We start from the raw sequence: 69,473 nt of genomic DNA, 5'->3' as shown, positions 1-69,473 counted from the left end.
TGGAGCCGAAAATCATGTCTTTTGATGTGTTTCGACCGTTAAAAATGACAACATCTTAGTATTAAGTGCTCTCCTAATGCCTATGCGTTATACACATAAAACGAGGCGACAGTAGAGTGTGGTGAGGCGACAGTAGAGTGCGGTTCGGTCATATTGGTGAATTTACCGATGAAATTGAATTTTTAACATTCATTATTTTTAGTAGAGTGACAAACAAGGCACCTGGAGCCGAAAATCATGTCTTTTGATGTGTTTCCACCGTTAAAAATGACAACATCTTAGTATTAAGTGCTCTCCTAATGCCTATGCGTTATACACACAAAACGAGGCGACAGTAGAGTGTGGTGAGGCGACAGTAGAGTGCGGTCTGGTCATATTGGTCAATTTACCGATGAAATTCAATTTTTAACATTAATTATTTCTAGTATAGTGACAAACAAAGTCCCTGGAGCCGAAACTCATGTCTTTTGATGTGATTCGACCGTTAAAAATGACAACATCTTAGTATTAAGTGCTCTTCCAATGCCTATGCGTTATACACATAAAACGAGGCGACAGTAGAGTGTGGTGAGGCGACAGTAGAGTGCGGTTCGGTCATATTGGTGAATTTACCGATGAAATTGAATTTTTAACATTCATTATTTTTAGTAGAGTGACAAACAAGGCACCTGGAGCCGAAAATCATGTCTTTTGATGTGTTTCCACCGTTAAAAATGACAACATCTTAGTATTAAGTGCTCTCCTAATGCCTATGCGTTATACACACAAAACGAGGCGACAGTAGAGTGTGGTGAGGCGACAGTAGAGTGCGGTTTGGTCATATTGGTGAATTTACCAATGAAATTCAATTTTTAACATTAATTATTTCTAGTATAGTGACAAACAAAGCCCCTGGAGCCGAAACTCATGTCTTTTGATGTGATTCGATCGTTAAAAATGACAACATCTTCGTATTAAGTGCTCTTCTAATGCCTATGCGTTATACACATAAAACGAGGCGACAGTAGAGTGTGGTGAGGCGACAGTAGAGTGCGGTTCGGTCATATTGGTGAATTTACCGATGAAATTGAATTTTTAACATTCATTATTTTTAGTAGAGTGACAAACAAGGCACCTGGAGCCGAAAATCATGTCTTTTGATGTGTTTCCACCGTTAAAAATGACAACATCTTAGTATTAAGTGCTCTCCTAATGCCTATGCGTTATACACACAAAACGAGGCGACAGTAGAGTGTGGTGAGGCGACAGTAGAGTGCGGTTTGGTCATATTGGTGAATTTACCAATGAAATTCAATTTTTAACATTAATTATTTCTAGTATAGTGACAAACAAAGCCCCTGGAGCCGAAACTCATGTCTTTTGATGTGATTCGATCGTTAAAAATGACAACATCTTCGTATTAAGTGCTCTTCTAATGCCTATGCGTTATACACATAAAACGAGGCGACAGTAGAGTGTGGTGAGGCGACAGTAGAGTGCGGTTTGGTCATATTGGTGAATTTACCGATGAAATTGAATTTTTAACATTCATTATTTTTAGTAGAGTGACAAACAAGGCACCTGGAGCCGAAAATCATGTCTTTTGATGTGTTTCCACCGTTAAAAATGACAACATCTTAGTATTAAGTGCTCTCCTAATGCCTATGCGTTATACACACAAAACGAGGCGACAGTAGAGTGTGGTGAGGCGACAGTAGAGTGCGGTTTGGTCATATTGGTGAATTTACCAATGAAATTCAATTTTTAACATTAATTATTTCTAGTATAGTGACAAACAAAGCCCCAGGCCGAAACTCATGTCTTTTGATGTGATTCGACCGTTAAAAATGACAACATCTTAGTATTAAGTGCTCTTCCAATGCCTATGCGTTATACACATAAAACGAGGCGACAGTAGAGTGTGGTGAGGCGACAGTAGAGTGCGGTTCGGTCATATTGGTGAATTTACCGATGAACTTGAATTTTTAGCATTAATCATATTTAGTAGAGTGACAAACAAGGCACCTGGAGCCGAAAATCATGTCTTTTGATGTGTTTCGACCGTTAAAAATGACATCTTAGTATTAAGTGCTCTCCTAATACCTATGCGTTATACACATAAAACGAGGCGACAGTAGAGTGTGTTGAGGCGACAGTAGAGTGCGGTTCGGTCATATTGGTCAATTTACCGATGAACTTGAATTTTTAGCATTAATCATATTTAGTAGAGTGAAAAACAAGGCACCTGGAGCCGAAAATCATGTCTAGTTTTGATGTGTTTCGACCGTTAAAAATGACAACATCTTAGTATTAAGTGCTCTCCTAATGCCTATGCGTTATACACATAAAACGAGGCGACAGTAGAGTGTGGTGAGGCGACAGTAGAGTGCGGTTCGGTCATATTGGTGAATTTACCGATGAAATTGAATTTTTAACATTCATTATTTTTAGTAGAGTGACAAACTGAGGCACCTGGAGCCGAAAATCATGTCTTTTGATGTGTTTCGACCGTTAAAAATGACAACATCTTAGTATTAAGTGCTCTCCTAATGCCTATGCGTTATACACACAAAACGAGGCGACAGTAGAGTGTGGTGAGGCGACAGTAGAGTGCGGTCTGGTCATATTGGTCAATTTACCGATGAAATTCAATTTTTAACATTAATTATTTCTAGTATAGTGACAAACAAAGCCCCTGGAGCCGAAACTCATGTCTTTTGATGTGATTCGACCGTTAAAAATGACAACATCTTAGTATTAAGTGCTCTTCCAATGCCTATGCGTTATACACATAAAACGAGGCGACAGTAGAGTGTGGTGAGGCGACAGTAGAGTGCGGTTCGGTCATATTGGTGAATTTACCGATGAAATTGAATTTTTAACATTCATTATTTTTAGTAGAGTGACAAACAAGGCACCTGGAGCCGAAAATCATGTCTTTTGATGTGTTTCCACCGTTAAAAATGACAACATCTTAGTATTAAGTGCTCTCCTAATGCCTATGCGTTATACACACAAAACGAGGCGACAGTAGAGTGTGGTGAGGCGACAGTAGAGTGCGGTTTGGTCATATTGGTGAATTTACCAATGAAATTCAATTTTTAACATTAATTATTTCTAGTATAGTGACAAACAAAGCCCCTGGAGCCGAAACTCATGTCTTTTGATGTGATTCGATCGTTAAAAATGACAACATCTTCGTATTAAGTGCTCTTCTAATGCCTATGCGTTATACACATAAAACGAGGCGACAGTAGAGTGTGGTGAGGCGACAGTAGAGTGCGGTTTGGTCATATTGGTGAATTTACCGATGAAATTGAATTTTTAACATTCATTATTTTTAGTAGAGTGACAAACAAGGCACCTGGAGCCGAAAATCATGTCTTTTGATGTGTTTCGACCGTTAAAAATGACAACATCTTAGTATTAAGTGCTCTCCTAATGCCTATGCGTTATGCACATAAAACGAGGCGACAGTAGAGTGTGGTGAGGCGACAGTAGAGTGCGGTTTGGTCATATTGGTGAATTTACCGATGAACTTGAATTTTTAGCATTAATCATATTTAGTAGAGTGACAAACAAGGCACCTGGAGCCGAAAATCATGTCTTTTGATGTGTTTCGACCGTTAAAAATGACAACATCTTAGTATTACGTGCTCTTCTAATGCCTATGAGTTATACACATAAAACGAGGCGACAGTAGAGTGTGGTGAGGCGACAGTAGAGTGCGGTTCGGTCATATTGGTGAATTTACCGATGAACTTGAATTTTTAGCATTAATTATTTTTAGTAGAGTGACAAACAAAAACCCTGGAGCCGAAACTCATGTCTTTTGATGTGATTCGACCGCTAAAAATGACAACATCTTAGTATTACGTGCTCTTCTAATGCCTATGCGTTATACACATAAAACGAGGCGACAGTAGAGTGTGGTGAGGCGACAGTAGAGTGCGGTTTGGTCATATTGGTGAATTTACCAATGAAATTCAATTTTTAGCATTAATTATTTTTAGTAGAATGACAAACAAAGCCCCTGGAGCCGAAACTCATGTCTTTTGATGTGATTCGACCGTTAAAAATGACAACATCTTATAGTATTACGTGCTCTTCTATACAATGCCAATGCGTTATACACATAAAACGAGGCGACAGTATAGAGTGCGGTGAGGCGACAGTAGAGTGTGGTTTGGTCATCAGGGGCGGATCCAGGGAGGACCACAAACGGCGCACGCCCCCCCCCCCTTTATTTTTTGTTGAAACAAAAGAAATAAAAAGAAAATATGGGGGAGGGGTGCGTGCGCCCCCCTTCATTTTTGTAAACACGCCCCCTCTTTACGAAATTCCTGGATCCGCCTCTGGTCATATTGGTCAATTTACCAATGAACTTGAATTTTTAGCCTTAACTATTTTTTTGGTAGAGTGACAAACAAGGCACCTGGAGCTGTACCGCCATAGGCCCTCCCGTAAAATTCATTGTTTCTCCGTGTCGTTTGTTACACCAGATTTGGTAATAAAATATTAATATCTGAATGGTGCAAGTGATAAATGCTTCTTTGATGTTACTTTCGTGACATGGTATTTTGTAACCAAAAATTAAAAAGATAATATTTCGTATTAGTAATGACAAGTTTATATCTAATTTAGATGTTAACAGAGATACTCAGATTGTTTTAGTTGTAGGTATATAGACATACAGGTAAAATGTTCGTCATAAATATCATCCTTTGTTGTTGTTGTTGCTGCTGTTTTTAACACCTAGTCTATAGTAAACTAGTAGTCCTCGACTAGGGGCTATTGATAATGGAAGCAGCTCAGCTCCACTTCCATCAAGCTTCCCGATTCCGATTTAGTGCTGTGCCGCCATGACCATTACGGTCGGCTCGGACCACAAAACATTTTTTGTTGGCCGGACGTGCGTTTTTGGTATATAGCCCCGTGCCACCGTTACTGTCAAGCCCTGGTTTATTAACCCATAGAAATGGGAAAAAAAAATACAAAGAAAGAAAAGAACGAAGAAAAGCAAGAATACAAAATATGTACAGCATGAGTGATTGCGTCAGAAGAGTATGCATGGAACTACCAGATAATATGCGACGACATTGATTGTGTTTGCGTGATGCAGAAAAGCACCTTATGATACGAAGATGAAAGGAGTTTTTGCTGAATAGCTCATATTATGTCTGTTCAATCATTACTCATGCCGGTTACACTTTACAAACTCAACTGAGGAACGTCCTTAAAACACATGCAGTGTAATGAGAAGTCACAAACATAATCATTTCTTAAAGTCTGTTTTCTCTTTTATCTACCCATTAGTTTTTCACCAAGGGATTAGCATCTGACATTCACTTCGTCTATCATCGTATAGCAATAAGGGTATTGCTTGTCTGAGAAGGAAAGACAGAAATAAAATAGCTATTGTTCGATTGTTCTCGTCCATTTTTTCGTGTGCATGTGATATCAATATGACCAGACTGTACATTTTGTTTATTATCACAGTCACACGAATGGTCTGTCGAGATATGTTAACAAAATTAGGAGTTTGTATCATAATGTGAAAACAGACATGTCAATTTTTATCGAGATATCTCAGACAAAAGCTCATAAAAATTACAATATAGATCTATATACAACATATAAATTATATATAATTATATTTATACAAATGTGGCAACATTGACAATATCTTTGAAAATATTTCGTGTTATGAAACGAGTGCATACTGTTGAATATCATTGAAAAGATCTTATTTTCTTTATTTCATAAAAATGGCCATACTTTACAAACTTTAGACTGATCAGATGCCGTACTATCTTCTTTCAGCTGCATTCAAACTCTTGACGATATGGATCAGATATGACTGACAGGACAAGAAGGGATGAAAGGCTGAGAAAATAACAGCGTTGAATGCTTCCCGCTCTTTTTTTCTTTTATAAAGAGTTTACAAATAAAAGTCATTTTCAAAGTTTTCTTCTTTAAGTAAGGTGGCTACATATAACATATAACATGTGTAGATCTTCGCAAACAGCCATCTGCCGACGAAGACTACATCTGTCCAGTATGCCATGCACAGTGCCATTGAGGGGAACAGTGCAAAGAGTGTTGATCTATTTCAGGTCATTGCCTAGTAATGTCATATGGCCATTTCGGACTTGCAAAACATGTTTTTTTTTTTTTTTTAGGGCGGGGGGAGGCAATTACAATCTTGACTTTTTGGCTTTCACTGCAATTTGCGGCAGTGTGACCAAGAAAACGAAATAGGCTTGTCCAATGTGCCACAAGGAATGGGAAGGAATTTTATTCTACATTATCAATTCTTGCCATTGAGGTACTTTTAACTCACATGATCCAAAGGCTCAAGACAGTAAGCTATTGCCATTTGTTGTCCGTTGTCTTTCATGCTCCCCGTAAACTTTTTATGCCTCCGCTACAAAGTTGTGCCGGAGGCATTATGTTTTCAGGTTGTCCGTCCGTCCGTCTGTCCTTCCGTCCGACCGTTTTGAATTTTGTGGACAGCGTAACTAAGAAACCTTTTGAGGTACCCTTATGAAACTTGGCATGTATGTGTATTAGGGGGTGAAGTTGTGCCTACCAATTTTTGGGTGCAAATGCTCAAGGTCAACAATGCATGATGATATTATCTTGAAAGTTAGTGTATACATGTATTACCCTATTAAGAGTCTCTGGTGAAAGTTTGGGGTCATGAGGTCAAAGGTCAAAAGGTCAAGTAAAGATATTAAAACTCCACTTATTTCTCCGTGCCCTGGAAATTGTTTGAGGTATCTTCATGGAACATACATGTACTCACTGGTCAGGGGTCAAAGATCAAGGGCAACACTTCAAAATTTTACTATTTCTATCATGGTTATGCCATGCCAGCGGGATTATTTTTTTTTTTTTTACACTTGGTGTATGCATGTATAACCTAATAGAGACTCTCTGGAAAGTTTTTTTTTTCCCTTTTTTTTTTTGCCTCAAAGGTCAAAAGGTCAAAGATCAAGTCAAAGTGCTGAACTAACTATTTCCTCCATATCTCGGAAGTGGCTCGAGTTATCTTAAAACTTAGAATTTTACGGTCAAAGGCCAGATGAAAATGGTAACAATTTACTATTCAATACAGAAATTTCACATTTTCTCCATACCTTGAAAATTACTCAATGCATGAACGTATGAATGGGCTAAAGTCAAGTTAAAGTCCTTAAATTCCAAATACATGCTCTCCTATTCATCCAATTAAACCTAGGTCAAGGAAGGTGAACATTCAACACATTTGTGACAAACTTGTCAGTTTAATATTTTGCCAATTTTGTGAAAATGTAATCACACATTGTCCACATGTACTATCTCGACCTATTAGGAGAATCATGCATTATGGCGGAGGCATACCAGTCGCCATAGCGACATTTCTAGTTTTATCTATTTCTTATTTTTTGCTTGTCAGCTTCCGCTGGTGGCTGGTAAGCACCCCCTTTTTTTGCGTTTCTCGGTGCTGGCTGCAGGGAAAGGTCAGTTTTCCTTATGAATGAACCCCCTCCCCTTGAAAATTCCGGGTGACGCCAATGGGTTTGCTGTAAGTGAACTCGTGTCAACAAAGTTCAAATGGACCTTTATACTATATACTGGTGCTTTGCTAATGTGTTAGACAAATTGCCCATTCTTACTTCAAAGAAATGGTGCAGATTTGGAACTTGGAATGGATTCTTTATCCAAATCTCAGCATCCTGACTTCTTAAAGGAATGAACTAACTTATTGTATCTGAACTCTTACACACCATTCTAGTCAAATGTTAGTAATGCACCTCAAGGTATAACAGCAAGAAAAACAGAAATATCAATTAAGTTTTGTTGTTGATCAAAATGTTAATAGTTTCAAGATGTTGGCTGATCATTGTACACTTGTTTTATTGAACAACCACAAAGGTACATCATATCTGGGAAATCTGGAAATCACAGAACATTTGATTCAATTTCAGAGAATGCTAACAAAATTGAAACTTTGGAGAATTTCTAAAGTACAAGTGTATCATTTATGCAGGTTATGTAAATGAATGAGTTAACATTTTCAACACCTGTATAATTGTACAAATTGCAAAGAATTCTCAGTTTTAATACTGACAAGATTGAACCCCCGTTTTTTTCCTTATAATCTCGTTTGTTTAACCATTGGTTCAAATATGTTAATCTATTTAGGTGAAATGCAATGTTGTTCTAATACAGTAATTATTTTTTTTTTCAAAATCATTATTAGTGTGAGTAGTGTAACACACACTCTTGACTGCTGATTAATCCGTTTTGCAACGAATAATCTGATGGTGTGAGCATAAGATTTCCCACACATTACATTTAACAGGTGATATTCATTCATGCATAGTTTCTTTACTTATCTTCATGTTTGCAGGCGGCCTTTAAAGAAAATGATGATGTTCATGGCAGTTGGTAATTAGTGCCACTTATTAAACCTATTTGATTAAATCCAACCAATCATAAAAGTGAGATTCAAAACTGAAATAAAGTAAATGAAACTGATATCTATTTGTTTTTCTTTAATATATGGGTTTGATGGAACAATGCCCAGATGTCATTACATATCTTATTGATCTTGGCTTACGTAATTTTTTTTTTCCATCATCAGGAAGTACCGCTAAATCCTAATTTTGGCATGTACATGCATACATATATTTAATTTCCTTTTTAGATTTGAGGGGGTCAGTATCAGTTCATAAAGCAATATGGATGACTTCGATATTTGTTTCTTTCATTATGCTCAAGTCCATTATGACCAAGACCTAATTCATAATGCACTGGCTAGCCTACTGTTAGATTTTTTTTTTTTTTTTTTTTTTTTTTTTGATAGACAGAATGAATCATCCTACTTGAAATCCACCTCTGATTGGTAGAATTGGGTGTATGCATTTTGGGCATGCATTCTTTATTTTAATGTGTGTGTTTGATCACTTTGCATATACCTGCCAAAGTTACGGAAAATAAACATAGGTATACATATGTAAATGAAACAGATGTGCATCATACAGATTGTAACTTGCAAAAAGATATACATGCTTTCACTTCCATGCTGGCAAACTGTGTAATTGTTTTAATATTCCATATCTATGGATCTTGGGACATACATGTATTACAAATGCAAGTCACTATTCAGAGATGGAATGAAAAAAGATATTACAAATTATTTCATTAGATCTGTGGCAATTTATCAGGCCAGCTATCTTATTGATCTTTTGCTGCATTTTTTTTTTTACATATGAAAGAACTCATCTGAACCTACGACAAAAATTGTATTTTCCCTCTTCTGTGTTGATATTTTGTAAAGGTTGATATTAATGTGTTAATCAGAACAGATTTGGAATGGAACGAAGGAGCCTTCTTTTAAGTTGCACATGCAGATGTATCTTGCATTAGAAAGTATGTAAATCAATGAATGTTCATATTGTTGAAAATGTTTTCAATATACATGTACATGTATACAACTTTTTTCAGATTGTCTAGATTTTGATGTTGGTAGGTATGTGTGTGTGCGAAAGCTACTCAACCCAATTTGCACTCGGTATCATTTTCCTCAGAAGATGTTAACTCATCGACTGACACAATTCATTGCAAAAACAGTCCTTGACAACTACACCGGTTTTAGACCGCTTTTCTGGGTCACTATGTATGTATATGAAATTAGAGTACAATCTAATACCATGTTTTCCTCAAAGGTTACAAATTGAAATGAGCCATTTTATGTATTAGTATATGTGTGTGTGTGTGTGTGTGTGTGTGTGTGTGTGTGTGTGTGTGTGTGTGTGTGATATGTACAGCGTGTCCAAGAAAAAACGAAACCGAGTTTCATTGCAATTCTCTGCTGATTTTAATCATATATTATTTGCTCTATGAGATGTACATGGGTTGAAAGCTACACTTCTCTTCTTTCATTTGATACACAACACGTTCATAATTCATGCATGACTAAGAACAGTAGACATTGATACTATAAAATTTTCATTTGCATGAGCAAATGGCGACTTTGAATGATTTCTTCAGACTTTTTAAGCAATCTTTTGCAAAAAAAGTAAAATAATAGCTTTAATATCCATTCTTTTTCCTTTCATATGATATCCCATGCGTAAAAAAATTATCAACACCTGCTCGATAAAACTCAATTTGAAAATATCTGTACATTTTACCCAGATAGATAGATAATAGATAAAGGAGCAGTTAACATTCCCGATGCCTGCCCGACTAAACGTCTAAACCCTGTCAAGAATGAAGGACTAACCACACGTGAGGGAAATATAGAAAGGAATGAAAACAGTGACATAGATTTGGGATACAAAATCATCAAAATGTGTATCATTGTTGTAAAGTTGATTTCCGATAGCCAATGGACTGCGTGCAGCCCGAGTATACTCACGATATTAGTCTTCAATGATTTTGGTTATGTCTCATAGCTTATTCTAAATAAATGACAACAAAGGCCTGTCCGTCTCATACAGCATTCTCTGTAAATACCCCCCCCCCCCCACCAACATTCACTGTAGTGCTCACTACAGTTGTTTTGTGTGAATTCAATGGTACAGATGAGCCCATTGTCTAATGCTAAGTCGGGAGAGCTGAATGCTTTTCTTCGACTATCTGTAGAATTGGTAGAAATGAAGCATGCTTGCATACAAATTTTTCTCAAGCATGCATCATTCATATTTGATGTGTAAGGTCTCATATGAAAGAAGAAAATATGAATATTTGGGTTATGAACCTTGTTTTTTGCAAACGTAACGTTAAAAGTCTGAAAAATTAACTTTAAGTCACCATTTGCATGTGCAAATGATAATTTGGTAGCACCACTTCTCATCGTTCTAACTCAGTCATGCATAAACAATGAACATTAAGTTGTACATCAAATGAAAGAAGAAAAAGTTTATCTTTCCATTGATATATATCTCATAAAGAAAATGTATGATTTCAGTAGTAAAAAGTTGCATCGAAACCTGGTTTTGTTTCTTCTGGGACACTGTATAATCTTTAATCATTTATATATATATATATATATATATATATATATATATATACTTTCCATGCAACTTTTTTATATGTAAATATAATGTGTGTGTGTATATGTGTGTGGGCATACATTTCCCCTTCAGAGGGAATGTAAACTTGACATCCTACATTCACATTACAGATGCGCACCACAACCGGGGACACTCCCCAATTCTTGGACATGCACAAATGGTTTCAAATTGCAATATCTTTGCATACAAAGCACATTCAGATATCACAAAATTTAGCATACACCCCTCCTTGTAACGTCCACGGTTGATTATCAAACTCGTTCACACACACACACAAATTTCATTTCAGTGTGTAAGTCCCAGGTTAGCACGAAATACACGCAAATATGTGTATGTGTGTGTGTGTATATGTTTGTATGAATGTATGTGTTGATATATATTTCGATTAATATAAAAAAGAGGTACAAACCTCGAAGTTGGAGCAAGCTAACAAAGAGACATTTCTGTGGAGCGCAAATACTAAAAGTGCAAGACTGGATGGAGTTGATGCAGAGATGTGACTGCAGAGCTCTAATGCTGGTATGGGTTTAGGAAAGGGAAAAAAAGGTTGCAAGGCTAGATGCAGAGGTGCTAGGCTGGACAAGGAGGTACTAGGCTCGCCTAGTACCTCCTTGGGCTGGATGGAGTTGGTGAAAGCGTGAGGGTATGGTGCATGCTGTAACATTTGTCAAGTATGGGCTTATTGAGTGCATGCATTATACAATCGACAAGATTGGGCTGTGTATGTAGACTGGTGGGAACATCAAACTTAAGAGTATTTACACATGGGAAGTTACTGTTTGACTTAATATTATATGTGTTGCCTCATTTACAAGGCATCCTCGGTTTCCTGCTTCTCTCTCACTGTCTCTCCTTTTCTTTCCTTCTCTCTACCCCCACCCTTGTTCCCCCTCTTTTGTCTGCTTTTGTCTCTCGTCTTAACTTCTCTACCACTTCAGTAAGTTGTGTGGTCAAGAGGGCAAGAATGCCCCTCTGCAATTTGCCTTTACAACTTCATTGAGAGCAGTAATGCTGAGATGTTGTGTCTGAGCAATTTTAGCAACTATCCAAATCACTAACTTGAAGGGATTTCGGAGCAGGATGATAGTTAATAGAGAGTAGAGAATAATATATCCTTCTACTCACCATTCGTTGATTCTATAGTATAACACACAATATCTCCCGTGTTGCCGACCTGCGTCTGGAGTCGATATTGCAGGAAATCACTGTGTCCCCCACTCCAGAAAGAGGGAAAGGGGGAACAGATCCTCAGATAAGGCACTCCTCTGCTTGTACTATCCGGCTTCAGCAGCAGCAGCAGTTTAAAGTAGTAGTCTTAATGTATTCAGACTTTAATAGCCCTTGATTTGCTGCTCTTCCTCTCTCTCTCTCTCTCTCTCTCTCTCTCTCCCTCTCTCTCTCTCTGTCTTCCTCTTCCTATCTCCCATCTCTCTCCCTCTGTTTCCTTGCATCGGTATAGGATAGTGAGTGACCAAGGAATTGAGCTACTATGATACACAATAAGCAACAAGGTTCTGGATAGTAGTCTAATCGTTTATCTATAGTACGTGGGAGCTGACTTGTTATAGTAGGATGCTAATGTACATTCTATCCCCCCCCCCCTTCTTCTTCTTCTTCTTCTTCTTCTTCTTCTTCTTCTTCTTCTCTTTCTAACTTTTCCTCTGCGTGTCTCTGCACACTGTACTTTTAGAATGTAATATAAAGATGAAGAAAAGAAACCTGTATATAGTAATACTATGAAAGTAAGAAACAAGCCATGCTGCTACTACTACTAATAATAATGATAGCTGCTTATATAGCGCATACTATTCCTGGAATCTATATGTGCTTTACATGATTAAATTAGTACATACTGTGTAATGCAAAATGGTATACTAGGTTAAGTAGAAAATATCTTTCTTATAATGGTGGTGTATTTAAAACCATTATACAACAATGTATAATTTTCATTTGTCTTTGACACTATAACAGGTCTTGATCTGCCCTCTTCTGTTGGGAATAAAAATAAACCTTGCCTATATACCCAGCAGAGCTGTGAACCAACAAATTTACACTGTCGGTGAAATTTCTTGTGAGCGCATCTTGTCCTTTCCCTCTCAGAAGTTTACATACAGAAATTACTGCAGAGGTCTTAAAATATTGTTTAGTTTAAAAAAAGTTGCATGATTGGATGGAGATGTACAAGTTAACATAGATGTTATTGCAGAGCTCTATACTAACATAAGCTTAATCATGTCAAAAGACATAAGTTTCGGCTCAAGGGGCTTTGTTTGTCACTCTACTCAAATAATTAATGCTAAACATTCAAGTTCATCGGTAGTGATTAATATGACCAAACCGCACTCTACTGTCGCCTCGTTTTATGTGTGTAACGCATAGGCATTAGAAGAGCACGTAATACTAAGATGTTGTCATTTTTAACGATCGAATCACATCAAAAGACATGAGTTTCGGCTCCAGGGGCTTTGCTTGTCACTCTACTAGAAATAATTAATGTTAAAAATTGAATTTCATTGGTAAATTGACCAATATGACCAAACCGCATTCTACTGTCGCCTCACCACACTCTACTGTCGCCTCGTTTTATGTGTATAACGCATAGGCATTAGAAGAGCACGTAATACTAAGATGTTGTCATTTTTAACGATCGAATCACATCAAAAGACATGAGTTTCGGCTCCAGGTGCTTTGCTTGTCACTCTACTAAAAATAATTAATGTTAAAAATTCAAGTTCATCGGTAAATTCACCAATATGATCAAACCGCACTCTACTGTCGCCTCACCACACTCTACTGTCGCCTCGTTTTATGTGTATAACGCATAGGCATTAGAAGAGCACTCAATACTAAGATGTTGTCATTTTTAGCGGTCGAATCACATCAAAAGGCATGAGTTTCGGCTCCAGGGGCTTTGCTTGTCACTCTACTAGAAATAATTAATGTTAAAAATTGAATTTCATTGGTAAATTCACCAATATGACCAAACCGCACTCTACTGTCGCCTCACCACACTCTACTGTCGCCTCGTTTTATGTGTATAACGCATAGGCATTAGAAGAGCACGTAATACTAAGATGTTGTCATTTTTAACGATCGAATCACATCAAAAGACATGAGTTTCGGCTCCAGGTGCTTTGCTTGTCACTCTACTAAAAATAATTAATGTTAAAAATTCAAGTTCATCGGTAAATTCACCAATATGATCAAACCGCACTCTACTGTCGCCTCACCACACTCTACTGTCGCCTCGTTTTATGGGTATAACGCATAGGCATTAGATGAGCACTTAATACTAAGATGTTGTCATTTTTAACGATCGAATCACATCAAAAGGCATGAGTTTCGGCTCCAGGGGCTTTGCTTGTCACTCTACTAGAAATAATTAATGTTAAAAATTGAATTTCATTGGTAAATTCACCAATATGACCAAACCGCACTCTACTGTCGCCTCACCACACTCTACTGTCGCCTCGTTTTGTGTGTAACGCATAGGCATTAGAAGAGCACTCAATACTAAGATGTTGTCATTTTTAACAATCGAATCACATCAAAAGACATGAATTTTGGCTCCAGGGGCTTTGTTTGTCACTCTACTAAAAATAATTAATGTTAAAAATTGAATTTCATCGGTGAATTCACCAATATGACCAAACCGCACTCTACTGTCGCCTCACCACACCTACTGTCGCCTCGTTTTACGTAATATTCGCATAGGCATTAGAAGTGCACTTTTTGTCATTTTTAACGGTTGATTGACATGAACTTCGAATCAATTAGAACTTCCAAGAATGACTGATTACATTGAGTGTACTTTTCTGTGTTTTCTGATCTAGCCCATTTTACCCACCCCCCCCCCCAAAAAAAAGGAATAACAACTAACGTTAGGCCCTAACGTTACTAAAAGTATTTATTTGAAGAAATCTTGACACCCCTTACCACAATGACGATCAAACTCATCGTCAAACCATGTTTGTACAGAGTCTGTGGGATGTCAACAAGGGTGAGTCGTCGATGGACATTTCTCGAGTGAGTGACAGACAGACGGACACACACACACACACACACACACACACACACACACACACACACACACACACACACACACACACACACACACACACACACACTGCTGCAACTGTGAAAGCGATATGTGTTTACATGACGTTCACTCGGTGGTGTACGTTTACAACGCAGGGGAAAGGGAATCTCCCACCTCATACATATTCAATAAGGCTTCGGCAGTCTCCGCGCCAGCTCATGAATAATTAATGTATGTGACCTTTGGTGAAACTACTTCCCGCAGAGCATTCTCGCCTCTTAAGTGCCTACCATATTGCTTGCGCGTATCCTAGTTCCCAGGTTTTTGTTGCAAAGAGTTCACGTGGATGTAATGCATGGCTTGGGAAAACCCCAGAACAACCTCGTTTCCATGATTCCTTATTATTGTAACTTGAAATACATACTGCCGAAAAGAAACGTTACAGTTTATACGTGATCAAGCGGGCATATTATTTTCATCAAGCGTTTTGTCAGATTTTGTTTTGTGTGTTTTTTTTTTCCCTGACAAATAACAGCCAATCCGATACAAGGATTTCAGTAGCTTAAAACAGTTCGCCAGAAAAACAAAATATATTTATCTGATTATCTGATGATCAAACCTTGATGAAAGCTCCCAGTGTGTGTGACTGATATATTATGCAATTATTTATCACTTTGCTATCTGTCGGTTCCTTTTTCTTTTTTTTTTTTTTTTTTTTTTACTCTTCTCCATACGATGTCTATGGTTCGGATAGGATTCTATCGTCAGCTTTTCCATGCATACACACTGTATGTTAAATATTCCCCATGCGATGACTGCTATGGGTCGCTAATTCACGAATTCACCGTATACATTTATGTCCGTGTACATAGCAGGGACTATTTCTTTAATACCACTCGCAGAGACAAATGCATTTTTCTTGGCGGATAAATATTCTACAAGCTTTGTCTTTTCATTGGGTCCCTCCATTTTTCGAACTTTGCGTATTGTTTGCTTTACTTTGATCACTTCAGTTTTCATGACAATGTATAATAATTATACATTGTCATGATTATTATTAAGGTTCCACAATATTGACTTTGCTAACCTTACATGTGTTACCAAAAAAAAAATGATGTGTAAATGATGTTTTTGTTGAAAATGAAATAAATTTGAACTGAATTAAACTGAACTGAAATTGAATAGTGTACCTGTAAAACAGTGAGATTTAACTCAAAATGTAGTCCATATGATGATACAATATGCCCTATATTGTTTAGATGGGCGATGGAATTGAATACACGACTGTAATTTATCAATTAAGGCTCGACATTAACTTTTTTTTTTTCCCTTTAGGAAGTATAGCCGTTTCGGGCTACCAAAAATCACCATTTTACATTTTTCTTTCTTTGAATATTTATTGATCAAAACAAAATGTTTCTTCAATTTTGTTTAAAAGTGGAACCAAGCGACGTCAGAAAAGGTTCCTCATGCAGATTGGCCCCTATTTATCTGCACCGTCATTAAAATATCGCATCTTTTTCTACTTTATTTGATTTAATTAGATAAGTTTACAATACTCATCGTAATAACGAGACCTCTATACATCATAGATCGAATCTCCATTTTATTTGCGAAAGTGAAATGCAAGTTTTCCTATCTTTTCAACCATGCGATATGTTATGAGTCATTAATTTCTTTACATGCCTTCCAGCATGCAGGTACACTTTAAATGCTTGAATGGGAGGGTTAAATCACTGGAGACATCACTCCTGTATTTAAGTATAAAAAAAAAATCAAATATTAATGTAAGGGTTTGGCTTTTTAGCATTTCGATTTGTTGCGTTCATCTCAAATTATTTTACATAATGACACTCAATGAAAGTTCAAATTGCATTTTTGAGTGGTTCTATTACACGATGAAATTTGGTGGCCCGAACAAATCATTTAACAAAATAAACTATGAAATTATCTGAAATTTGACAGGTATTGACAAAGATTATCAGATAATACGTACTTATATGACTGCATAAAACTTTAGAAAATGAAATAACTGCATAAAACATTAACATTATCATAAACCTTGACAATTAGGTCAATGTGGTTCTTTGGCAGGTACAATCCTCTAACCTGTGAGTTACTACTGATTAGCACTTTGATTCAACAAATTAATAAAACAAATTTTGACATTGAACTTGAAGCATTACTATCCATGGCGCCACATGGGGTATACCTTTATATTTCTATCATGGGAAAGATAAGATTTAAAGAAGATAGAAAAGCTATAGTTCAACTGCCAAGTTTGGCCGTAAAATAGACTGCATGCACTAAACGTTCCAGGCCGTGAATTTGCCGCCCTGTCAGCGGCAATTATAGCTGAACGGCATGCAGTTAAAATATGAAGAACTGGGGGTGTTTCATCAACGTTTGTCGGCGCTGACAACTTGAATCACCATAGTAACAGTCAGTGACCAGAGCATCTCAGCCAATCAAAACTAAGGATTTTGCTGAAATTGGTCAGTGCCGACAGTTGTCGGCGCTGACAATCGTTGATGAAACACCCCCCTGATCTATGAGTTATTCTCCCCGCTAAAGTGAATGAGGAAAACATGCACATTAAAAAAAAAAAAAAAAAATGTATAGGCCTAACATTATTTTTCGTGGCCCGCGATCGGGCCACCAAAACATATCCTTCTTAAAACGTGGTGACCCGAGTCACCAGACATTTCTGGTGGCCCCGGTGGCCCCGGGCCACCGCTAATGTCGAGCCATGATTATGTCCAATTTATGTACCATATATTCGCAACATTCTTCAGGAGGGCTCTCTTTGCTGAGCAGATCGAAGGATGGAGGCCTATTCAATTAAAGGGATGGTATAGTATAGCCGATTGGTGGAGATGAGACTAGGAATTGGGCTTTTAACTTATTTGTGAGATAAGAAACCACGGAAAATAGTATAGACCATACACCATTTTTAAGAGGAATTCAAAGTTTATTTGATAAAAATCGGTCTTGGAATGACTGAGACATCAAAAAAAAAAAACAAAAACAAAGTAAAACAAAGCGATCACAGTTAAAGGCGGGTACGTCCCACCTTTTATTAGAATCGCTCAGTTTTGGATATCTCAGTTATTTCAAAACCAATTTTCATCAACTAAACATTGATTTCCTCTTGGAATTAAAATGGTCTTTCATATTTCATAAAAGGTTTCTCATTATCTCACCCGTAAACAAATGTTAGGAACTTGAAGTTAGGTCTCTACCAAAACTATACGATCCCATTAAAAGTTCTTTACCTTAGTCAGAGAATCACCTTTCTCAGACTTTGCCGCAATAATTAATTTTGTATACTAGTAACTAGTCTATGCATGGTTGGTCTCTAAATCCCCCCTCCCCACCCACTCACTTTTCCCTATACATGTATTTGTTTTTCTCGAATAACAAATATGAAAATCTAATATAATAAACATCTGATTCAAAATTAAATCAATTTATGATATGTTTTTTTTTTGTGTGTATGAAACTCACAATTATCTCATACTCACGTGGAAAATCAACGATAAGGCCTGTCTAAAACCTATATCCCCTCCACCTCCCCCTCCCCCCCCCCCCCCCAGTTTCCATCCACTGCCTTCTTGTAATACAAGAAGTACAGCGTGCTGGTATTTACGGAAGCTTTAAAGTGCCATTCGACTTGGAGACTTGGCGAGATAATTTATCTTGTCAAATAATAGCTCTTTCATGTCGACTTATCAACTTTATAAGTTGACATGGAGACAAAAATTATCATGTCAAGTCGACATCTAAAAAGTTACATGTCGTCATGGTGAGATAAGGTATCTTGCCAAGTCGACATCTGAAAAAGTTACATGTCGTCATGCCTACATAACGTATCTTGCCAAGTTGACATCTCAAAAGTTATATGTCATCATGGTGACATAAGTTATCTATCCAAGCTGATATCTAAAAAGTTACATGTCGTCATGGTGACATAAGGTATCTTGCTAAGTCGACATCTAAAAAGTTACATGTCGTCATGGTGACATAAGTTATCTTGCCAAGTTGACTTACAAAAAGCATATGGATCAAGGGACTACAAATTTCCACTGCAATTTTCTGATTATGATATTGAAGAAGTAAAGCGGGTGTATTGCAGTGATCTTCCCAAGTACGCAAATGCTCCCCAACTTTTGTTCATGGGCTTTCAGAACTCGTTGGAAACAATTTGGATAATTTCGCAATGCCAAAGTCTCATGAAGAAGCCACAGAAATGCTACATTGTCTTATCAACATTTTTGATGGGGTTGATAATTTCTCAATCTTGCATGCAGTTAACAACAGCGGGCCTTTAATGTTTTGGGGTCTTCACTGGTATTGATAGGCATAGCCTACAAAGGTTAAACCTATGTGCAGTTATGTGCAGACTTCTCCAAAAAGTTAACAGGAAAGAGGATGTTTTGATCTGCATTTCGTTCATATTTGTAGAGCTAGTAACTGCACAAATGTTATGTTTTTACTCAATACAACGCTCTTTCAACCACTTCGAGCTTATGAGAGTTTTTATTTAAACATAGATCAGATATGACAAAATAAAAGCGCAGAATTTTGCGGAGGTTTACATTAGTAAGAGTTCTATAACCACAATGAAGTAGTCAGTGAAATTTGAAGTTGTATTTTCTCCTTTTGTTTATTCATGTCGGCCTATTTTCTTATTAATTTATTCATTTATTCATTCACTTGTGCGTTCGTTCACTCTTTAAAACTGAAATGTTCAATTAACATTTAAAACACTTTGAACATGCTAAAGTCAACATAAGCTAATCCAACATTTTGAAAGTGTGGTCACTCCTCGGCATTGGCGGCGGAACGAGCGGACGAACAATGGAGTTGGGGGGGGGGGGCAAAGCATTGTGTCCGGACAATGCTCTGCCCCCCCCCCAAAAAAAAAAAAAAACATTGTGTTGTCCTCTCGTTCCGCCGCCCATGCCGAGGAGTGACCACACTTTCAAAATGTTGGATTAGCTTATGTTGACTTTAGCATGTTCAAAGTGTTAATCTAACATTTTGAAAGCGTGGTCACTCCTCGACCCTTTTAAATGTTGATTTAACATTTTATTGCGTTAGAGTGGCCATTCATTCATTCATTTAGCTTTAGTCGAATTTGCATGGGGGCGACTAGGTAAAAAACGAGAAAAAATCTGAACCATTTTTTACTTGCTCTTGATAATTTCCTATCCCCCTCTCTCAGGGTGCGAACCGAGGAAATGACAATGTTCCTACATAAGTCAGAAATGACATTTTCTCAATTCCGTTGGTAAATGACCAAAATTCTGTTGGTAAATGTGTCCGTTCATTTTCCCGGTTCATTTGCACAGTCGAAACTCTACGGACTGACGAAATTTACATTTCATCGAATAAAATCCCTAAAATATTATTTAGCGAGGGCGGTAAGATTGTTCGATCCCTTGCTGAGTTCACTAACCATCCTCAAGCACTGGTTGCAAATCACTCCGGGGCCCTTGCGGCTTAAAATCAGACGTTTTGTCCATGTTCGAAGGGCATGCTCTGTACGAAAACAGACAACAGACAGAACTTTACAAACCATACGGGTTCCGGGGTGAGGGGCAGTGCCCTTATGATTTTTCGAATAGCAAAGAAAAAAAAAAAAGAGGAGAAGAGAGAGAGAGAGAGAAAAAAAAAAGAGGAAGAAAAGTGAGGAGGAAGAAAGAATATTATATACTGTACATTGTGCTGCGCTCGACCCATGCCTGAAAACAGAAGTTCGTGCTAAGCTGGGGCAAAAATGATTCAGCGCTGGAAAGACACTTTATAAATGCGATTATTGTTATTATTGTTATTATCTTTATTATTATTATTATTATTATTATTATTATTACTATTATTATTATTATTATTATTATTATCATTATCAGTATTATGATTATGATTATGACTATGATTATGATTATAATCATTGTTATTATTTATTATTAATGATTATGATGATGATTATTATTATTATTATCATCATCATCATCTATTACCCCTCTTATTCAATTGAAAAAAAATAAGGCCATCTATAGTTCGTTTTGCCCCCCCCCCCCCCATGAAAATACCCTGGCACCGCCCCTGTCTGGGTTGATGTGACGTAAGCTTTATAAATAGGCCAAGTCCAGCTGAAGCAAAAATTTCCTCGAGTAAAATCGAGCCTGTTCTCCTCATTTTTTATATACAGGCCTATATAATTTAATATTATAATTTAGTATGATATTATGCAAAAAGGGTTTGTTCATTGTGCTGATAAGCCTATAGGCCTATACTGTATGGTATCGATTGCCTTGTATTTTTCGTCATTTTACTTAAAAAAAAAAGACATTACAGTCCGTTAATATCTCTTTCTTTTCGATACTATATACTATTACCTCATGTGCCCATCTAGCAGGGACGGCAACAAGGTTTGTTTGTTAAGAGAGGCAAGACGATCTTAAAGTGACGTAATTTTTTAGATATCAGCTTAGATAGATAACTTATGTCACCATGATGACATAACTTTTCAGATGTCGACTTGGCAAGATACGTTATGTGGGCATGACGACATGTAATTTTTTCAGATGTCGACTTGGCAAGATACCTTATGCACCATGATGACATGTAACTTTTTAGATGTCGACTTGGCAAGATACATTATGTCACCATGACGACATGTAACTTTTTTCAATGTTGACTTGGCAAGATACCTTATCTCACCATGATGACATGTAACTTTTTAGATGTCGACTTGGCAAGATACATTATGTCACCATGATGACATGTAAATTTTTAGATGTCGACTTGGCAAGATACATTATCTCACCATGACGACATGTAACTTTTTAGATGTCGACTTGGCAAGATACATTATGTCACCATGATGACATGTAACTTTTTAAATGTCGACTTGGCAAGATACATTATCACACCATGACGACATGTAACTTTTTAGATGTCGACTTGGCAAGATATGTTATGTTGCCATGACGACATTAAAATTTTTAGAAATCGACTTGTCATGATAATTTTTATCTCCATGTCAACTTATAAAGTTGATAAGTCGACATGATAGAGCTACTATGTTGACTTGACAAGATGAATTATCTCGCCAAGTCTCCAAGTCGAATGGCACTTTAAAGCTTCCGTAGGTATTGCATCATCTGCCTTCTTGTAATACAAGAAGTACAGCGTGCTGGTATTGCATCATCAACTTCGACATTGGCCGTTCATTAATATCATGAGCAAAACGTCTCGCGCTCTTTGCCGAGTACGATGAATGACATCAAAACACACCCTTTGTACACGTGCTCCGTCACCAATAATACACAATGTACTAAGTACTTATAAATTTGGAAAATTGCCAATAACAAGTTTACACGCTGCATATTTCAATGACAATACTACCGGTAGTTCTACATTATTATTCAATGAACCCGCCTTTCCGTTTCGGACGACTCCATTTTTAATGGGGTTATTTACTATGCCTTCCAATAAGTTATCGGAGAAAGGCGTATTATCCAACGGATTCTTTCGGAAAATAAGTAAATTCTCAAAGAGAATACATCATTACGACACATAGATATTCGAGAAAATGTTAATCATTTCCCTTTCTTGGCTGAACTTTTGAAGAGTGAGAAAACTTCTCACCGTCTTGAACGAAGTGGTTCTCAAACTGTATCTGCCCATGCGCGAGAAGATGGATCCGCGGAAAAATGTGGACACGATGAATGGGCTGGAGCGCGCGCTTTGTTAATTTATGTTAATAAAACCATGCAGTGGTCTTGTTTACGTACGGTCGTACTACTACTACTACGTGTGTCGCGCCGGTATTCTGCACCGGCATGCTCCTGATCCTCCGGCTAGCTAGAATGAATTAGAGGCGTGTTATTGTGTTTCTGATACGTAACAACGGGCCGATGTCCGGGCTAAAAATCGCATAGATCTTTCCATAATCTCAATCCGTTATTACCATCTATCATCCGTCTTATGGATTGTTGGCAGAAGGTAAAAACAAAGTGAATTTTCCATTGTACACCGAGGTATTTCTAAACGGGTAACCGTAAGAGGAACACCATCCTGCCTAGCCCTTCCTTGCGAACTCTCACCATATCGCGACACGTGCGTGTTTACGTCGCAGAATGAATGGGTAGTGCATGCAGTGTGGCACGAGGATCAGGAAGAGCTTGAGGAACATCTTGAACAAGAGCAACACGAATCCAACTCCAAGTGGTCCAAGTTACAGCACTGCTAGTGCTAGAAGTATATCAGCGGTAAGTACTAATAGCTGATAGTAATACAAAAGACAAGTGGTTCTGTAACAAGTCCATCAAAACCACTGGCACTGCCTACACAACACTAGTTAGACCCATTGGTCTTAGAGTATGCCAGTAGCTCGTGGGATCCGTATCACAAGGGGGATATTCAACTCATAGAATCTGTTCAGTGCAAGGCAGCTAGATTCTGTATGAATGACTACAAACAACAGCAGTGTCTCTCAAATGTTAAAGGATTTGGAATGGGACACCCTGGAGAACAGGAGGAGAATCTCGAGACTTCAGCTAGACATACAGTTAAACTCGCATAAGTCGATCTTCTCGGGACTGAGCAAAACACATCGACTTAGGCGAGTTTCGACTTGTGCGTAAGTCGAAAAAAAAATCGACTTACAGTTACATCACGCGTACTTATGTATAATGTACATGTATGTTGTCTACTCTGGAGCCGAGAGCTGGAGCGGTGTGCCCGATATTTGCCCTTCAGCAAGACATTTTATCCACATTGAATATTACCGTTATTCATTTCCAACAAAATTAAGAGCAAACATCTGACATTTATTCTAGCATCTTATGGAGCCGATTGTTACCGCTGTTCATTTCCAAAACTGAAGGCAAACATCCGGCTCTTTTTTTTTTTTTTTTTTTTTGGTGGCCCGGCGTGCGTTTTTGGTGACCCCGGTCGCATATTAACCATTCGCGAAATCGTGATTCGATTCGCGAAAAGACTCCTCTAAGTACAAGGCATAGATCGCTACACTCGGCAGGGGCTACGTCGTCCTTTCACCAGGTCTGGGTAAACGGAAACCAAAATCTCGCGTGAGTTCTTGCGTTACCTATCGTTAATGTCAACGAAACATTGTTAATTTGCGCTTGGGATCGTTACTCATCGTTACTACAAACGTTGATTTTCCCGATCGTTAGTTTGCGTTAATAACGATTCAGGTGAAACCGCTTGCGGTAATGAAACGTTAATGTTTAATGCAAAGTTTCTTTTTGTATATACAATGTACTGTATGTAAACAAAAACTGGCGTCTCGTGATTTTGACAGTGATTTATTACACAATAAAATCTTATTCGACTTAGGCAAAGTGAATTCAATGGTTTTTCCGTGAAAGTGTTCTTGGAATTTCATCGACTTAGGCGAGTATTCGACTTAAAAAATTCGACTTGTGAGTGAATTAATACACGTAAGTCAATGGGGAAAAATCGGGACTTTTTAAAATCTTCGACTTGCGCGATTATTCGACATATGCGACGTCGACTTAGGCGAGTTTAACTGTACTCTACTGTTCAAAGTTATGAATGGGGAAGTGGGAATTGATCCCAACGTCTACATTAGAGTTAATGACAAAGGGGGGAGAATGACCAGAGGGAACAGCAGAAGAATCCAAAGAACACTGACCAAGAAAGATGTACACAAGTACTCTTTCTTCCACAGGACAGCAGTAGACTGGAACCTTCTCAACGAGGAAACAGTCACGTCTACATCCAGTAGGCCTAGTACACTAACAGTCTTCAAACAGAGGCTTCAAATGTGAAGCATTCTCCCTGCTCTGCACATACGACCATACTAGTTACAAAACGGTGGTTGAGTACAGTTAATTCTGAGTATACCGACGGAACCGGAACAGAAACAGAAACAGAAACAGAAGTGAAGACAATGTCTGCAGTAAATTTCATTTATGCAGAGAGTCTACAAGTCTGGGTATTAAACAAATGAATGCCAAGAACACGAAGAATGGCATGATGATGACTGATACTAATAGTGAGGGAAGATTTAATAATCTTACACTTTATACAACGCAATTGAAATCCAAAAATCCAAAATTAAATTTCAAGATCAAAGACAAGGAGAGTACAAGGACTTGAACTTTGAGGTGGTACTGCACCACGTACCAGTGTGCGGTGACCATTCCCCAGCAGCCCAGGGAATGGAGAGTGCAGTGAGCACCTTCGGGAGTACTGCCTGGTTCGAAATATTAAATGTATATTTACTTATGTAGATCTATCCAGTGTCAGTGACTGGGCTGGGGTAAATACTCGTGAAGGCACATTGAAATATGCATGCCAGTATTAACAACTAGCTTTATCATCTACTAGGCCCCTACTATATCCTGGTAGGGCCTACTTTATTTTTATCAAGAGAGTGCCAGAAAAGGTTCAGAAAAGGTATAAGAACCTAGATTCGATCTGATGCAGAAATGTTGTTGAGTTATTTTCTATGTGCATCAATGCTTAGTTGTTGACTGAAAGCTCGCCCTTTGGTCTGTATCTTGTTGTCAGGGATATGATCTGCAGAGACTGCGTCAGGCTTAATGGAATTCCCTCCTCTGGAGTACAGAGGAGAGCCATGTAGTCAAAAAAAGATTTAAAAAGTCCTCTGGACGGACAGATTTTTCCGTCTACATCAATGCTTAATATTTGATAAAACAGAGTGAAGTTTACTAGCAACAAGCAAGTCATATAATGTGCTGCCATGGACATATTATATGGTACTTCAACTTGTAAAGTTGTAGTTTGTACATAGGATAGCACTACTTATACTAATAGTACTTGGTATGGGAGTATAGGACCTACTTAATTGGGTGTAGAGTCTGGAAGCAAAGCTTATTTGTCTCTCGTTACAGTTCTGTCCCGTCTCAGGTAGGGTTCATTAAATACACTAAGTATTAAGACACTATTGCAGATATAAAAGTAGAGGAAAAAGTTTTAATGAATAACAGGGAATAATGGACATACATTTTCAACAAAATGGTAGGTATAAAAATCTATGTAAAGAATATGCTATGCAAATTGCATTTTGTATAGCAGTCATACCAAAATGCATAGCAAATTGCTATGCGATACCAGGAAAATTATTCCCTGAATAATCATCTAATTCGATATAATTTTGTTTGATACTGATGATAGCATATGCCAGTGCTGTGCAAGTGGCAATGGGAATAGAAACACAAAGGAGGCCCTACCATTAACTGTAAAATTGGTCTAGGCTAGCTATAACACAGTTCCTACCCATATACATACAGTGTAGGCCCAGGCCCATAGCTGGTATTGAATATATTGGGGATGTGTTGGGGATGTGTTCTGCGGAGACTACAACGTCTGGCTTCACAGAATCCCTCTTGTTGTACATTTCATGGTATTTGTTACTCTTTGTGTAGTAGTGTGAAGGTGTTTCTCAGATTTAATCTGTGCAGTTGAAATTACAGTGTACGATTCTTTTTAGGAACCAACAACAATACTGCACACTCAATGTCAAGTGCTGCAGTGGTTTTAGGCAAAAAAAAAAAAAAAAAAAAAGAAAGATGAAAAAGGAGAGAAAAAAATGTGTTAGTGTTACAAGAAGGACAATAAAAGAGAAACAAATGGGAGTTCATTAGGTTCCATAACTTGCAAAACTCTACACACCCATTTTTTTTTTTTTGTTAATCCATGTAGTGATATACTAGTAAGTTCATCCAACCAGCACAACAAGGCCTGATTAAAATCCAAAGAAATGAGAAATGCAACTTGCATGCACTCTTTGTGGCACAGTGGCTGTTGATTTTTATTTATTTTTTTTTTAAAACAGACATTTCCAGAACATAAACTTGTAATGTGTGAAACGGGAATATATACTGATGTACAGTAGTCTGGGATGTGAGATGAGGAGATCGCGTAAGAAAACTAAGTTGACAGAGTGTCCTTTAAATGGTTAACTTCTTTCCAGTTTCAGTTCGCTATTCAGTACAGTTTGTATGGGTCCTTTATAGGTGGTCTTCCATTCTCAAAGAGCTCTCAAATATCACTCTCATCACTTTCATTCCCTTCCTATTCAGATGTGTTCATCCATTGCACTGCACCCCACATCTGATTCTTTTGTTCAATATTCTGTGGTGTCTGTGGTGGGTACACTTGTATTTACCCCAGATATGTGTAGTTGCCATCTCCATCCTTCTTGCTTTCATTGGTGTTCTTAATGAATTGGTGTTTTTTTTCCATGTTTATTGTTAGTTGGCCTCCACAATTCCTTTCACCATTATTGGTTCCTTCAGTTCATTTTAAAGGGATGGTATAGAATTTAGCTTTTAACTTTTGTGAGATATCAGTGAAATGTTACAGAGCATACAATTCTAAGAGGAATTCAACGTTTATTTGAAGAAAGTCGGTGTGAAATGGCTGAAATAACCAAAAACAAAGTAAAACTAAATGGTTGTAGTGAAAGGTTGGTCCCACCTTTTATTAGGATCCATGTGTGTTGGATATCTCAGCCATTTCAAAACCAATTTTTATCACATAAAGTTTGAATCCCCCATAGAATAATATTTTCTTTCATATTCCATTAAGAGATTTCTCATCATCTCACAAAAAAGCCCCACCTCAACCAAAATTATACCATCCCTTTAGTATATAAAGTGCAAATATCTTTCGTGCAAGTTATGTTCATTGTCTTTAATTTTGCTGGGGCAAACAGCCTGTGAATTTATAAACCAGTGCACCTCAGGACTTCTGGAGAACCTGTAATGTTGTGTACCTGTGTCCAACAACATGTACCAGTATGTAGCACTCATATACAGTAGCACGATGCACTAAGTCAATCAGTGCTAGATCCTTGCCTCTAGGTGTCAAGATGTTACCTTTATTATGGTAGATATTACTGTGAACAACCTTGTGAACATAGCCTAATATGATACATCTAGCTCTCCAGGAACTTCTTTCGCCTTGAATTTATCAAATAAAGTTCAGGTTTTATTCCTACAAATGTAGCTTACATACAACGAATTTTATTTGGAAATGAAGATACTATGAAACACAGATGTACATTTAGTAGATGTATACAAAAAGGAAAGAGAAAAAAAAATCAATTTGTCCTGAAGAATTTATCAAATGTTTAATACTCAAATAATATAAAAATTTGCCCATGATCTTCTTTATAGTCATGTTACTAACACTAATCATATTACAATGTATGATATTGATACAGGAGCTTGCACTTAACCATGAAATCATTATTTTCTTTAAATGTGTTTAGGATTGTTGTAGAGAGTACCAGTAAGGTGATTAGAGGGAGCTACAGTGCATGTTTTTTGTTTTTTTTTAAACAATGTACTTACAATAATATGTAAATGTACATTGTACATATAGTAGTGTAGATACTGTGAGCCCATTTGATTTGTGAGTAACTTGCACTGAGGTGAAAACTGCAAGAGATGCACTGGTAGAAGGTTGTGCAAAGAGTACCCTCATTGGAAGGTGGCCATATGGTATCTAGAATGGATCCATGTGGATTCTTGGCACATGTGGCAAACTGAATGAGCAACATTCAAAACTTTAAAATGTATGTTGATATATACATTTGTAATGTGAATAAAAAAAAAATACGATACATTTTGTCTCACCTCCAAAAAGCGGCAAATCAATGTGGTGAAGCACATCTGTACGAAATACCTAGTTCTCTTTTTGAGTGTAATTGGTGATTATGTAATTGTAGGGAATTGATGTTTCTACGGATCCTCTGAGCAGGGTGGTGGAAAGGAGAGAATTTTTTGTACCCCTGGTCTGAGCTGCAGTGGTAGACACGGATGTGTCACATTGCACACCGTATGTGGTATCCTGGTGTGCATGTGTAAATTAGGATAGTAGTACCAAGGAGGTACTAGGCGAGCTCGCCTAGTAAGTAACCTCCTTGGTAGTACTGCCTTCCAGCTCCGCGGATGGAATGCAGTGCCCCAATACTGTTACAGACTGCCAAAGGGCGGATCGGAGGAGGGACACTGGAAGGTGTACAGTGATGAGTGAGTGAATGGCAATATAGAATGTGCGAGTACCTGAAGTGAAGTGCAGTGTGGCGCAGTGGCCCCACATGCTACGCAAAGAGACGATTAAACACAGTTTACAAATGTAGGATCACCCTACCAAAGCATGAATGACTTTTATCACCAGACAGAAATTCTCCACCTTGCACCTACACAGTAAGTGTCATTAGTCTACTGGGGCAGTGGGTTTCTGTTGAGTCAACTGTGGATGCTCATGCTGAATGAAGCATCTAATGTAATCTTTGAAAAAGCTCCTGATGGTCATGAAAGTACTTTAAGCTCCTAGTGGAATCAGTAATTGTATCTGCTGTATACGGCATTTCTATAAGTCTTTAGTTGGGACCAACTCACCCCGCCAACGCACAGACACCAATGAATGGAGCACATCTTTTGAGCACTGCAGGCTTCCTTTCCAGTGGGATTAGTGGTAACGTTGTTCAGTATCAACTTCAGACAGTTACCACACCCTATTGTATTCATTCGATATCTTGTGCGAAGATAACATTTTATTGTATGAACAAGGAAACATCAATACCTCCTTTGTATATTAAATGTCTTGAAAAAGGTATGAGTATGATAATGATATAATTATGTAAACTTGGTCTATTCTATGAATTAGGGAGGGATGAATATGAGTACATGTACTTGTATAGTATCTACATTCTCCTTCCTGTTTCCAAAATACTTGGACGTCTTTCTCTTCTGTTCAGGAAACGGAAGGAGACTACAAGACGAATGAGGTTCGATCAATGTTGTCACCTGACTTTGTTTGTCATGTGCAACTTCCACTGAGATGTGATTTCAGACTTAGAATGAGTTCATTTGTTTGAGAGAGGTACAGTATACACTGTAACTCTGCCCTTCAGATCTTGCCAATTACTGGGTATACATGCTCTGCTGCCTGTGTACCAGCACTAATTTGCTGATCTTTTCATGCACTGCTCAGTGCTCACTTAATTCCCTTAGCACCTCATGCTGCTGCTCAAGGCATTTATCTTTGTTTATTCATTTATTATTTTTTTTTTGGTGAAAAATCTTTTCATGACAGAGCTTAAAAAGAAAGTGAGAGAAAATCTGTAAAAAAAAACCATGAAAAACAGGTAAGCAGTTTTGTTTGTTTTTCTCCTGTACCATCAATACATTTGGAAAATATTGCTTGCCCTGATCATACATTGTACTTCTAATTTGTGTTTCCATTATGTCAGGTGAGTAAGACCAGGGAGATTGAGAGATGTCTGTGATCTGGCCCCCTTCTCATTTCCAGCACAGGAAAGAAAATGGTAAAAGGGGGGGGGGGGGAGGGAGCTTGTGGGCTTTTGATTTAGCAAACCATTGAGTATTTTACTAAATCCTGCTACAACTCATCTAATACATGTACATTCACCGTTGAGTCTCATTCCCCCATCCATACTTGCTATAGCCATTTGTCAAAGGAAGGAGCTCCATCCCCCAGTACCTCAGCAGAGGGGAAGCACTGGATGATATCTAATGACAGGTGGCTGCTTTACACGGCTCGGTATCCTGTGAGCCTCCACGGCAAGTGTTCACACAAACATCCTCGTTAGCTTTCTTGGCTTGTCACACATGCTGCGGACATCTGTATTCTTGCCCAAGGAAAAAAACAAAAACAAACACAAACAGAGTTCTGAAGGAATTGCCTCAAATGATATTAACTCATTCTACGCACAGTGGAAGAAAAGAGCACCTTTAAAAATGCTCTAATGAAGGAACTACATTATCACAGTGTTACCGTGTGTGCATTCCAGGCCGTACTCCCCCCCCTCCCCCCCCCTCCCCCCCCCTCCCCCCCCTCCCCCCCCCCCCCCCAGGGTACAATATTGTTGGGTCTGCGTGAACAAAATCAGTTTTTACATGTAAAGATATACAAAGTACAGTACCTACCCTCATGGCCGTATGCAGAGCTGGAGGGGGGGGGGGGGCAGTTCACCCCTCCCCCGGAAATGTAACCCCCTTTTTTAAGCCTGGATTTTCATATACATGTAATTGTCCCCGCCGAACGAGTTCGAGCAGGGGACTATGAAACGGGCTCCGTACGTGTGTGTGTCCGTCCGTGTGTCCGTCCGTGTGTGATCAAAATCTTCAATTTGCTACTTCTCTGTCATTTATGAGCCAATTTTGATTCTGTTTGCTTTATATGATATCATAACATGGGAGCTTTGAAACTTTTACACAGAATTTCAGTCGTGACCTTTGACCTTGACCTTTGACCTATATTGTACATTTTGCTACAAAATGCTACTCCTTCGCCATTTCTAACCCGATTTCGATTCCGTTTGCTTTATGAGATGGCACTAGGTGAGGGCTTCAACACTTCTACACAGAATTTTGACCTTTGACTTCTTTGACCTTTGACCTTGATTTTTGACCTGTATTGTACATTTTGCTACAAAATGCTACTCCTTCGCCATTTCTAACCCGATTTCGATTCCGTTTGCTTTATGTGATGGCACTAGGTGAGGGCTTCAACACTTCTACACAGAATTTTGACCTTTGACTTCTTTGACCTTTGACCTTGATTTTTTGACCTGTATTGTACATTTTGCTACAAAATGCTACTCCTTCGCCATTTCTAACCCGATTTCGATTCCGTTTGCTTTATGTGACGGCGCTAGGTGAGGGCTTCAACACTTCTACACAGAATTTTGACCTTTGACTTCTTTGACCTTTGACCTTGATTCTTTGACCTGTATTGTACACTGTGCTACAAAATGCTACTCCTTCACCATTTCTAACCCGATTTTGATTCCGTTTGCTTTATGTTACGGCGCTAGGTGAGGGCTTCAACACTTCTACACAGAATTTTGACCTTTGACTTCTTTGACCTTTGACCTTGATTTTTTGACCTGTATTGTACATTTTGCTACAAAATGCTACTCCTTCGCCATTTCTAACCCGATTTCGATTCCGTTTGCTTTATGTGACGGCGCTAGGCGAGGGCTTCAACACTTCTACACAGAATTTTGACCTTTGACTTCTTTGACCTTTGACCTTGATTTTTTGACCTGTATTGTACACTGTGCTACAAAATGCTACTTCCAGCGGGGACATATTTTACGCACCGCGCAATTTCTACTTTTCCTTGTTCAATTAGTGAATGAAATAATCGGGCAACAATATCAAATAATCTCTATTTGTTTGTTTGTCTTTTTTTTTCAACTTTAATAACCAATGTAGTGTATCGTCCTACTTCTTACTTTTTGGATTGAAACTTTCAATCATCAGATTGGTGAATCTCAACTTCATGCGGAAGCTCCCTCATGCAGGAGGGAGTATACCCCTTCCCATCGGTATACTCCTCCGCTCGGTCGCTAGGCACAGATGTTATGATTTGATATCATATTTAAAAATAATTTTAAAAGTCCACTTTTTCAAAATTTCACCCCCCCCCCGCACACACACCCAGAGAGAAATCCCATCTACGAGACTGCATACTGAGTACTATACATGGATACATGTGTACACATATCCGTGTTTACTTTGATATTTTCGCTCGACGTTTGAGATATTATTTTATGCACGTCAGTTGCAATGCCCTTTTCTCTCAAAGTACACGTGTGATGTGCTTATGTTTATGTTTATGAGTGTTGTGTGTGTGTGTGTGTGTGTGGGTGTGTGTGTGTGTGTGTGTGTGTGTGTGGATTGTTTTGGGTTTTGAATTGCATTTGTACTGATTTTGTTCATGTTACACCCAAAATGGGTTGATTTATGAGTGATTTGAATGAAATCAATAAATGTCAAGGGAAAAAAAGTGTGTGTGTGAGTGTGTGTGTGTGTGTGTGTGTGTGTGTGTGTGCATGCAATGTATACATGCACATGTACTATTAGTATGTTTCTCTATACTCGTACAATCTTATATGACTGAAAGGAGAAGCTGATGCAATCCTACACCCCCTGGCCGCGTTCCACCACACTGCTTCATCCATGTCACGCTCGAAACTGAGATGTAATTGCCGGCCGGCCGGTGAATGATGACGATGATGTTCTGGCAACGCGCCAAGAAAAGGTGCGCAAGTTCAAGGCAGAAAATGCAACATCGTATCACATCGAGAATCATGTACCGATTGATGTACTGTATCTGACATGCTTCCCTTAGTCAGTCATGTTATGTTTATGATCCGTGTTGGTATCAGAGGAGTGTTCACCGATACTGCCAAACGCAAATCATGGAATACCGGTAGGCCCTACATGATTTTGTGGCCCTGCAGGAATTCGGTGAGGGTTTTGAATGATTCTTGCTGTTAGTGTTATAGGGCCCGTAATGTTGTTAGATGCCTTATTCAGCAATATATATATATATATATATATATATATATATATATATATATATATAATATATATATATATATGTATATACTGTATATCGGTTTATAAAATGTTTTTGATTCAACATCCTAATTACGAATTTGACTTTTGAGCGATTTGACCGGATTTTGAGCACTGAGCATATTGATGTGCGTGACCTTCAAAATGAAATGACAATATTCATTCAATAGTCTTACTTTTAAAGGTCATTTTTTTTCTTCTAAAAACTTCCCAGTTTTATGTGAGATACCATTTTATCATTCCCCATGACTGCGAGTCAGTTTCTGAATTCACAGTGATAAAGGATAGTGCGGAATCATCAGCTATTCATGTCTTATTTCGTAGGGGGTGCGGTGACGAGGAAAAATATTTTCACGTTTGCAAAGTGAATGTACCGCCGCTTGCCAGAGTGATGGACAAACAACGTTACGCGACACTTCAATCTCGATTATTCTTCTTTATGAGAGGAATTTGCCCTTGTTTAAAGAATTGATTTTCGTGTTTTGTGCCCGCCGAATAAGCATTGCATGCTTGCAAGCAGCAACCATGGGACCTATAGTACAGCTTTGGCTCCCCTGTGAAGGACAAGACATTCAATGAAGATGAAGTGCCTGGCGAAATGGCGCGCAACCACTGCAGTCTGCATGGATCTTCGGCGAACCAGGGACATCGCGCTTGATGATCCGTGGTCTTATTCCCTGAGCTCCTCGCTCCATTTCACACACACACACACACAAAAGAAAAAAAGTTGATATGATAGCAACTCTTGCTTGAATGACAACTGTCATTGTAGTTATAGCGACAAGAATCCAGCTCCCAGATTGGCTGTTGCTGTGGGAAGGTGTCATTTCAACAAGAGTTGCTATCCCGACATCTTTTACGAAATGGGACCGAGCAGGTGATCAGCTCCTCAGTAATACCAGGGAGGTATTCGTCTCACCTCCCTGTATAGTAATATGTGGTACAATGTACAAAAGTACTGTATATTCCCGATAATCGTGTTTAGTTAGAAGAAGGGGAAGAGAAGCGGGAAAACGCGATGGAACTTTTTTTTTTATTAGTTTTAATTATAGATACAAACATGATGCAACTTCAAACGGGGCCCTTCCCTCGCTCTTCAATTTCATCACCCTGTGATGAAGCGCGATAAAATTATCGTCATACCGTTTCCTTTTTTGACTGCGTGAAATATCGTTATTATTCGTGGCTCTTGGTAGTATAATAAATGCTGTCGCCATGTCCCACTTTCATAATATACACCGTACCTACATGTCTGTTTTGTTCTTAATTGTGTATCAAATTCTCTGCACTTTCAGGCTATCTGCGCAGTTCATGTTTGACCGCTTATACTGTTTGCTATAATAATGTGAGATTGTTGCGGCTATACGTGTCGGATGATAAACTCAGTGATCTTATCGTGGTTCGCGATCAAAAATGATATGTTCGAGTCGCACGATAGTCATGACACATTGTGTCATAACATTCGGCAGGTATAGGCCTACAACTATAGACGTATTCTCGTCTAAGCAAAGATGTATACTAGCTCACTTTGTACCTCCTTAGTCCATAACCATCATATAAGTTGTAGCTCCGCGGTCTAACTGCATTTGACCATGCAGGGATGTGGAATCTCCCTTTCATTTCTCTTCGACCCTATCATGTATTGTAACAGTCGTCCACAAGTCGGTACTAATACATCTCTTCTTCCCTGTGTTCATTTCATTGTGACTGGGGGATTTGGCGCGCTTTGATCGACCCTCGTTTAGAGCACAAAAGCTGTTGGCACTTGGTTCGCTTTCATTCTGCGCAGTCTGACAGACGAGATTCAGCGGTCCGCTTCCTCCTTCGATTAACGTGATCAAAGGATCTACCTTTATAATACTGGCGGGATCGAGTAGGAAAGGGAGGGGGGGGGGGGAGGGGAGGGAAAAACAAATACTAGGATCGAACTTCTTGTGTAGGTCTGTACAATTGTAGGTAAGCCAAGGAGGTACTACAAGCGAGCTCGCCTATACCTCGTATCAGGCGGAGGTAATAGGCTACAGTGCTTCCAAGGTCTTAGTGCATGTGTGGAATCGCATACTTCAGCAGTACAGTATGTCCCAAAAAGAATTACAATCAGATTTTTGCATCGATAACACCCTATATGATTAAATTGTCTAAATGCTACTTCAGGGTCTTAAAGTATAACATTTTTTTAAGCTCTATTTTGCAGAAAACCCCATTCGATTTGGTTAAGCGGTCACAGAGAAATGTGGATTGTTGTAAAGCATGTCATGAGTCTGATTCTTCCAAGTTTAGCACTTTGAAAATAAAACCGTACTGTTTTGAAAAAATGAACAATTAACAAAAAAAAAAGAAGAAGAAAAGGAAACGATGTTCTCTAGTTCCTTTAAAATTTCAGCTCGTACATGCAGTATCTCAGTAACAAACGAATGTTTGCACATTAATTTTTACGATTCATTTGAACTGTCCTTGTGCGCTTACTCTGTAAACTTTATTCATTTATGGTAACTTGAAAGAGTTCATGTGAAGGGCTGAAGTTATACGCACCTTTGGTTGTCGTGGGAATAGGTTTCTCTGCTCATACGAACAGAGCCACATGCATTTTAAAGGGACAAATATATAAAAAGTATTTTATTGTATATATTCGATATCAGAGCGAAGTATATTACGCATGAACACCTTTGGTGTTCATGCGAATGTTACATTCAGAATTATTGTAAAAAACAAACAAACAAAAGAACGTTGAACAAAAAGCTCGAGATACAGTGATGCAGATAAACGGATTTACTAATGTATTCACATTTGTGGAAATTTCTTTCCTGAGGGTATAAGGTATGAATTCAACGAGTGTTTGGGTATATTTCTACTGCAACGTAAGAAGTTTAAGAAATCTAGTTTTCATAAGATTAGTTTTTGCTACGTCGAGCAAATTCATAATTTTTGTCATGTTTTTTCGTTGCTGACAAAGAGCAAACCCTGTTGCAAAGTTGTGTGCTTGAAGATTTGAACATAAAAAATTGTGAATTTCATTTTATTCATTTTTAAAGCTACCATACACTCGTCTGTGATCCATATGAAGAGTTTGTTTGCAAAAACCGATAAGTCCATTTTTGAAGATTTTGAAGTGCGGTCTCTGTCATAAAGTAAAAAATAATACCTTTTAAATGATATATTGGTCACTACATATAAAGGTACATTTTTGAAGTTATGGTCAAAAGAAGCGAACATTTTCTTATTATTCTCTTTATTTTTCTTGACCTTTAATCGCAAATATCTCCATTTGACAAATATGAACTTATCGGTTTTTGCAAACAAACTCTTCATATATTCCTCTCTCTGACCCTGCATGTACTACAGTATGTAGTCTGACCCTCTCCCACTATACACTGCTACACTGTTCATGACGTAACGATACATGCGTGTTGATGTCTTGCTACAACGCCCCTCCCACGCCCACCATAGCACGTTTGTGAAGGATCATGGACCATGCATGACTTGGTAAGCCACGGAGATTACTAGTAGTCTCGCCTCCCTGGATAAACAAGTTTCCAAACTCCTGTGCAGAAAACGTGTGCTCATGCAAAAAGCACTGAAAAAAAAAAAAAAAAAACAATCCTCACATCTCTTCGATTATTATTATGACAACTATGTACGCCGTGCACAACAAATAAATCCCGATGAACTTAAGAAATGATGATCAAGAAATTCGCTAAAAACGAAACAAAGAAAACAGGCGAAATGTATCGATTGTATCGGGAGATTTAATTCACCGAATTATTGTGAGAGTTACTGATCTGCTTTATGTTTCGTTTAGTACTTTCTTGTGAACAAAGAAACCTGTTTTTCTACACATTTGGTTTCATTTCAGATGTAACTCATTACAATTTTTTTTTTCTTTTGCGAAGCCCAGATTGAGAAGAATTCCCGTAAAACTAAAAGCGATATGCTTATGCATTATGCTAAATGGCTTATAGCGATAAGCCATGTGGCGGATGATACCCAGGTTATTAACGTTGCAAATTATGGGGGGGGGGGGGGTTGGGTTGCAGTTTGATTATGTTGTCAATGAAACGTGTAAATGAAACATCAGAAGAAAAGAACTGAACATTGTTTTGTTTACAGCTATATTTGTAATTGGAACACGGTTTTGGAACGGTGTCTAGGGTCTTGCGTTAGAGTCCCCGCGTGAAATTCAAGGAGCAACGTGAATGCGAGTCGTAGTTGTCGTCGTATAAATCGTACGTATACAATACGAGTTGTGATACTGCCAACTCCCGTGTGTTTGGTTTGGCTGCCAAGGCGGATTCATCAGGAGTGCAGTTTACAGTGTACGTAACTCCAACACTCTTCCAGACTGACCCACCCTGCCTGAAGTCATTTGGACCGTGATAGGTGCTTGTGCCAAAGAATACATCCCGAACAAGTCATGTAATCACGTCATTGTATATAGCATCCATTACTTCTTGCATACCGCGGTTGTGCGTACTAGTATTAAGTTTACCATGTGACAACGACCATCATGCTGATGACTCTTGTGACGTGTACTATCGTCTTGACGCACATCGTATTCTGAATAAAGTGCATCAGGAATGAGAGTATACCATCTAGATCAAGAATCGACCAATGTCCTTGTTGGACCATCAAAGTATAATATAATATAAGCTAATGCCACTTTAGGTGCCATGTTCACACTGCGCAAGACGACATAGGTGACAAAATCTGCGTTATTCTATGACGCATGTCGCGGTTAATGCCAGACACTATTGGCTTGTCTGGGATTGTATCTGATACTGTCATACGCGGTGAGTGTTGATATTTTGTCTAGTCGATACCTTAATTCCTTTCTGTGACATGTGCGCTGTAAAAAGCGAACAGCGAGACATAATTAAGCAAAATATAATGAATAAATTTTCGCACAACAATTTACTTTTTTTCTGAGCCTACCAGCACTTCAGTCCTCTGGAATTTCCGAGAACTGTGTATTTTTTTCAGACAGGAATAAATCCTTCCCATAATGCCGTTCCTCTACTTAATGTGACCACAGTTGATTGTAGCAATATACTGACTCGAAACTATAGTCCTGCCTTTAGAGTTTCGATTCTCTGGGAAGTTTATCCAAAATGTTAGATGTAGGACTCCATGTTGACAAACTCGTGAATGTCAAATCTTCTCTTCGGAACTACGAAGACAGGTAATCGGCAGCATACAGATTGGTTATGTGAATAGAATGTCACAGTTTCATATTGATCGTTTGGATTAGAGGAAAAAAGAAAATATCAGATTGAGATATTTAGGATTTGATATCATTTGTCATTCTGAATTGTCTACAATCAAGTTAACTTCCGCTAAGATAATATAGACGGACTCATACTGAAGCGAAATGTCTTCATATCGGACGAGCGATTATATACTCCTCGACATGCTTGCCTGTAATGAGTTTTTTTTTTTTTTCTTCACCGTCTCTGCAGAATCCCCTGCGGGGCTTCAATTTTTTCCGACAAGAATCGTCAATAAGCATCCACAAATATTATGTCTAATCGTAGTAATCTGATTGAAAGTGGTTTTGTCAGAATTCACCACCCATAAAGTATTTAGGTACGGCAGCCAGTCGAGTATAGTAGTTGCGACTGAAATCGGAGCTAAGTGCTCGCAGCGGTAGGATGCTACAGCGCCCCCATGGAGCCTGTGGTGGTGGTGGTGGTGGTGGTGGTATTGTTGCAGAAGGTGCTGATGGTAAACTTGCGCGCCCGACAGTCTATGGTCTGGCAGTGATTCGTATCTGTCTTTCATTCCTTCTTCAGCCACGAATCATTCAGGTATATATGGCAGATCTATCAAACTGGGACTCGGGTGACCACCGTACCGTCTACCGTGCTGCTAGGAAAGATGTAATTCTTCTTTCAGTCCTTGTCATTGTCAAAGCATAATATGCAGACGCATGTTATATTTCATCGGATTTTCGAATTCCATTTTCGATTATTACATTGTACTCTGTGGGTGAGTGGGCACGGGTACAAGTGATTCAACAACCATAAAAGAACTCGCATTTTCCAGCACGACAACCCCCTTTCTTCTGGTGTTATAAAGCAGCAATCTCTTTCTTGTCGATTTCTTTCAGGTAAAGGCTGAATGTAGTGCTCAAGGATACGTTCCGGCTGGAAACCTCAGTTAACCGACGGGTCTATTCAGAACAACATCTTTGAAGTGACGAGACGCAACTGCTGGCCATTCATATTATGAGGTATTGTGAAGTACTTAGTATCGACAGTTCCAGTGCAGAAAAGGAAAGTATCAAAGACTCGTGAAAAAGAAAAAAAAAAAGAAAAAGAAAAGGAAGGAAGAAAATACTTGAGAGAAACTCCAAATTCTTTAAAATGGCGCCAGACGGCACTACTGCGGAACAGCCCGATGGGACTCCAGTCCAGAGTCCCCGCGGCCCGGATCTCGACGAGACCATGAACGACCTGCGGCCGCAAGGCGGGCATGACAACAAGGTGGTCCTCAAGAGGAAAGTGGGCATCTTTGGCTGTATCGGAATGGTGATGGGCATCATCATCGGTTCTGGTATCTTCGTGTCGCCACAGGTACGCCATCCATCTTCCCTTTGTACCTTTGATTGTTAAACACGTGTAGATAAGATCATGAAGATGATGGATGTGAATGAGAAAATGGTCGTAATGGACAAGAAGGGAAACTATTACCAAATTCCTATCTCGTCCAGTAGACTAGTATGTAAACTGCCCTCACATTTGTACTGTTCTTTGGATTGCGTTGCGCCAAATTTACACCAAAACGGTGTTTGATAATCATGCTTAGTCAAGTGTTGTCATTGGCCAAAAGACGCCGCTCAAAAAAGCTGTCGTAGGTAGGACCTACTATTCAGTTGATGTGAAATTGACACGTACGAACGTATTGACAGTTCAATTTGATTTCCAACTTGTTGTTTTTTTTTTCCAAATGTGATGTGATATGAGTAGTAAGACGGCTAACGTCTCATACCAGCATTTGGTGATGATGATCAGGAGATTAAGATTTGACTATTATCCGATAGGGACACCGCAGCCACCGCTACCATTATTGAAAGCAGATTGTAATACCAGTGCACTCCCGTTATAACGAACACGGTTATAACGAAATTCTGGTTATAACCAAGTAAAAATTTGGGCTGCAATGTCATCCACTCTATGTATTTATATTGTTTATTTGTTCGGTTATAACGAAATTCCGATATAACGAAAGAAAACTGCCGGTCCTGAGGACTTCGTTATAACGGGAGTCTACTGTAATAAGATGTCCCGACGATTTAACAACTGTGCAACGTGCATGCCTGTCTAAGAATCAACTAATGGGAAACGGGTCAAGGTAGAATCTCCAAAGGTGGCTATAGCCTAGACCAGTGATCTCATGGGTCGTTTCCGTCTTCAGTCAGGCGTATATCGCCATCGTTAATGAGTCAAAACATGACCAAAGACATTCATAGGGATATTGAACAGAGATAAGACTTGTCGGGGACCAGTTCAAACTGCTCGACTTTTCCGTGATTTTGAAATTCCCCGGTTTGGAATTTGTTACACCATAAAGACAAGCCAGAATTTTAGCTCGCGCTCTTCCGTATCCATAGCAACAGTACAGTGTATATTTGCTTTGCACCTTGTCAGGAAATCAAATCATTACATAAGCAGACTTACATACATTTCCCAACACACTGTACTTAAATGAATCCCAGGGAATGAGGCCTCGGCTACTATAGTGGTAAGGGTGGGGTCCCATTTTGGTCCGATCTATACGTATTGCCATGGACCGACAACGAAACGTTGTAGGTCTATGATATTACATTGTACAAATGTCCCGATATGATACATTGTACTCGTTTCCAATATCATGTTATGACTAACATGTAGTAGCAGTGGCGTACCGTGGGTCAAGACATTGGGGGGGGGGGGGCACCTCATGGCAACAACATCAGAATTGCATAACGTAACAATTAAATGCGAGCGAGCGGAGCGAGCGAGCTTGAAAATTTTGACATTTACAGTCCCCAAACTGCCGTTTGTAGCAATATATGATAATATATGTATGTATATATATATATATATATATATATATATATATATATATATTGCTTTGGAAATTAAGGGGGTTGCACCGGGCGCAACTGCTGGCAGTTGCTGGCAGTAACATCACGAGAATGGCATAACGATTAAATGCGAGCGAGCGAAGCGAACGAGCTTGAAAAATTTTGACATTTTACAGTCCCCAAACTGCCGTTTGTAGCTATATTTTTCCGCTTTGGAAATTCAGGGGGGGGGGGGGAGGGGCGCACCGGGTGCAACTGCTGGCAATTACTGGCAGTAATATCAGGAGAATGGCATATAACGGTTAAATGCGAGCGAGCAAAGCGAGCGAGCTTGAAAATTTTGACATTTTATGTTCCCAAAACTGTCGTTTTTAGGTATATTTTTTTTCGCTTTGGAAATTAAGGGGAGGGGGCGCATCGGGCGCAACTGCTGGCAATTACTGACAGCAACATCAGGAGAATTGCAGAACGATTAAATGCTAGCGAGCGAAGCGAGCGAGCTTGCAAATTTTGACATTTTACAGTCCCCAAACTGCCGTTTGTAGCTATATTTTTTCGATTTGGAAATGAAGGAGAGGGGGCGCACCGGGCGCAACTGCTGGCAATTACTGACAGCAACATCAGGAGAATTGCATAACGATTAAATGCGAGCGAGCGAAGCGAGCGAGCTTGAAAATTTTGACATTTTACAGTCCCAAAACTGCCGTTTATAGCTACATTTTTTTCGCTTTGGAAATTAAGGAGAGGGCCTGGGTGCACCGGGCACAACTGCTGGCAATTACTGACAGCAACATCAGGAGAATTGCATAACGATTAAATGCGAGCGAGCGTAGCAAGCTAGCTTGAAAATTTTGACATTTTAAAGTCCCAAAACTGCCGTGTGTAGCTATATTTTTTTCGCTTTGGAAATTAAGGGGAGGGGGCGCACCGGGCGCAACTGCTGGCAATTACTTACAGCAACATCAGGAGAATTGCATAACGATTAAATGCGAGTGAGCGAGCTTGAAACTTTTGACATTTTACAGTCCCCAAACTGCCGATTGTAGCTATATTTTTTCGCTTTGGAAATTAAGGGGAGGGGACGCACCGGGCGCAACTGCTGGCAATTACTGACAGCAGCATCAGGAGAATTGCATAACGATTAAATGCGAGCGAGCGAAGCGAGCGAGCTTGAAAATTTTGACATTTTACAGTCCAAAAAACTGTCGTTTGTAGCTACATATATATTTTTTCGCTTTGGAGGGAGGGGGCGCCCGGTGCGCCCCCTGGATCCGCCACTGGTAGTCAAGGGTGTCGGTTTATGTTTATGATTGGGGGAGGTATGACCAGCGAGGGGGCGTCGAAGTGACCAAGCGGGAGAAGGATGTCCAGAATCTGCACTTTATATAGAGCATCCCCTAATTTGTTTGTGTTTGTGAGTGTGTGTGTTTCATATAGATGGAAAAGTTAGGAAATAGCCAAGGTCAAGTCTTATTATTGGCAATGCAAGGCATTTTAATATAGACTAGTATGTAAAGCAACACTGCAAAATCAATGATCAAGCTTTGATAGCAAATGTGTACAACCTATCAAACATCACATTGCGCAACATTGCAGCGACTCTTTTTACCATTCCGATGTTCTGAGTACACTGCGCACATCCTGCTTGTATTCAAATTGCCAACCAGGAATCACACTGAATCACAATCTTTTGTCGTCTCCGGGCTTTTTGAACAATGTTTCACTATAATGCCTCTTTAATTATATGGTTAAAAGAAATCTTAGAAAAATATCTTTTTTCTTGATCATCCTTTCATGTCGATTTCAAAAGCAGTTTACTTAACCCTTGAATTACCATTTTGGTATCAATAGGTTTTTTTTTTCTCTTTTTTCTTCTTTTTTTTTTCTTTTTTTTTTACCAGCGGATTGGGGGGGCACGTGCCCCCCCATGCCCCCCCCCCCCCCCCGTAGTTACGCCACTGTGTAGTAGTAAGTGACAAGTCCCAGGGTCAGGGTTGTAATGTGTCAAAATATTATCATTTCAGTTATGACTTCCATTTTCACTTAGTGATAACTGTATGATAAGCGAGCGTATAGAGTTTAAATCCCAACTTTGTTTTTGATAACGTGTTTTCAACTCTGATATCACAACTTTGAGGTCTGCGTTGAAAATGTCCTGTGGTACTCGGGAATGTCCTGGCGCTCACCAAACTTTCAGGCCCGTCGTTATTTTCTTTTTCTTTCATACTTGCTTTCGCTTCATTCATCACCACTGCCTGTACGACTGCACTCGATCAATAGACACAATGTGAATCGACAATGAAAAATCGGCCGAAACACCGATATTCTTATGTATATCCCTTTTGAAGCATAAAATTTACGTCTCTCCAAATCTTTGTATATAACGTAAAAAAAAACCCAGAAGGAACTGAAACTCCACATATAATTATGTCGACTGACATCTTTTAATGAAATGGAGGAGTGATAAGAGGTATTTAAATCAACACAACTGACATCTTTTATATGATCGAAAAAAATTTTTTCATGAAATCCGCGCACAGATCCATTTCATTTGATTTGTTAAAAGTATACGTAACAGCCGTTGTTGCAAAGCGCGATTGCTATATCATGTCACAATCGATGAGAAAATACAAATGTAATAGCGGTAATGTAGTCGACATTAGTGGCTCATGAGTGATTGTTTACCTCTCAAAATTTGACTCCCGACCTAACCCCGAGACATGAAGCAAACCGCTTTTGACAGTGCTTGTCGTGCGACTCTCTCCTTGTGTCTTATAAGCTATTTATTTTGTGGCTCAGCGTGAGAGATATGTAGATTGATTTTTCCATAACTACGTAGTGGCTGATCTGTATATAAAAAATGTCGACAAGTGCGTCACCTGTTACACGACCTCCACTATTCACACACACACACACACACACACACACACACACACACATACACACACACACACACACATACTCAAAACACTACAACTCAAGCAAGAACAAGATTTGAACGAGCAAATCGATCGTTCGATCTCTTCACCCGTGCTTGTAATTCCGACAGAACCGCGACACGGGTTAGCCATGAACTGTAATCCGGAAAGTACGGGAAAGTACACTTAAAAAAAAAAAAAAAAAAAAAAAAAAAAAAAAAAAAAAAATGGATTCAACTTTTGCACCTTTACCAGTTAGTGTCACAGCACTGGGAGAACCTTTACGGGTGCAACTTTGCACCACTCTGGTCTCCGTCTTTGACACTGATAGCTGGATGCTGAGTAATGAATTATCAAAATTTTAGTATACAGTAATGTTTTCCCCTCATATTTTTGATTTGAAGATTGTTTTATAATGTTTGTATATAGGCGTATATACATAGGCCTTTATACACCACCTATTGTTACCAAATGTAATCGATGTACACACGTAATCAAAGCGAAGTATAAGTGACACATCAAATTGAGAACTGAGGTCATATACACATGTAGGTCATGTCCGACATCATAGTTGTCTGTGGCAGAATGGAAGAAAAAGATAGGACCGAAATTGATGAAAACGAGGAATGTAGGCCTACGTGCTATTATCTTATGAACTTGTGTACAGCGTTCATGCCGTAACGAAACCGATTTCTGGATATATTGAGAATATATTGAGAGAAAATGAGTTGGATGTGTAGACGGCTCTGTGAGTCGAGGTTGTCACCCCCGTGGTCATCGCGCTTTGTTATCCATGGAGCTACATGTTGTGTATAGCTCCATGTAGAGAGTACGAGTACACAGTACATTGTAATAGTATTCAGTCCAGACCAGTTAGGTCATTGATAGTTTCCACAGCTGTTTAGTGAGTGCAAGCTCGTATAGGACATCGTGTGTAGGCTACATGAGAACAGACGGGGAGGTATGGGGAGAATGCCACTGTCTGCCGTTCACGTCTGGTAGCATTAAAAGTTTTAAGGACGAATACGGTAGACTTTTCTTGACCTCGTGTGACCGCTTGTTTTCTTTTGGTCTCCTTAGATTGTCTGCCACAGGAAATCATTATAATTATATCGATAGTTTTGCGATGATTTCAGCATGACCGTGGTCTAGCGTAAATTCACAAGACAAGCAGTCTTTTAACTCATCATGCAATTCAAAAGGGTTGGAAACATGTTGTATGTGTTCTCCCATAGAGAAAGATGATCCAAGGAAGATATGTGCTTTTGATTGGTGTCTTGTGAACCATACGTTGAGTTTTCGAACGTTTAACCAAGGAGGTTCTAGAGAATGGAGTCACAACCGTCTTATTTCCTTTGCAAGATGTTCGAAGCCGCCGCTCAAAAATATTTGAAGCATGTGCAAAACAGGATATGCCGCGCAGATAGGAAGACAATTGACTCGTGTCTCATTGCATAATCACTAGCTTCTTTCAAAGGAAGATATTTCTTTGTGATGGTAATATACTTTTCGCTACCCCTTCTTATGAAAGGTAGGTGGTACAGACATGAGAATGCTCGAATAGAAATTGAGCAAAAAATGCTGAAATGAAGAAGAAAATTAATCGACTGGGCATATACGGGCACTAATCTGATATAATCTATCAATAAAGAATTATACTTGAAGATTATTCCATATTAGTTTCATTTGTGGAAACTAAGCGGAAAAGTGATAAAACCAGCTTTCCAGGATGGTACAGTTTTAAACATTTTCACATGATACAGCTCAGATTTACACTTTTGCGCAAATTTCTGGACGGAAATGTCTTTTGTTTTACATGCTTTATCATCAATTGAAATTTTATTTCATTTAATAAATAGATAAGCAAAATATGGCCAAAATTATGATAACGTTCAAAATTAATCTTCAGAATGCTGAGCAAGACGGCGGCAAGGAACATCGATCATCAGAGGCACAAGTGCACCTGTGGAATTCCTTTGTACATCAATAGAAATCTGACAACTGTTTGAATAATCACAGCCAGTTGGAACTCCAATCCTCCTTGGTTTAATGGACCTTCTCACAATAAACCCTTGAAACCCCGTACACATTTTTTTTTTTTTTTTTCAGGCGCCTGCATGGCGCTATTATATCGTCGTTTCTTTAAGCGTATGGGTATGGTTCAGTTAAGACGTGAGTAGTCATTTAAAGTTCTGACCCATACCTCATGTTTGTCTCTGTTAACTGACGGGAAGAGTCTGAAGTGAAAGAAATCCAGATTTCTCTCCCGATTGCAACTTTTATTGATGTCAGTTCCGAGTATTCCGAGATCAGAGTAACGTAAAATGAACCCATTTTGCCGACAAAGCGTTATCTTAACAAAAATTCACGAACAGATAGGACTGAGAAGTGGAGTACTCTCGCAAGCAGAAATAATCGAACAAACTAAAAGCTTCCGCCAAGACAGGTGCACGTGTTACCCATATCCGATCGTTCAGGAATGATATATTCCTTTTGGAAGAACCAAGACGTGTTAAAGTTATCATTCCCGTGCGCTCCGGGAAGATATGAGGACTTGAATCTTATCAAGTAAATTGCAACCATATAGGCTAATATGAATTATATAAGGAAATGTATCTATCCATTTGTATACATATCTGTGTATCTATTACAGTTATGTTCGCAGTTTATTTGATAATGATAGTTTAATTTATAATTACATAAAATGTAAATAAAACCATTGAGATACCAGCATGTTCACGCGCCAAAATTGCATTTCGTTTTGCCATGCTCTCTTCTTGACCACAGGTTATCCTGGTGTACACAGACGGTGTCATCGGCTACTCATTCCTTGCATGGATCGTCTGCGGTGTCTTCTCCTCGCTGGGCGCGCTCTGCTTCGTCGAGCTCAGCACGACCATCCCGCTGTCCGGCGGCGACTTCGCTTACATCCTCGAGGCGTGGGGGCCCTTCGTCGCCTTCATCCGCATGTGGATGAGCTTCTTCATCAGCTATCCGGGCGAGTACGCCCTCATCATCCTGATCGGCACACAGTACCTCATCAGCCCGTTTCTCGCCAACTGCGACAGCCTGCCGCAAGGCGCGATTCAGCTCCTCACCATCGTAACGCTGTGTACGCTCAGCATGCAATTTTTCCCTTCCACCATATTTCATGTCACGCTCGTGGAGATTTATTTAGCTTGTTTGCTTTCATAATTCAGATAAGTTTTAATAAGGGCATGACAAAACCTATCAAAATCTAGAGAGGATGATGTTGGTGATGATAATGATTGATTTTTTAATAGTGTTGGTTTTTTTTTTTTAATTGAATGGGACGTTGCTTTTGCGATTTGTCAGTATTATTATACACTACGTTGTATTTCGCGGCGTCATGAAAGGTTTAACAGAAGGATGAGTGGAGACAAGGCTATGTAGTGACTGATGCCCAGCATTAGTCTCGAGGCCCGATATCAAATCATCCTGTCACCAGAGGAAAGACAGGCTTGTGGAGCATAATGCTTCTGATCGCGATGGTGCTGAATATACTTTGAAACCAAAGTCGCTATCAGTTGCACGTCGCACCAAACTGTACAAATCCAATGTTAATCCTGAGGGTCGTGTATCCTTTTTTAAACGTCACGGAATTTTGCATGTTGGAAGAATAAGGTCCCCCAACACTGTGCATGGAATCTTATGGTTTTAGATACGCCCCAGATTTTTTATTTATTCATTTATTTATTTTGCTTTACAAAAGATATTAGAAAGTGACGTCATGTCACAGGAGAATAGGTTCCCCATTTTTTTTTTTTTTTTTTTTTTTAGGGTCGTATTGAAGTCACTGGAAGTCCATACTACTGTTTGCCCCTTCATCACAAATGAAACCCTTTCCAGTTTTATTTCCCTCATTCCTTGAAAAGAAAAAAAAAAAAGAAAGAAACATTTGAAAATTACCTATACCTCGACAGTATACCAGCTTATGAAAGGAAATTGATATTCAGGGTTGCAAAAGGGACACACGAACTTAAAATTAGCGAAGGAGAGTTAACAACACACATTCAAGATGTTTCATGTGGTCGTCAATTTTGTGCCTCAGCCTCAATGGGACTGTGTCATACTGTAACAAAGATCGGGATATGAACAGAAGGAAAGTCAGGTGTAGCCAGTTTACGATGGCACTTTGGGAGAATTGCGTACTGTGACAGACAGTGCTCTTATATTCCCCACGCTGTTGGTGGAGTTCTATTATTTCAATCAAGGCTAAATCAATACGTCCGTCACGTGTCCGAAAACAAATTGTTGTACACGTTCGTAGATTTAATATGGTCGGTGGTTCTCAAATACACAACGCATAATGATAATTGCGTACTGTATGACCTCCATAAAAGTGGATAGACTGGCGTATTCACGGTCTCGCAGTGAATACCGCGTTGGTCTGGAATTCTTCTTCTTTTGCCAACTGTGCTATTTAGGGCAAACCTATTGAGCCTATAACGCCGGTTTGAAAATTTTGTGCTTAGGCCAGCCGACATTTTTGGACCATTTATTTTGGAAGCTGTTTCAGGTGTTTCTTGCTGGTGTTTGTTGTGTTTAATCTTGAAATGAGTTGCACATTTGATCCATGTACGGAAATGTTTTTGCTTAAAAACAAAAACAAAAAACAAAACAACAACAACAACAATAATAACAACAACAACAGCAACAGCAAAAGTGAAAACAAAAACAAACCAAACGAAACACCAGCAAGTACATGGACAACCAAAATGTTCATAAAACAACGCTAGAATGCTATCTTCGGTTGAAACATTGATGCTATCGCCTTCTTTTGAATGATTATCCTGACATTTTGTTTTACCTCATGGTAGACATAATGTGATCATTTACCCGTTGCTCGGTTTAGGTACCGGTAACATGATAAACAAAATGGTCGGTACAATGATTGTCACAACATGTGGAAAGTCTCCAATGCCAAAGTCAGAATAAAGCATGTGTGTGCTCTCGACTTTTTTTTTTTATTAATTTGGGCAGGTGCGATCTACTACCTGAACTGCACCAGCGTTCGATGGACGACTCGGGTCCAGGTCTTCTTCACGGCGGCCAAGATCTCGGGGCTGGTCATCATCATTCTCGGCGGCGTTGTCCAGCTCTGCAGAGGTGGGTGGACAGGACATTGTATACGCGTGGTCTCAAATGTTGGACCTTTGCGCGATCCTATCGGAATGAAGAGTTGCAGCAACAACAACAAAAGAAAAGAAAAGAAAAAAATGAGAATGATATAAATTAAAAGAATACAGCATTTGAGATAGATAGATAGATTGATAGATTGATTGATTGATTGAATGATTGATTGATTGATTGATTGATTGATTGATTGATTGATTGATTGATTGATTGATTGATTGATTGATTGATTGATTGATTGGTTGATTGGTTGATTGGTTGGTTGGTTGGTTGGTTGGTGGGTTGGTTGGTTGGTTGATTGATTGATTGATTGATTGATTGATTGATTGATTGATTGATTGATTGATTGATTGATTGAGATTGGTGTAAAGACCAGGGTGTATACCACTTACTATAAACTTGTTCTTTTAATTACGTACATGCTGGGTTTTTTTTTATATATAAAAAAAAAATAAGAGTGAACCATTCCTTTCAAGTTCATATCGTGATACAGGCGTTTATACGTTCGTTTGTTTGAAACTTTAAGCGACAAACGATTGAGCTGAAAACAATGGAACACGGGGAGTGGGTTTATCAATAATGTTTTTGGGTAGCATGCCAAGGATGTTGTAGGTGGTAGCAGGGTGAGGCGATCGTTCGATGAGGTTCATGTGAAGGTCGGAAGTCTTTAGGTCAGACCAGAACAGAGACTGAAAAACCGTGGCACGCGTTCGGCGCTGCGGTATCACGCCGTCGACCTGACACGAGCCTAGTGGAATCCTAGGGGTAACCTCTACGAATCGAAAAGTACGAAGGTGATGTATGGGGTATGTATGGGGTTATTTTTATAGCACACAATGATTGCATTACCATATTGCTTTGGACGTAATAAGTAGGGTAAATTGGCACTGAAAATTCTCTTCCCCAACGTTGTAGTTTCGGTTAAGTTTAGTGACCTCATTGTCAATATGTGGATGATTATGATGTTATTTGTATAAAGCCGTAATCACAGCATTACAGTCATATCATTCTCCCAGTTCCCAGATGTTAATTTTGGCAAGTCCTAGTTCTGTTCACGTGAACGTACTGAGCCATTTTATTTTCCAACAGTAAGTTTGATTTGGAAAAGTTCAATGGTTGCTGTAGCTCGTATCACCCTTTGATTAAAAAGAAAAGAGTGAAAAAGACAGGCATTTTCAACCGCATCTGCTGAGGGTACCATCTCCGCAGAGGGCTACCGGTATTAATATTACTGACCTACAAAACTCGTGCAGAATCAAATTTGTCTCGTCATCCGTCAGATAATGTCTATATATGGTCCTACAGTCTTTTCTTTATCTTCTCAGACATCTTTAGCTTGCCTAAGGCTGCGTTCACATAGAAGTATTCGGTATTCGCTATTCGCTATTCGGGCCCCGAATACACCATCACCCGCACCGTCAACTCACCATCCCATGCAGTGAGGATTTATTCCTCCTACATCCTAGCAAATCTTAACAATTTCTAAACTGCATCAGAATGTCAGTCTACATGCTTATTTTTGCTAAAGGGCAAATCCAGACCAAAATTGTCATTATTTCATAAACGAGAGACGGTATACGCTGCAAGATAATCGAACAAGTTCGATTCCCACTTTGCTATACTTTTCGCGGCTATTCGGTACTTTCGAATAGTGCCTTCCTATGTGAACCGGTGTGAGGAAATCCTATCGTTCGATTCAAGCTATTTGCGTGCCCTCGAAAAACGAGCCCGAATACCCGAATAGTATACTTCTATGTGAACGCAGCCTTATAGCCGCCGTGACGGGAAGGACGTTGCGCACCAATTGCAGTTCATGCATGCCCTAATACCGAGTACTTGCATAGAATGGCTTGAGAGATAAAAACCAATGAGAATTTCCTTTAATCCCCCTTCGTGATTCATTATACCAGTGTCCCTATCGGTACCCGTGGTGCAATGTCTTTTCCTCCCCAGCCACGCACTCGTTTCCTCTCCGCGTCCTTTATCGTGTAAAATACCGTTGGCTGTTTGAACAGCTTCCAGGCTTTCCTCACAATATTTGTAAGAAAAAAAAAAAAAACATAAGAAAAAGCAGAAGTGATAATTCTGCCAAACCAGATTTTCCACTGAAGGTCACTATATCCTGTGTTCCTTCAACTAGAAAATCTACCCCATACTTTGTCTGCGTTGATTTTTGGTTTTAGTGCTGTTACTTTGTTTGAATCATTCTATATTGAATTTCTCTTGATCTGTATTGTGCGTATATACTTTTCTATTTTGTCTTCACTTCGCTTTTTCAAAATGAGTATTTGAAGTGAAATCCACCATGACAAGAAAAGCATCAAGATTTATTTTGTTTGAGCATTGGACTATTGCCCACGTTTTATTACATCTTTTTATAGTATGAACTGAAATGAGAATGAGCTTTGGGGGGATTACGGAGCTCTTTTTAGGAAGAGTCCTTCAAATACAATGTGCAGTTTGGACCATTCGTTGCAGTAAACACCACCTTTTAGGACTGAGCTTTCGGGTAAACCCAGCCTTTGTATCTATTTCGCTGATATCTTCCATTGTGGATATCGGAGACAGAATCCCAGATCACTGTAACATTGCATTGAAAGGTCTTCCCACGAAAGGCGATAGCGGAGAAGGGAAAAAAGTGACCTTTTTTTTTTTCTCCAAAGTAATAAAACTTCATATGTTACAATGTGTTTGTGTACGTGTGTGTGTGCGTGTGTGTTTTATGTGTGTGCGCAAAATATTTTATATTTTCTGCTAGAAACAAAAGAAATCATTACAGTTTTGCCAAATTTGTAATTTTTTAAAGCAAGCGCAGAAGGTAGATGAACATAAACTGCAGAAAAAATTGAAGGTTTTGTATCCAATATTAATATCGTATTCATCTTTTTAGACTGTTAAAAGCTTCCTGTAAAATCGCATTATTTATGCCATGTATGTGTAGCGTGATATTTATGTGTACGTGAATGTTGATATGTGAATAGAATTTTTTACTGAAAAGAAAAAATCAACGAAAAAAAAAACAACTTCAAGAATTGAAGAAACGGTGGAGAAGGAGAGAACAATATGAACAATATGAGAAAAAGGGGATGGAGAAGAAAAAGATGATCTCCAACCAGACATCGCTAGTTTGAATCATAGTCGCGTGCACTTTTTCCCCGTACATGTGCTGCTTTAACAAAAGATATGTGAGAGCACCCGAGAATTATGTTGATTCTGACGGTCGGAACAACATGGATAACAGTCGGAAGGGAAACCATTGTTCCATGGTTTTTGTGTGAAGGTCGAAAGGGCTGTTTAGTCTGACCCTACGGATCGATTTGCCCTGAACTCGAACTGGGAGCAGAGCGGTAGTTCACCCACTTTACCCTTGACCTCTGATTGTTTTGAGAGGGCTCACATTTTGTTGAAGAAGAATATGACTTTGGCAGCAATTCATCGGAAGCCTATGGATTCATTATTCCTTTAATTATGTTAGCCGTATCGTATGAAGCGGAGATGTCATTCCTAATTTGTGTGTGCGTGTGATTAAATAGAATGAAGATTAATGCTTGTGGCAGAACGAGAAATGTGATCCTTGATTATGTTGTTATGTCATTTCATTTTGGTTTTTGTCCCTTACGTTTTGTCCGTTTTGTACTATCTTAAACAACCCGCTGAGAAATAGTTTCGGCAAATCATCACAAAGTCCCCTTTTTCTTCTTTTTCTTCTTCTTCTTCTTCCTCTTGTCACCGGTTGTTACTGTGAACTTTTGGATAATCTTTCATGATTTTTAGGCACTGGCTGCTAAAACGTTCGTGTTGCTGAACTTAATGCATATTGCTACTGAATATATTCCACTGTTCTAGCATCATTTTCTTTTCCTTCGCTGTCCTCAGGAAAAACGGAACATTTTGCCGACGCATTCGAGGGATATTCCACCCCGAAGAATTTCCCCCTCGCTCTCAACGCCGGAATTTTTGCCTTCTCTGGCTGGTAGGTTACCGTTAAGCCCGCATGTGGGAGGGCCAATGGAGTTAAAAAACATTATTGAAGTTGGGGATCGTAAATATGAACACACGCAAGACATTCATAATTACCAGTAGTTTTTTTTTTTTTTTTTTTTTTTTTCATTTATCTTTCCGGGGGGGGGGGGGGGGGGGACCGAGAGAGTGTCAAATTCTGTGACTGGCTTAACCCTAATCAGGCCGGGCTTTTTGGCTATGCTAAAACCGGAGGGGGCGACGAAATTTGGCATGCGTGACACCCACGTCATAATCTACAAAACTGCGTCATAAGATTTTTTGAAACAATCAATTTCTAATTTTAATTAATTAATTATGCAAGTTAAGCTCAAGATCATATTTCAGCCTAAGTAAAGTCATTCAGAGTCTACATTTTGGTCTGTAAATCTGTTTTAGCATATTCAACAATTGTAAATCACAAAAACTTCCAAACCTCATTTCAATTCTTATTATGTATTTTATTGTTCTCAGAATTTCTTATGTATTTCTTTGTTTTTCAACGTTTGTTTTTTCTTTGTTTTTTATTGGAAATTGTCATTGACCACTTTTCTACCATAACTGGCATAAAATTAATCAATGAAAGTGATTAATTGTAAAAATAATCGGGTTTTTATGACTTTCATGACAGAGCACTGTTTTCCATAGGAAATGTACACAAAATCACAAAATTGTGCCCATGTGGGGGCGACATGTTACAAAAATGGGTGTGGCTTCGAAAAAGTATGCGCAGACGTTGCAAATTTGGTCTCAAAAGTTGCGCGAGACTTGAACAAAGAAAGTCAAGAAGCCTCGCGACGAGGCCTTCTGGCGTTGCAGAATTATAGCGCGAAACGTAGGGGGGGGGGGGCGGATTCCCCCCCCCCCCCGGCCCTGTAAGGGTTAAGCTCTGGATTTTAAAGTAGGGACCATAGTTTCAACTTCTGCGTATGAGGTATTTATGCATCCACATGTAAAATCATCCCCATGGAAACATGTTACATTGTAGTTACTTTAATTTACTCTTCTTTTTTTTCTCTCCTGCTAAATGAATGAGAATGAAAGGAGAATGACGACCAGGGGCCCGTTGCATAAAAGTTACAATTATGGTAACTTTGCCATCCAATGGTAACTACCATGGCAACAATACTCAACAGCCAATCAAAATCAAGAATTCCATGGAAGTTACCACTGGATGGCAAAGTTACCATAATTGTAACTTTTATGCAACGGGCCCCAGAGGTTGCTGTCACAATAACAACAACAGTAACAACAACAACAGCAACAACAACAACAAAATATGGTCCTTTAATTGCTAACGCCCTTATTTTGTCCCTAGTAGTTAGCACTCTATATATGAATTGAAATACACTGAGTTTATTTTGGTGATTGAACTAGAGCAAGCGGAAGTGTGGTATTTTCATGCATTGGGCCATTCCCCACATACTGACACGCACCGTAGCTATTTGTAACAACTCATTTTCCCTTCCGCAGCAAATGAACTTGTTTTACTCGATAGTATATGAAATGGGAGAAGCATTGTTGAAGTAAACTTTCCGACACTTTGCTTTGCTTTGCTTTGATGGTCCCTTGCTCTTTGAAGTACATTGTAGAAAGTGTAAACCATAGTACTGTAGTCCATCCGTTACGTGTCATCACGTCGCAATGAATGATGGGTTTTATTTTGCTTTGCGTGATGAGGTCAAAGAGGCTTCCTATTATGGTACCACAGTGACGTTTAAACTCATAAACCTTTCACTATTCAACACATCTTTGCAAAAAGACAAGAAAAGAAAAAAAAAAAAAAACAGCAAACGACAACAACAATAGACAAACAAGCACTTCAGCCCAGCCGGTTAGGAAACGCTTGTATAAACCTGTCTTTAGCAACCATTGCTAGGTTAAGCAGTAAGTTTTGTAGGGTATTGATGGATATTGTTTTCATTTCTACTCTTGACACACAGCAAGATAAACTAAAAGGGAGCATTAAAGTAAAAGGACGCTTCTAATGAGTTTGCTGAAATAATGTAAAGTAAATATGTGTAAATAAAATCAAATACAACTACATGTTGTAATATCTTAAAGTGAAGTGTGTGTGTGGTCCGGTGGCCCGGAGCCACCAAAAATTGACGTCGGGACACCAATCTCCCCAAAACGCTATCTTTTGGTGGCCCCATCGATCAGCTAAAAGGCCTTTTTGAAATTAATGTTTATATTTCCTTTCATTTCGGGCCACCACATTTAATTTCCATTTCATTTCATTTGGGCCACCCACATTTAAGATACATAGAGATTTTAGTGGCCCGAACAGGTCACCAAAGGAAAAAAAAAAGTTAGTGTCGAACCCTGATATCCTAATCGTGATTTTAATGGCAGAGAGGTGGTAGTTACAGTGACATTATCGACAGTATACAGAATTTTGTTAATCTTTTTTGAACAATCAATAGAAAAGAGTCATGTGGCGATGGCACCATCTCATTTTCGATTCCATAACTATCATATTTTACGTCCGATTTCCCGATTTTGAAACATACGTCAATTCTTCTCTTTGATTTTATTTACGTATCAAAGTAAAGGTCATGAGGTCATGTACGAAAATAAAAAGAGAAGATTAATGCAGAGGTTCGGTGAAAAGGCACAGACGTGAAGGTTAAGTGCTTGTTTATTTGATTAAAGATGGTTTGTTTCCTCATCTATTTGTTTTCAGGCAATATCTGATGTTCATCACGGAAGAAGTCAAGAACCCCGCAAGGTGAGTATATGTGCATTGCATGTCGTGATAACTGGCACTACAATTCATATTAATCATCGAAAGTAGAGCAAGGATGTTAACAAGCGTAGTTTAGCAACCGACTAATGAGGCGCACGGAAGGAAATTCATCACTACGGGCCGCGTTTGTTTTGGGTTGTTTTCCGTGTTGTCGTCTGTTTCATGCAAAGTCTCGTTTTTGCTCAAGTCAGTTATGCACAGTTATCCGTAAAGTTGATGCTTTGTGCAGGCTGCGTACTAACCCAGCGAGAGAGAAGTAGCTCGCTTTCGGTCGTTTTTATTTGCATATTTCAGCATCAGTGCCATCAACTGAATGATATGCGTGAATGTGAAAACAAAAATGAGAAACCTGTCTTGAAAACTGCCAGTCTCATGCGTAGAATGAAATATCGAAGAGTTTTTTATGTTGAATGTGTGTGTGTTCATCGTACCTATAATACCAACTTTACCTGTATTATAGCTGGTAGCTGCAATTCGTGAACTTCTCAATACATGTATTTGATGATTTTAAAATCTATGAGATGTGTCCGCCATGATAGTTATCACCCCCCACTAATTTTTCCTTTCCCCGATTTATTGCGAATTGATTGCATTGTTATAATTCGCGTTAAACATTCCCCATGTCAGTAATAACACCAGCCGCTCCCGTTCATGACTCGTAGCTGACACTCGTATCAATATTTCTCTCGACCTTTAGAAATATTCCGCTGGCCGTCATCATCTCGATGATCGCCGTCACGTCCATCTATCTCCTGACCAACGTCAGTTATCTGACCGTCCTCTCGCCGATCGAGATCATCAATTCCAACGCCGTCGCTGTCGTGAGTTCTTAAAGTTTGCCTATCTTTGAAAAGCAGACATGGTCGAGTTCCTTTCGACTGCAAAAATTAAAGTAGTGTCTGAACCAAGGTTCTTGATGTAGACAGTTCTACTGTCCTGATTTTACTCCGTATGCTGTATATGCGTGCGGGAAGATTGGAAGAGTGGAACATTCCGATATGAATTTACACCATGAATTTATTGACGGTCGATAAAATTAGTGTCGCCCTAAATTGTGTACCGAAAGGTTCATGAGAGTAATTTCCATGCATGCATAATCATGTGTATTGAAGAGACTATAAGCATTAGAATAATGATGATGAAGACTGATTTTGAGGTCAAAGCAAAACAAAAGTACATGTAGATATGTTGAGATACACTGGCATGGTTAATTTTTCAAAGATGAGGAGATGTTAAGGCATCAACAATGCATCTGTCGGAAGAGTGGATTTAAACGGAAATGTGTTTTTAATTATTTTTCCTTTTTATTCGCCCCGAATTCGTGAAGGACTTTGCCGAGTTACTGTTCCCGGTCTTCGCCTGGATCATTTCCATCTTCGTGGCTCTGTCTTGTGTTGGCACCGTTAATGGAAGCCTGTTCGGGAGCTCCAGGTAGGAGATACAGTGGACTCCCGTTATAACGAAGTCCTCATGACCGGCAGTTTTCTTCCGTTATATCGAAATTTCGTTATAACTGAACAAATATACAATACAAATGCATAGTGTGGATAATGTTGCGGCCTGAATATTTACTTCGTTGTAACCGGAATTTCGTTAAAACCGTGTTCGTTACAACGTAAGTGCCCTGTATTATGAGATACAGTTTTCCTCTCTTGTCGCTGTGTGGCGTTTTGATCAAATCTTCTGACCCCGGTTTCCATGTTCTCTCTCTCTTTCCCCCATCATTCTTCTGTTGCACATATCACTCTTTTGACCCCCAATTTTCATGTTCTCCCTCCCCTTCCCCATCATTCTTCTGTTGCACATTTCACTCCTGATATGTTTTCTCATTTGCCCGTGGTCCTCGGGACACGTTAAAGACGAGATGGAGTGAAGTATGATGAAAAAGATGGACGGACAATCACTCGAAAAAACACAACGCAAATACAACCACGTATGAAAAGAAAATGGACGAGAAATATATTTTAACTGGAGGCTTTACTTATTAGTACCTACGATTCTGGGCTTAAAATATCAACTGCTTAGCACTTCACCTCTCCTGTCCGACTACATACACGTTTGAACGTAGAGCGCCTTCTTTTTTCCGTTCTGATCTGGTTGATTTTGTTTTGCTCCCAAATATCGGAAGTCCAAGCGAGTCGTGTTAGTGACTGTCATCCAATTGATTGCTTCCTTACAGAGTTCTGTACGTAGCGGGCCGTGAAGGTCTGATGCCAAAGGTCATGTCTATGATCCACGTACGCAAGAAGACCCCCATCCCTGCCGCCATCTTTACGGTAAGGATAGATTTATCGTGTTCGTTAACCCTTTCTTCTCTAGCCGGTTGCATTCAACCATACTATGTCCTTGTGATAGAGTTCTTGCACTCTACGCCAACGTTACCCTCAAAATCAGAATGGAAAACGTGGAGCAATATTCTATTTGGACTGCAATTCAGTTTTCTAAATTCTCTTTCGTCTTGGGTTCTTACAGAGATAATCTGTAGCCGTTGGCGGCAACGATCACTTTTCTTCAGCGTGTATTACCGCAAGAAGTCTTTTGAAATACATGTTTATTATATAGGGAAAAGTCACCGGGTGCGACAAATGTAAGGTGCGATGTATGCGGAATAGATCTTACAGAACGAAATCTGTATGCTTACGATATGTGGTCATTAGCGACATTTCTAATCTCTTTTGGGGCACTTCATCTTTCATCACCAAAATGATGAATTTATGACTGGAATGCCCTCCCTTCTGTCCATTAATATAGCTCCCGATTGCCATCGTCATGGTTCTCAACAACGACATCTTTCTCCTGCTGAACTTCGTGGCCTTCATCGAGTGGATCATGAACTTTCTGGCTGTGGCCATCATTCCCTACTACCGCTGGAAACACCCAGACCTGCCACGACCGTTCAAGGTATAACACCTAGGGTCCGGTTTTCCTGTTTCTCCTCCTTTTCATCATCATTACCATTATCATTATCATTATCATTATCATTATCGTCATCACTTTCGTCACCATTATCAACATCATCAACCTCATCATCATCATCATCATCATCATAATTACCATCCTCATCACCGTCAACGTCGTACTCATCATTATTATTATCATCATCATCATTACCATCAACATTATCATCACAATTGCCATCATCTTCATCATCACAGTCAACATCATCCTCATCCTCGTAATTATTACCATCCACCTCATCATAGTCCTCATCATCATCAACATCATTGTCATCTTTATCATCATTATCATCATCAATCAACATCGTCCTCATCATCGTTTGCCTTTTCCTCAACATCTTCTTCTCGTTTCCTCCACTCCTCGTCATCCCATCTTCTCTTCTCTTCTTCCTTATCCCCTCCCCCCCCCCCATCCTTCTCCCAAGTGACTAACGGGAATGACTACATCTTGTGACAAACGAGCACGTAACGAACATACTGAATCTAATTTTTCAGAATATATCTTCTTGCAAAGAAGTACGTTTCCACGTTTCCACGTTTCCACTTGTAAAATTTCATTTGTGCACAAATAAGTTTCAGTGTTAAGACGTGTTGGATTAATATCAGTTCATATTGTTCTTTCCGCTAGTACTTTAAAATTAAACGTCAAATACCATCTGTACATTAAGTTTGTAAAGTTAGGAAGGCTTACATAAAGGACTGCTATATATGAGTTGTCCCTTTGGGTATGCTGTGTCCGAATGCTGGTGATATCTTGTAGAAACTTTGAACGTATTACACCGCATTTTCTCGCAAATCTCGAAGAATTTCTCCCCCTCCGTGCTTGGCCCCCTAGGTACCGTTGTTCATCCCAATCATCTACATGTTGGGCGTGCTCTTCGTACTGGGGATGGCTCTCTACGCGTCTCCCAGGGACTGCGGACTCGGGCTGGTGGCCGCAGCGTCTGGCGTCCCCGTCTACCTTGTGGGCGTATACTGGAAGAACAAACCACCTGCCGTCCAGAACGCCATCGATCAAACCTCCCTGTTCCTCCAGAAACTCCTCCTCATTGTAGAACCGGAAGCCAAGGTTGAATGACAAACTGGTTCTTGTTCTGAGCTTCGATATCATCATTCTTTCACACTCAAAAAAGAGGGTGTGGCAGAAAATGATAGCATCTGAACTCTTTATCCCTGTACATGGTATCACCACGGCAATAAGCTCCATGAATCACCGAGGTGAATAGTGATTATGAAAAACGAGAAACTCTTGATGCTGTGGCGCATAGATATGTTTTGAAGTGAAGAAGGTAGAGATCTCTTTGTTTATCAATACGCACTCGCTGGTTATTGTCACTGTCCTGACAGCCATCGTCACTGCTATCAGTATCATATTTCGTTCCCTCGTGATTTGGTCCGTAATCCTGTTAAAAGTAGGCATGCCACTTCCACTAGACGTGATTATCCCTGGCATCAATATGATTGATGTGTCTTTAAACACTTAATTGCGCGATGTTTTATTGTTGTGTGTTTCTGAATGTATAAAGCGTAAACTTGCACTGTCTGTCATACCTTTGATGTTGAAGTACAGGAGTGTATGTAGATACACATGCTGAGCAAGTTTGTCAGTTCAAGCGACGGTCGTTTGTTTTGTGTGCGCATGTGTGTGTGCATGTGTGTTTCTACGTATTAGTTAATGTATCTTTCTTGTGTATGTGTGTGTGTTCGATGTGAGGCTTCCATGTAGGAACACCTTGATTGAAAACAACAACAAGCGAAATAGTGACAGTTAGAGGTAGTTATCCTTGTGCTGCATCAATACGCTCGAAATCTTTCTGCTGGTAACGATTTGTACCGGAATGAAATGTACGCTTACCGGACAATACTGGTACATTTACTTGCCAACCGAGAAGTGTCCCCCTTCCCAGCCAGGCTGTCGTCGCATCGGATCGCACAATTTGTTTGCGCCCTCTATGTTTGTCCTCAGCCCCAACCCGTGAACTCTCCGATTGTTATTGTGTAGTTGGAAGGTACTGTAACTGGCAGTACGAGATGATTGTCCCAAGAGGCTAAATCCCGAAGACTGTGAGAGGTGTCTCATTGTGCAGATGTCTTACGCAGTGACGAGCACTGCGGGAAATCTGACATGTGCGCATGCGCGATTGCACTATGCAATTGTCAAGAGGCTTAGTTTTGTCATCATTATTTTTTTCGTAGTAAAAGATGCCAGATCGACCAAGAATTTTGCTATGAGGTAGGACATATACTTCCGAAATGGAGTTCTTATTTTTTATTCCAATTACATGCACTTTGTAGTGAAGTCGATGTTTGTTTTGTTTTTTGTTAAAGAAGAGAGTATCATGTCGAGAGACAGGTAGAAGGCACGGTTAAGAAGACAGGTTCGGTAGGACTTCTGTGTTTGACACGCACAAAATAAGTAGGGACCTACCTCATTTCACGCGTTCTTTAACTGGCACTTGTATTGGAAGCAATGTTGGTATGCATGCGTCTGTTACCATACTTGTGTTTCTTACAAGCGTACAGAAGTTATTTTGCTCTTTCTGTTTAATTCTGCTGTGTGCCTTGTTGTGCTGCTCTAACATAACCTGAAATCGTGTCGAGTCTATCAATGTAAAGTGAACCCCAGGAAGTGAAGTGCTCGTTCTTTTGTGTGATTGGTCAGGACTACATCACGTGACGAATTACAGCGATGGACTTTCATGTATTGTATCCCTGACATCTGACCCCATTTTTTTTTTCGTCATCCTCTATCAGAACTGCCACTACCTGTACTAAACTGTTTAATACCTCTTGTCATTTCGAGACGTAACTTAGGGAGCAGGGTAAAACTGGCCGTCCATAGGACAGGAAGACTATTGTTCCTAGGAACATGTTTTGGAGCTGATGAACGGCGCGCATCAAGTCGACTGCAGTCTGAAAAATACAGTGTATAGGCTTAGGTTTATCAGATATGTAAGGCCTGTGTGGTTGTTGATCATATTCCTTAGGTATATACGTAATTATGTGTGTGTGCGCGTGTGTATGTGTGCATGTAGAAGAGAGAGGAGAGAGAGAAAATGATGAAGGTGTTCATTATAGTATATTCGAGCGACATGCTCTAGCATCCATCCTTATTATCAACTTTCCAGCACCGCAGCCGTATATACTTATCTGTAGAAGCTCAGAGATAAACAACGGAACTGTCAGATTTTATGGCGTCCGTATAAGTGAATGATTTAGGAATCTTGTTCTGTGATTGATAGGCCGTGTACGTTTCGTTCTATTTCGTCTGAATTCGTTTTACTGTCATGTGCTTTATAGGTGTCATTTACTATCATGATGATGATGGTGTTGATGATGATGATGATGATGATGATGATAATGATGATGATTATCATTAATGAAGGCAAGTCATCATCACCCAGCGTTTTTCAGCGGCAGGAGGGACAACACTGCATTCTCTGTGTCAAAGAAGATGTATGTTTGTATTTGATATGTACTAATTAATGCGTTTCGCTGAAGAGAAGTGGTTTGATGTTTTTTGTTCTGGGAGAGGGAAAAAAAGGTAAAGTGGTGTGACGTCACAAAGAGAAAGCGAGAAAGTTGTCGCTATACTGGAGAATCAAGCATGATAATGAGCAAAGGCCTTTTTTCCATAATTTGTCTAGTATAAAGTGAACTTTAGTTTAAATTGCGACTATTAAACTGGATGCTGGTGTTGGAAGAATCCTTTATACTCTCCCTTATAAATCTCGGGAGGGAAAGCAGTGCACCGAGATATTTCTGCGATGATAGTAAAGCTGTATTATTGTCATTATTATTATTCAATGAATGAATGTAAATTGAATGGAATTGCTTTGAAATTGGACGTTTTATTAACTTTTATCAGTCATCCAATAAAGTGATGAAAATTGCTCTGCTTTGTTGATACCAAGGGTAAAGATCGAATTGCTCTTCCGGAAAAAAATCTTGAAAAAGGATTATGACAAGTGTGTAGTCTAGCGTACATGTGAAACACGATCGTATTCTGAAAATCTCATTTCGTACATCTGTCCAAGTTGCCGTGCAATCGGTGTGAGATCTAGCGTTCAAAATTATTGAATTTATCAAGTGGCTAAAGTTATCACATTATACACTGCGATATACTGTATTTGCCAAGAAGCAGAAAAGTATAATTTATCAAGTGGCTGTGAAATTGAGACGGAAATTCTTCAGTATTACGTGTGTTTATCATTGGATGATAACCCTGACCCCCCCCCCCCCCCCGAAATTCCCCCGGAGGTTCTACTCGCCAAAATTTTCCACGTTAATGTGGAGGTACTAAAGGACGTGTGTGTGTGTGTGTGTATGTATGTGTGTGCGTGTGTAACATGCTTTGTGTGGACAACTGCGTGTGCTTGTGTGTGTGTGACTTTTTGATTTTTTATGTTATTCATTTATTTTTTATCTACTTATTTATCTTCTTTTTTTTTAATGGAAAGTCAACCTTTGTCTTCCTTGGCTCATGGCAGCTAGGCGAGTTGTTATATAGCACATACCGGCAGTAAGTGTAGAGGCTTCTATTTCGAAATATTTTTGGCGATAGCAATCACACAACAGTCGGCATATACACAATGTACTGCTAATGATTGACTTTTCCTTTGATATCGCAGGGACGAAACAGCAGAACAAAACGTCAGACTATAATATAGAATATGAGACCAGATCACCTTCATCTACACGGACATGACATTTGTTTGGGAAATATGCAAGCGGTCGCCTTTTATTATTATTACTTTTTTTTTTTGAACGATTTCTATGTGGTAATTTTTTTCCCGTGGGTGAGAGAAAACAACGGGAAACAAAGCAAAACAAGCTCCTGGTTACAGAGTCTACAAATTCCAGTAAAACTGGCAAGATGACATTGTAAATACGGATGTTTTAGGTCTTTTGTTTTATTTCAAAATAAAAGATCATGTGCGTTGTGTTTTCCGCGTTGACAGGGTATGAATCAAATGTGTATAATTGACTTGTCTGGTGTACAAAGATTAATAAGTGAAACTTTGAGATCACTTTTATTTTTCAAGTAAAAGTTTTCTGCTAATGTGAATTTGAGTGGTTTGAGTGGTGTTCCGTAACTGGAGGAATTAACGCTAATTTGATTCTAATGTTAGTGACGTAGTGATGTAAGTGAAGATTATTGCTCGCCAAGATACATGTACAATGTGTACAATGCTGGATATTTTGATGTACTGTTTGAGTGAGTGTATCAGACGTTGAATTTTATTCTTCGAAATCACTTTCCTGTGTATTGTGTCTTATCGTTTTATCATACCGTACATTTCCAAGCAACTCGTTTGACGATGTGGTATATTGTATAAGTCGTGGTCACAGATCCCCATTTTATAATGTAATCAGACCTCTCATATCTGTTCCTGTGACAACCATGAAAATTACTGAAGAGTATTTATGCTGTGCCTATTGAAATCGTAAAGTAATGTTTTTTAAGCTTTGAAGAGTGACTAAGTGTACATCCTCATTAACATTAAAGTTTAAAAGTATTCTTATACATCGTGGGAAAAATATTTGGGAGAAAAGAAAAGTCCAACATTCTGACATTGTTCCCTTCGATTTATATGTTTAGAGTCCTGTAATCTAGAACCTCATTTTAAATGAATGCTCATTTATTAGCAACCACGGTAGACATTTGCTTGACTTTTGCATCTATTTATTGAGAACACCTTCCTTGCCCTCCATTCGTACAATATCCTTACGTGTCTGATGCGATCTATGTGGCGGTGCTGTGGCATAGTGGATAAGACTTCCAGCTCCCAAACGGAGAATCCGAGTTCGATTCCCGCCCAGTGCTAACGTCCTTGCACAAGATGTTTTTACCCACCATGTCCCTCTTGACCCAGGTGTGTAAATGGGTTCCTGGCAACGCTATGGTAATGATAATGGCAGGGCCCTCTGGTAGAACAGTTGCAACACTGAAGAAGCTAACCTGGATAAGGAAAACCTTCTTGTTATTATTATTATTATTATTATTTAGATTTAGATTTACTACCTTTGTCCTTTTTTTTTAGTTTCCTATCAGCGTGATATAGTTTGCTACAGAAAAGTTTGTCTTTGTTTAAAATCATGTACATGGATGCAAAGTCGTTTTCTTTGTTTCCACGTCTTGTTTTTAGTGGGCGATCTTGTCAGTGTTTATGTTACCTTTTTTTTTTCTTATCTTTCGAGTGCAATGTCGAAATGTCCAGCAAAATGCGGAAGATTTTTATTTGCATGGCCAACAAAGGAGATAATTCTGGTGACGGTTCATATGTCTCGTGTTCTTTACTTCTCTCTTTCTCGTTTAAAGCAGTCTTGAATTTGATTTCGAATATTTGTGATTATTACAGCGAGTGTGTAAGATCTTTATGAGAAATAACCTGATTTGTCAAGACCTAATGGTCAGGATTTCTTGAATTTTAAACTGTTGTAATGCATTTCTTGTCTCATAATGTTTTCTTTTTTTAATGATTTATTTATGTTTGAAGTTTGTTTTTCTTTTCTTTTTAAGATCTTTTCTTTGCCAGTTTGTTACATTGTATCGACCTTTCGACTTTACGTGACACTTCTGGATTCAGAAGTGAGCGGTATTCTGCACTATGGAAATTTAATCTCACATCAACAGTATATACTTCTAATTCAGTTGATATTCATAAGGAGTATATTTACGTGTATTCTGCCATGTCTGCCGTGCGATTTTGATTTAACTGGATTTACGTGTGAAAACTGCGATTTACAATGTCATGACTACATGGTTTACGTGGAGATGGACGGAACGAGAGAAATTGGAATTATTTCGAAATGATGTGCCTCATTTTCAAATGATAGAACGTAAGATGCGCCTTACTCTTAGCTGTATAGACAAACTGCTTACAGTACACTTGATTTTTTAGAGTGAGCACAATGTAGACCACGCGTTGAAAGTTGATAATATTGCACATTGTCCAAATATGAAGATATAAAGTCACGTTCAATTCTGTGTCATTTTCGCTGATGAAAGTCACATTAATCATGCAGCATTTTTCATATTTTCATGAAGGTATCTGGCAGTAAGTATATTGATGAGAGGAAGCCCAAATGAAATGATTTGGACATTATCTTATGGAATGTGTAAAAAGGCGTATTTACTTAAGCATAAAATGTGTCGTTGACGATTGGCCATTGTGCTATGCAACAATAATTCGTGATACTAACCGAGGTGACGCAGTGTTGTTGTAAGAAGTATGAGCAACTATACTGTATATTATCGAAGCTGACTGAACTTGTCAATAATTGTTACAAGCAAACGGATTAAAGTCCGAATTAGTCAATGTTTAAGCACTGCATTTGATGCTGTGCTCTCACTAACTATTTATGGCAGAAGGGTGACGTATTGGATAAGCACAATATTAAATTGTAAAGAGTGATTTTCTTAACAGAGACTCTATTGGCTGACGTTTTTCTCTATATACGCTGCCTGCCAACTTGGCTCGTTTGTGTACACACCTGTATACGCTTATGTGTTTGTATGTGTGTTGTGTGCAATAATGATAATTATATGAATACGTATAACGGCTATTTAAAAAGTTTCCATAAGCTCTATACAGTGCGAGATGATAACACTGAATAAACATTAACAATTAAGGCTTATTTACAAGAAAAAAAAAGAACAAACATTACTCGATTACAAGCTCAAATAGTCCATGCATTAGATACTTATAATCATCGATCGGTATTGTGTGTGTGTGTGTGTGTGTCTGTGTGTGTGTTTGTAGCGATATTGCAGTATGATTATAATAATCAGTTTTTCTCATTTTGTATAATGCACATTGTTGTATGTGCTATATTTTACAAAATACGCCTAATAGGAGCGCACAAAATTCAATTTCATGTTTCTCCAATCACATCTGACATTCATAATCCTATTTTCCCCCAAATACACTTAGTTCCTAAAATTAAACTTCAATTCAAAGAAGAAATTAGTAGTAGTAGATAAGTAGATACGGTATTGTTGTTTTTTCATAGACGCAGTCCTGTACAAAAATTAAATTTGATTTAGAAAAATGCAACGTATGAATTTTACCTTTTTAAAACTGCCCACCAAGGCAGCACTCAATGTATAATATTAGAAATAAAAGCAACAACAAGCATGTCACTCTAGGAAAGATGCATGATACATGCAACACAAAAACCTGAATGCTCGCTGCATTGAGCACGAGAAAACTGTTCGTTAAATTATCAGCAGCACGTAATTAACTTTTAAACTTATGTAATTAACGGGTGCTAAGGCTAACTTATCTGTGTGTGTATATTGTTGTAAGTGTGTGTGTGGGGGGGGGGGAGCAAAGATGAGCAATGGTGTTGACGTTTAGTTGCTCGAACATACAATTATAGACTTTCAGTTTACTTCAGTGAATCTTTTCATACTTTTTTTTTAGCACAGACTTAAGGGAAAACCTTCAATGAACTTGATTCACAATAAAAATGATCGCACAAAAACAGAGAATTAATGTTCAGGCGGTTTACTGACAGACTGATAATAAATCACAGTACTGTACAATCATGACCTAACGTACGTAAACCTCTGTAATGATTGTGAGCTCCAGATAATCCCCAGGAAGTATCCGAGAAATAATGCTTGATACACAGATGACTGATCCACTCAGATGTAAATCAATGTTCACAGGTTACGGCAATCCACATCATAAAATTCACGGTAATACGTGCAGAATCCAAACGTCGCGATGACCGCGTCCATGCAGTCAATGTGCCTCTGATGATAATCCCACAACTGTGATGATCATCCAGCAAGTCACAGCTTCGATGTAGCAATGTCTACGTAAATGAAAATGGAGCCGGCCACCAAAAAACAAACAAACAAACAAGTAAACAAGAACAAGAACAACAAACAAAAACCACCACCAACAACAACAACAACAACCAAAAAACAACAACAACAAAACAAAACATGTAGGCAAATCAACTCTCCACAGGAAATATGTAATCAGGCCTTCTCTCCACCAAACAGGTCAACGCAGCGGGTAATATAAGACTATAATTATATAAACTGTAACGAATCGCTTCAGAGCCAGATGTAACATTACTCTGAGAGCAAACGTGTTGGAGGTGCTCTGCCTATACTTCGTAATTTCTGTGGCTCATATTATTATTGTAGGTTTCTTCAACCACTCTGGAATATTCTGTAAGGATCTCCAACCTCTAGATTCCAGAGGCTTCCACACATCCTGACTCATTGTCTATTTCACAAGCATGACCTCATTTCCAAAAACAACCATACAACAAAGAATACCTGGCTACATAATTCAAAATAACGTGTACTGCATGGATACAGTGTATTGTACACACATTAAATTAAAATGCATAGTATACAATACTAAGAAACTGTTCAACACACATTTACACCCTGTGTGAAGGGACCCCCCCCCCCCCCCCCCGACCCGGTCCAACTCAGTGTTGGGCTTGAACATGTCTTCTAGAATTTTCTACTGTTTTATATCAGCAGCTAAAAATATTCTGCCGGCAATGCATGCAACGTTCTAAACATTGTGAGTTCTTTCCTTTCACATGCATGTGCTGCATTTCACCAAACAGAAACCTCTCCACTATTCTGGTCAATCCAATATCTGCACATGGACACGATCCCGTCTAAGAAACCGTATCTCATAAATAATTTAATGTAGGTCTACATTCATGATATCATGAATGTAAATACTTGAAGACGTATGGTAGAAAAGACTGGCTAATAATTACAGTAAAAGCATCGTTGTCCTTTGTCAAAATCTCATATCTCTTTTTTCATAAATGATTCCTCGTTTTACCACAAGAGGGGGTGTAGGGAAGGCCTATGCTGTTTTCAGGGTATGCCATTCAAAAGACATGATAAACCTTCAAGTGATATATTTATTATATACGTGTGTGTGTGCGCGCGCGCGTGGGCATTTCAAGGTTAATTTGGTATTGCTGTAGACTTATGTCTAATTTTGTATTGTAACACTGTTGAATCCATATTTGCAGACTTCTGTATCGTCCTTTTGTTTGTTTGTTCGTACACTAAATCTACACGAAATCATTATTTGTATTCGTTTCATTGTGAAAACGATGGTGATA

General features: G+C 39.0%; 1 protein-coding gene across 1 annotated transcript; it reads left to right on the top strand.

Annotated features, from left to right (window-relative positions):
- Positions 1 to 23,106: 23,106 nt before the first annotated feature.
- On the top strand, positions 23,107 to 61,219 carry LOC140232822 (cystine/glutamate transporter-like). The gene is made up of 11 exons (XM_072312936.1): positions 23,107 to 23,366; positions 39,616 to 40,081; positions 47,280 to 47,604; positions 49,497 to 49,622; positions 53,526 to 53,622; positions 56,335 to 56,379; positions 57,095 to 57,218; positions 57,725 to 57,828; positions 58,577 to 58,673; positions 59,149 to 59,298; positions 60,190 to 61,219. Exons 2-11 carry the CDS (start codon positions 39,872 to 39,874, stop codon positions 60,430 to 60,432), a joined length of 1,521 nt encoding a protein of 506 aa, XP_072169037.1. The 5' UTR covers positions 23,107 to 23,366; positions 39,616 to 39,871; the 3' UTR covers positions 60,433 to 61,219.
- Positions 61,220 to 69,473: the final 8,254 nt, after the last annotated feature.

Source organism: Diadema setosum, chromosome 9, assembly GCF_964275005.1.
Source record: "Diadema setosum chromosome 9, eeDiaSeto1, whole genome shotgun sequence".
Lineage (NCBI taxonomy): Eukaryota > Metazoa > Echinodermata > Echinoidea > Diadematoida > Diadematidae > Diadema > Diadema setosum.
The sequence above is the reverse complement of the archived record's forward strand: the minus strand, read 5'-3'. Positions and strand labels throughout refer to the sequence as shown.

Excerpts from the sequence above, each read along its gene's own strand:
- LOC140232822 (XM_072312936.1), top strand. The coding sequence starts at position 39,872 with ATGGCGCCAGACGGCACTACTGCGGAACAGCCCGATGGGACTCCAGTC. Across the intron at positions 47,605-49,496 it reads CCTCACCATCGTAACGCTGT|GTGCGATCTACTACCTGAAC; the intron begins GTACGCTCAGCA and ends TAATTTGGGCAG. Across the intron at positions 53,623-56,334 it reads ATTTTTGCCTTCTCTGGCTG|GCAATATCTGATGTTCATCA; the intron begins GTAGGTTACCGT and ends ATTTGTTTTCAG.